The sequence below is a fragment of the Oncorhynchus masou genome, unplaced genomic scaffold (assembly GCF_036934945.1).
Source record: "Oncorhynchus masou masou isolate Uvic2021 unplaced genomic scaffold, UVic_Omas_1.1 unplaced_scaffold_1644, whole genome shotgun sequence".
Lineage (NCBI taxonomy): Eukaryota > Metazoa > Chordata > Actinopteri > Salmoniformes > Salmonidae > Oncorhynchus > Oncorhynchus masou.
In genome coordinates, this window is record NW_027006550.1 from 49,776 (window position 1) to 121,864 (window position 72,089).

Consider the following 72,089-nt stretch of genomic DNA (forward strand, 5'->3'; position numbering starts at 1 on the left):
CTGACTAGGGAGGCTGTCTGTCTCTGTCTGACTAGGAGGCTGTCTGTCTCTCTGTCTGACTAGGAGGCTGTCTGTCTCTCTGTCTGACTAGGGAGGCTGTCTGTCTCTCTGTCTGACTAGGGAGGCTGTCTGTCTCTCTGTCTGACTAGGGAGGCTGTCTGTCTCTCTGTCTGACTAGGGAGGCTGTCTGTCTCTCTGTCTGACTAGGGAGGCTGTCTGTCTCTCTGTCTGACTAGGGAGGCTGTCTGTCTCTGTCTGACTAGGGAGGCTGTCTGTCTCTCTGTCTGACTGGGAGGCTGTCTGTCTCTCTGTCTGACTAGGGAGGCTGTCTGTCTCTCTGTCTGACTAGGGAGGCTGTCTGTCTCTCTGTCTGACTAGGGAGGCTGTCTGTCTCTCTGTCTGACTAGGAGGCTGTCTGTCTCTCTGTCTGACTAGGGAGGCTGTCTGTCTCTGTCTGACTAGGGAGGCTGTCTGTCTCTCTGTCTGACTAGGGAGGCTGTCTGTCTCTCTGTCTGACTAGGGAGGCTGTCTGTCCCTCTGTCTGACTAGGGAGGCTGTCTGTCTCTCTGTCTGACTAGGGAGGCTGTCTGTCTCTCTGTCTGACTAGGGAGGCTGTCTGTCTCTCTGTCTGACTAGGGAGGCTGTCTGTCTCTCTGTCTGACTAGGGAGGGTGTCTGTCTCTCTGTCTGACTAGGGAGGCTGTCTGTCTCTCTGTCTGACTAGGGAGGCTGTCTGTCTCTCTGTCTGACTAGGAGGCTGTCTGTCTCTCTGTCTGACTAGGAGGCTGTCTGTCTCTCTGTCTGACTAGGGAGGCTGTCTGTCTCTCTGTCTGACTAGGGAGGCTGTCTGTCTCTCTGTCTGACTAGGGAGGCTGTCTGTCTCTCTGTCTGACTAGGGAGGCTGTCTGTCTCTCTGTCTGACTAGGAGGCTGTCTGTCCCTCTGTCTGACTAGGGAGGCTGTCTGTCTCTCTGTCTGACTAGGGAGGCTGTCTGTCTCTCTGTCTGACTAGGAGGCTGTCTGTCTCTCTGTCTGACTAGGAGGCTGTCTGTCTCTCTGTCTCACTAGGGAGGCTGTCTGTCTCTCTGTCTGACTAGGGAGGCTGTCTGTCTCTCTGTCTGACTAGGGAGGCTGTCTGTCTCTCTGTCTGACTAGGGAGGCTGTCTGTCTCTCTGTCTGACTAGGGAGGCTGTCTGTCTCTCTGTCTGACTAGGAGGCTGTCTGTCTCTTGGGCTGTGGTGTGTGTGTTGTTGTGCTCTGACAGGCTGGTAGTGTGGTGGTATGAGGGGTGTCTCTGTGCTGATCTAGCCCAGCAGAGGGCACTGTCACGTGCGATGAGCTTAACTGCCTGTCAGGGTAGCATGGTGCTGCTAGTTGCTGTTGTTTCAGAGGCCCGCCACTCAGCCTGACTCAGGAAAGGGTTCCGATTGGCTCTTAGCCCGACTCAGGAAAGGGTTCCGATTGGCTCTCAGCCTGACTCAGGAAAGGGGTTTCTGAATCTGATTTGGTTCTTCAAAGCTGTTCAGGGAAAACCATGCTCTGGGTACAAGTCTCCCCTTAACACTGATCTATGATCGTCTCCTCCCTACAGTCTAACCTTAAACCATTTAGGGAGGAGGGGCCAGTGTCTGGGCAGGGCCAGGTAACTACAGCCCTCTGATCAGTTATCACCGGGTGTTATTGTGTCGGAGTGGATGGTTAGACGAGGGACAAGCCGTCTCTGTTGAGACGTGACGTGGCACCAAGTGTTAATCTCCTCTGTTTGGTGTCTCTCTCTCTCTCTGCCTCTCTCTCTCTCTCTCTCTGCCTCTTTCTCTCTCTCTGTCTCTCTCTGCCTCTCTCCCTCTCTGTCTCTCTCTCTGTCTCTCTCTCTGTCTCTCTCTCTGTCTCTGTCTCTCTCTGTCTCTGTCTCTCTGTCTCTCTCTGTCTCTCTCTCTGTCTCTCTCTCTCTCTGCCTCTCTCTGTTTAACTCAACCCAGTGTATTAGTATGGTATGTTCTTTGTCATTACTACTACTGTCATGCCAAACCAAGGAAGAAGAAGAGGAAGGAAAGGGACGATGTTGGTAGAAACTAGGGCCTGTAGGACTGTCTGCCTTGTTGTTGTCGCTGAAAAAGCTGGACAACGTTTATATGCTTGAAATCATTTTTTTTTATTTATTTTTATTTTTTTTTTGGCAAAAGGAAGTTGAGGAATTTTTAAAGAAAGTAAGTTTAAAGCAATGAGCAATGTACAATCCCCCTGATAGGTGGCGAGCCGCCAGACGTGTTATCCTCATTAGTCTTCTATCTGAGAGACGCTGCGTATTACCATGGTTCCCGTCGCTGGTTAACCAGGAGGCTCTGTGGCTTTAAGACTGAACTGGGAGGAATCACGTGTCTCATTGACGATGACCCTGGAAAGCTTTAGTCTATTATAGATATATATATCAGCACAAAGACCTGGGAGTTAGAGGGCTAACGGGGGAGGGTAACGAGGGAGGTTTGGGGAGGGTAACGAGGGAGGTTTGGGGAGGGTAACGAGGGAGGATTGGGGAGGGTAACGGGGGAGGTTTGGGGAGGGTAACGGGGGAGGTTTGGGGAGGGTAACGAGGGAGGTTTATAGGGAGGGTAACGAGGGAGGGTAACGAGGGAGGTTTGGGGAGGGTAACGAGGGAGGTTTGGGGAGGGTAACGGGGGAGGTTTGGGGAGGGTAACGAGGGAGGGTAACGAGGGAGGTTTGGGGAGGGTAATGGGGGAGTAGGGTTCCTCAAAGAGACTATGCATGGTGTTATCCAGCCTTCCATGTCCATTCAGGGTTGGTTTGTTTATATCTGAAGGCCAGTCCACAGTGGAGACCTGGGCAGTGTTTCGGACAGACACCTGTCTCCTATGTTACTGCACTACTTATGACCAGGGACTCACAGACAGTGATTGCCCTCCGTAGGAACTACGGTGCCACAGCGCAGCCAGGGGGTCACGGTATTCCTAAAAAACATGTGTGCCATCACCTTTTCTACCTACTAGCCAACCAACCAGCCACAGGGGACAGCTATAGGCAGGAGGTTAGATTTACTGCTGCTTCTATAGAGGCGTTCTATCACTGATCGTTCTAGAGTTCTATCACTGAGAGTTCTAGAGTTCTATCAGCTAGAAGTCTCTCCTTTACTTCTATAGAGACGTTCTATCGCTGAGAGTTCTAGAGTTCTATCACTGAGAATTCTAGAGTTCTATCACTGAGAGTTCTAGAGTTCTATCAGCTAGAAGTCTCTCCTTTACTTCTATAGAGACGTTCTATCGCTGAGAGTTCTACAGTTCTATCACTGAGAGTTCTAGAGTTCTATCAGCTAGAAGTCTCTCCTTTACTTCTATAGAGACGTTCTATCGCTGAGAGTTCTAGAGTTCTATCACTGAGAATTCTAGAGTTCTATCACTGAGAGTTCTAGAGTTCTATCAGCTAGAAGTCTCTCCTTTACTTCTATAGAGACGTTCTATCGCTGAGAGTTCTAGAGTTCTATCGCTGAGAATTCTAGAGTTCTATCACTGAGAGTTCTAGAGTTCTATCAGCTAGAAGTCTCTCCTTTACTTCTATAGAGGCATTCTATCGCTGAGAATTGTATCAGCTAGAAGCCTCACACCTTGAGATGCAGAGTAGAATATTGGCCTGACCTGTAAACCTAATATGCACATTGCTCTGGGAGGCTGATTGATACGATGTACAGAGAGAAACCCATGTCTATTATATGACTAATAATAAAGACTTGTCAGTGACCGGGACGGTGTTTTGGCGTTGTCTTCCTGACGGGAGGGGGTTCAGGGTCTTCGTATTATCTCGTCTTCTTCGGGGGGGAAACCGCACTTTCTGAAGGACAATCCTTATTTTGGTAACACAGAGGCCTGATGTAACGTTTAACCAAGGTAGAAACTCCAGCCTGCTCCTCCCACCGTCATCCCATGTCTCCTCCCATCGTCGTCACCACGACGATGCTGTCGTTCTGCTGTCATTGTTTTTATTTCATAATAATAATGATGTATATTATTATTTTTTTTCTTCTTGGTTGATTGTTTTATTTTACTTTTTTTGTGTGATTATTTTAGTGCGATTTAAGAGAATGTGTACTGAAGGTGTTTATTAGGTTGGTTGGTGGACTGAGCCGACCGGCCGAGCGCTAGACATACTGATAACTGTTTGTAAACCTTCTGGCCGTTGTGTCGGAACACAAAGCTGTATAACTTGGGTACAACCCTCCAATAAAAAGACTAACAGTGATTTGATTGGTCTGTCGTCTGTTCATTTCTGGTCCTATCCCCAAATAGAGCCCGACACCCTACACACTTGTTAGGGGCGGCAGGGTGTCAACGGAATTTAACAATTCCTATATGTGTTCATTAAACAATTCAATTAAAATCATTCTGTCTTGTTTCTAAGAATTTGTAAGATCCTTATTTGCATGAAATAGACAGAGACCAGTCTTATCAAAATTAGCCAATGGCATTTATTCTCGGAGCGCGCTGCTCATAGAACCCTCTACAACAGTATATATATATGTATATATGTATATATATATAATTATATATAATATATATATTATATATAATATATATATCAAATATGACGTCATAGGTTATAAAATGTCTCCTCCTCTCGACCAGGACAAAGCAGGTTCAAAAGTTAATTCCAACTCACTAGCGCACATACCTGACACACTATACCTGGATTAACTCCTGAAGTCTCACCATAGTTTATTACCACTCAGCAGACAGTTCCAGATACGGAAAACCTGGAGGGGCTCTCGCTGTCTTATGTAATCACCACAGAGTTATAGCTGAGTTGGTTCAAACATAGGTTAATGACCCTCTTTGCTTAACAGACACACTTAAAAGACACATTCCTACACAATGGTTAATTTCCAATTACCCCTTATCCCTGCTACATAACCTCTTTCTTATGAACTAACATTATTAATCAGATATTGTAAAACAGGGTAGAGTATAATTAGTTATAGTTCTATTAAAATGTCAATATTGTTTAGTCATTATTCATAAAATGCCTAACAGGGGGGTCTGGTGGTTAAGACCGTTGGGATTGGAGAGGGGTAAGCATCATGGTAGAGGGGTCTGGTGGTTAAGACCGTTGGGATTGGAGAGGAGTTATCATCATGGTAGAGGGTTCTGGTGGTTAAGACCGTTGGGATTGGAGAGGAGTTATCATCATGGTAGAGGGGTCTGGTGGTTAAGACCGTTGGGATTGGAGAGGAGTTATCATCATGGTAGAGGGGCAGCAGGGGGTCTGGTGGTTAAGACCGTTGGGATTGGAGAGGAGTTATCATCATGGTAGAGGGGCAGCAGGGGGTCTGGTGGTTAAGACCGTTGGGATTGGAGAGGGGTTATCATCATGGTAGAGGGGCAGCAGGTGGTCTGGTGGCTAAGACCGTTGGGATTGGAGAGGAGTTATCATCATGGTAGAGGGGCAGCAGGGGGTCTGGTGGTTAAGACCGTTGGGATTGGAGAGGAGTTATCATCATGGTAGAGGGGTCAGGTGGTTAAGACCGTTGGGATTGGAGAGGAGTTATCATCATGGTAGAGGGGCAGCAGGGGGTCTGGTGGTTAAGACCGTTGGGATTGGAGAGGAGTTATCATCATGGTAGAGGGGCAGCAGGGGGTCTGGTGGTTAAGACCGTTGGGATTGGAGAGGAGTTATCATCATGGTAGAGGGGTCTGGTGGTTAAGACCGTTGGGATTGGAGAGGAGTTATCATCATGGTAGAGGGGCAGCAGGGGGTCTGGTGGTTAAAACCGTTGGGATTGGAGAGGAGTTATCATCATGGTAGAGGGGCAGCAGGGGGTCTGGTGGTTAAGACCGTTGGGATTGGAGAGGAGTTATCATCATGGTAGAGGAGTTATCATCATGGTAGAGGGGCAGCAGGGGGTCTGGTGGTTAAGACCGTTGGGATTGGAGAGGAGTTATCATCATGGTAGAGGGGCAGCAGGGGGTCTGGTGGTTAAGACCGTTGGGATTGGAGAGGAGTTATCATCATGGTAGAGGGGCAGCAGGGGGTCTGGTGGTTAAGACCGTTGGGATTGGAGAGGAGTTATCATCATGGTAGAGGGGCAGCAGGGGGTCTGGTGGTTAAGACCGTTGGGATTGGAGAGGAGTTATCATCATGGTAGAGGGGCAGCAGGGGGTCTGGTGGTTAATTAAGACCGTTGGGATTGGAGAGGAGTTATCATCATGGTAGAGGTATGGTAACTGAAAGGTTGCTGGTTTCCGAGCCGACGAGGTGAAAAATCGGTCGACGTGCCCTTGAGCAAGGCACTTAAACCCTAAAATGCTCCTGTAAATTTCTCTGGATAACAGCGTCTGCTAAATGACAAAGATGTGAAATGGTGAAACTTCCACCTTTTACAAGATCGATTACACCTGACACATCCTCTCAGATTACACCTGACACATCCTCTCAGATTACACCTGACACATCCTCTGAGATTACACCTGACACATCCTCTCTGATTACACCTGACACATCCTCTCAGATTACACCTGACACATCCTCTCAGATTACACCTGACACGTCCTCTCAGATTACACCTGACACATCCTCTCTGATTACACCTGACACATCCTCTCTGATTACACCTGACACACCCTCTCAGATTACACCTGACACATCCTCTCAGATTACACCTGACGCATCCTCTCAGATTACACCTGACACATCCTCTCAGATTACACCTGACACATCCTCTCAGATTACACCTGACACACCCTCTCGGATTACACCTGACACATCCTCTCAGATTACACCTGACACATCCTCTGATTACACCTGACACATCCTCTGAGATTACACCTGACACATCCTCTCAGATTACACCTGACACATCCTCTGATTACACCTGACACATCCTCTCAGATTACACCTGACATCCTCTCAGATTACACCTGACATCCTCTCAGATTACACCTGACACATCCTCAGATTACACCTGACACATCCTCTCAGATTATACCTGACACCCTCTCAGATTACACCTGACACATCCTCTCAGATTACACCTGACACATCCTCTCAGATTACACCTGACACATCCTCTCAGATTACACCTGACATCCTCTCAGATTACACCTGACACATCCTCTCAGATTACACCTGACACATCCTCTCAGATTACACCTGACATCCTCTCAGATTACACCTGACGCATCCTCTCAGATTACACCTGACACATCCTCTCAGATTACACCTGACACATCCTCTCAGATTACACCTGACACATCCTCTGATTACACCTGACACATCCTCTGAGATTACACCTGACACATCCTCTCAGATTACACCTGACACATCCTCTCAGATTACACCTGACACATCCTCTGAGATTACACCTGACACATCCTCTCACATTACACCTGACACATCCTCTCACATTACACCTGACACATCCTCTGATTACACCTGACACGTCCTCTCAGATTACACCTGACACATCCTCTCACATTACACCTGACGCATCCTCTCAGATTACACCTGACGCATCCTCTCAGATTACACCTGACACATCCTCTGATTACACCTGACACATCCTCTGAGATTACACCTGACACATCCTCTCAGATTACACCTGACACATCCTCTGATTACACCTGACACATCCTCTCAGATTACACCTGACATCCTCTCAGATTACACCTGACATCCTCTCAGATTACACCTGACACATCCTCAGATTACACCTGACACATCCTCTCAGATTATACCTGACACCCTCTCAGATTACACCTGACACATCCTCTCAGATTACACCTGACACATCCTCTCAGATTACACCTGACACATCCTCTCAGATTACACCTGACATCCTCTCAGATTACACCTGACACATCCTCTCAGATTACACCTGACACATCCTCTCAGATTACACCTGACATCCTCTCAGATTACACCTGACGCATCCTCTCAGATTACACCTGACACATCCTCTCAGATTACACCTGACACATCCTCTCAGATTACACCTGACACATCCTCTGATTACACCTGACACATCCTCTGAGATTACACCTGACACATCCTCTCAGATTACACCTGACACATCCTCTCAGATTACACCTGACACATCCTCTGAGATTACACCTGACACATCCTCTCACATTACACCTGACACATCCTCTCACATTACACCTGACACATCCTCTGATTACACCTGACACGTCCTCTCAGATTACACCTGACACATCCTCTCACATTACACCTGACGCATCCTCTCAGATTACACCTGACGCATCCTCTGAGATTACACCTGACACATCCTCTCACATTACACCTGACGCATCCTCTCAGATTACACCTGACAAATCCTCTCACATTACACCTGACACATCCTCTGAGATTACACCTGACACATCCTCTCAGGTCTCTACAGGCTGTCGAGCAGGGACACCTGATACATTCTCAGGGGTGGGGTGGTAAAACTAGGGACCCCAGGCCCATCCCATTCAAGCAACAACAGTTTTCCCCTGACATTTGGTCTCGGGGTCCATTTAGGTCCCGCCAGCTTGATCTCAATATCAAATTACTTCTGGGTAACAAATGAACTACCTTTCTAGTAGTAGGTACACAGAGAAAACCACGTTTCCATCCAGAGCGAGTGAAGTCATCAAATAAAATCGTCACAACAGTTTTGGTTAGAAACACAACGCTTCTCTATTTCCAATAAACATTGTCTTGTTCTGGTGACGTCATGATCGATGTCTTCTGACAAACCTTCCAGCTCTGATCCAGGAAAATCTTTGTTTATTTCGTTCTGTTTTACCCGAAACGGCTCGTTTCCGTCACAACTGTCGTGATAATTAAAAAAAATATATATATAGTTTAACTTTACTCAAAAACAGTGGATTGAAACGTGGTTATATACTGAGTGGACAACATATTAAGAACACAGCGTTCACCTGGTCAGTCTATGACCCCTTATTGATGTCACTCTTCACCTGGTCAGTCTATGATCCCTTATTGATGTCACTCTTCACCTGGTCAGTCTATGATCCCTTATTGATGTCACTCTTCACCTGGTCAGTCTATGATCCCTTATTGATGTCACTCTTCACCTGGTCAGTCTATGATCCCTTATTGATGTCACTCTTCACCTGGTCGGTCTATGATCCCTTATTGATGTCACTCTTCACCTGGTCAGTCTATGATCCCTTATTGATGTCACTCTTCACCTGGTCAGTCTATGATCCCTTATTGATGTCACTCTTCACCTGGTCAGTCTATGACCCCTTATTGATGTCACTCTTCACCTGGTCAGTCTATGATCCCTTATTGATGTCACTCTTCACCTGGTCAGTCTATGATCCCTTATTGATGTCATTCTTCACCTGGTCAGTCTATGATCCCTTATTGATGTCACTCTTCACCTGGTCAGTCTATGATCCCTTATTGATGTCACTCTTCACCTGGTCAGTCTATGATCCCTTATTGATGTCATTCTTCACCTGGTCAGTCTATGATCCCTTATTGATGTCACTCTTCACCTGGTCAGTCTATGATCCCTTATTGATGTCACTCTTCACCTGGTCAGTCTATGATCCCTTATTGATGTCACTCTTCACCTGGTCAGTCTATGATCCCTTATTGATGTCATTCTTCACCTGGTCAGTCTATGATCCCTTATTGATGTCACTCTTCACCTGGTCAGTCTATGACCCCTTATTGATGTCACTCTTCACCTGGTCAGTCTATGATCCCTTATTGATGTCACTCTTCACCTGGTCAGTCTATGACCCCTTATTGATGTCACTCTTCACCTGGTCAGTCTATGACCCCTTATTGATGTCACTCTTCACCTGGTCGGTCTATGATCCCTTATTGATGTCACTCTTCACCTGGTCAGTCTATGATCCCTTAATGATGTCACTCTTCACCTGGTCAGTCTATGACCCCTTATTGATGTCACTCTTCACCTGGTCAGTCTATGACCTCTTATTGATGTCACAGCGTTCACCTGGTCAGTCTATGATCCCTTAATGATGTCACTCTTCACCTGGTCAGTCTATGACCCCTTATTGATGTCACAGCGTTCACCTGGTCAGTCTATGATCCCTTAATGATGTCACTCTTCACCTGGTCAGTCTATGACCCCTTATTGATGTCACAGCGTTCACCTGGTCAGTCTATGATCCCTTATTGATGTCACTCTTCACCTGGTCAGTCTATGACCCCTTATTGATGTCACTCTTCACCTGGTCAGTCTATGATCCCTTATTGATGTCACTCTTCACCTGGTCAGTCTATGATCCCTTATTGATGTCACAGCGTTCACCTGGTCAGTCTATGACCCCTTATTGATGTCACTCTTCACCTGGTCAGTCTATGATCCCTTATTGATGTCACTCTTCACCTGGTCAGTCTATGATCCCTTATTTATGTCACTCTTCACCTGGTCAGTCTATGATCCCTTATTGATGTCACTCTCCACCTGGTCAGTCTATGATCCCTTAATGATGTCACTCTTCACCTGGTCAGTCTATGATCCCTTAGTGATGTCACTCTTCACCTGGTCAGTCTATGATCCCTTAATGATGTCACTCTTCACCTGGTCAGTCTATGATCCCTTAGTGATGTCACTCTTCACCTGGTCAGTCTATGGTCCCTTATTGATGTCACTCTTCACCTGGTCAGTCTATGATCCCTTATTGATGTCACTCTTCACCTGGTCAGTCTATGATCCCTTAATGATGTCACTCTTCACCTGGTCAGTCTATGATCCCTTAGTGATGTCACTCTTCACCTGGTCAGTCTATGATCCCTTATTGATGTCACTCTTCCCATGACAGAGCGTTCTCCTGGTCAGTCTTATCTTATTGATGTCACTCTGTAAATTCACTTCAATTCAGTGTTGATGAAGGGGAGGAGACGGGTTAAAGAAGGATTTTTGTTGCTGGGTTTTTCCACACTCAGTTTCCCCGTGTGAATCAAGATTCAGGTTAAGGTCCACCACCTCGACACAACCGTGGGAAGCATTGGAGTCAACATGGACCAGCATCCCTGTGGAACGCTTTCAACACCTTGGAGTCAACATGGACCAGCATCCCTGTGGAACGCTGTCAACACCTTGTAGTCAACATGGACCAGCGTCCCTGTGGAACGCTTTCAACACCTTGTAGTCAACATGGACCAGCGTCCCTGTGGAACGCTTTCAACACCTTGTAGTCAACATGGACCAGCATCCCTGTGGAACGCTGTCAACACCTTGTAGTTAACATGGACCAGCGTCCCTGTGGAACGCTTTCAACACCTTGTAGTCAACATGGACCAGCATCCCTGTGGAACGCTGTCAACACCTTGTATTTAACATGGACCAGCGTCCCTGTGGAACGCTTTCAACACCTTGTAGTCAACATGGACCAGCGTCCCTGTGGAACGCTTTCAACACCTTGTAGTCAACATGGACCAGCATCCCTGTGGAACGCTGTCAACACCTTGTAGTTAACATGGACCAGCGTCCCTGTGGAACGCTTTCAACACCTTGTAGTCAACATGGACCAGCATCCCTGTGGAACGCTGTCAACACCTTGTAGTTAACATGGACCAGCGTCCCTGTGGAACGCTTTCAACACCTTGTAGTCAACATGGACCAGCATCCCTGTGGAACGCTTTCAACACCTTGTAGTCAACATGGACCAGCATCCCTGTGGAACGCTTTCAACACCTTGTAGTCAACATGGACCAGCATCCCTGTGGAACGCTTTCAACACCTTGTAGTCAACATGGACCAGCATCCCTGTGGAACGCTTTCAACACCTTGTAGTCAACATGGACCAGCATCCCTGTGGAACGCTGTCAACACCTTGTAGAGTCAACATGGACCAGCATCCCTGTGGAACGCTGTCAACACCTTGTAGTCAACATGGACCAGCATCCCTGTGGAACGCTTTCAACACCTTGTAGAGTCCTGAGTTATAGTTCCTAGAAGAATTGAGGGCAAGGGGAGGGACGCTCAATATTGTTCCTAAAGATACTGTGCAGAAATCACTCCAGCATTTCCTGGTTGCTAAAATGTCAGTACATGTGACAAAACAAGCAGTGTAGAGAATCATTATGACATGTATTTTCCATAACCCAAAATGCTGTGTTTTAAAGCTGGTTTACAAAACATTTTATTGAATGGGAAACATAGAACCGCTCTACTGATTCGTAGACTCTCTGTCAGGGGCCGTGACAGATCCATAACTCATATTTCTATGTGAATTTGGTTTGGGGCGTGAGTGAGGGAACTCCCCGAACCACAAGATGGCGCTGTACAACAAGAGTCCAACCATAAAAGTTTATTTTCAACCTCCCAAACTCAGAAGGACAATACACATGTTCATTAAATACAGTGGAACACAAGACATCGGAGGAGGGGGGGAGACGCTGCCCAGCCAGTCGGACAGCATCATCAGGGCTTCCTGTGAGGAGCAGAAACAGGAAGTTCCACCTCAGTAAAACACAGATTCATTTTATTAAAATGTGATGAGGCAGATTCTATGTTTTAGTGAATAAAAACAGACAGGGATTCAAACAACCGATAAACGGTCTGTCGCGGATGTCGTTTCTGCTCGAGCCTTCGTCGACAGCGTTCACAGTCAATGGGATTTCTGGGAAATGGCCCTTTTTAAAAAGTACATCACTGCGCACAGGTCATTCATCTGTGTTGGATTGATTTCCCTGCTGAAACGGTAAAGACACGGGAGGCTAATTGATTTCTATACACACACTAGAACAGTTCTCAAACTGTTTCACTCTGCACCCCCCCCCTCCCTCCTCTTCCAGCAAGGGGGAACATCCCACCCCCCCCTTCCCATGGGCAAGTCGATCTGGACACTTTCAAAAGTAAATTAAAGGCCAGACTGAGGCCCGCCACCCCCTCTAAGGGGGCTGTCACAAAGTTTGGGAACCACTGCACTAAATGAGTGATAGGGGGCGTGTCACTAAATGACCGAGAGGGGGCGTGTCACCAAATGACCGAGAGGGGGCGTGTCACCAAATGACCGAGAGGGGGCGTGTCACCAAATGACAGCGAGGGGGCGTGTCACCAAATGACCGAGAGGGGGCGTGTCACCAAATGACCGAGAGGGGGCGTGTCACCAAATGACCGAGAGGGGGCGTGTCACCAAATGACCGAGAGGGGGCGTGTCACCAAATGACCGAGAGGGGGCGTGTCACCAAATGACCGAGAGGGGGCTGTGTCACCAAATGACCGAGAGGGGCGTGTCACCAAATGACCGAGAGGGGGCGTGTCACCAAATGACCGAGAGGGGCGTGTCACCAAATGACCGAGAGGGGGCGTGTCACCAAATGACCGAGAGGGGGCGTATGACCGAGAGGGGGCGTATGACCGAGAGGGGGCGTGTCACCAAATGACCGAGAGGGGGCGTGTCACCAAATGACCGAGAGGGGGCGTGTCACCAAATGACCGAGAGGGGGCTGTGTCACCAAATGACCGAGAGGGGGCTGTGTCACCAAATGACCGAGAGGGGGCTGTGTCACCAAATGACCGAGAGGGGGCGTGCCACCAAATGACAGAGAGGGGGCGTGTCACCAAATGACCGAGAGGGGGCGTGTCACCAAATGACCGAGAGGGGGCGTGTCACCAAATGACCGAGAGGGGGCGTGCCACCAAATGACCGAGAGGGGGCGTGTCACCAAATGACCGATAGGGGGCGCTGTGTTGAAGCCCCCGGGCCCCAATCTTGGCTCCACCCCCCACCGCTGTAAAAAATACTTTTAGGACGTTATAGAAATGAATTTACTAAATGTCCCCGACACGTTTATTGAATTACAGACAGCTTTTACATCCGCTAAACAAATGAAAAATATTTTCCATAACGTGTATATATATATATATTTGTTTAAGTACTAATGTTACTGTCCTCACAACAACAATGAAATACTGTAACTGAACAATTACAAAGAACAGATTTTTCTGAGTGGCTTCAAAGTCTCTCCAAAAACAAAACATTATCAGCAATCCGATAGATAGATATACACACACATCATTGGAGACGAATGACAGAGCTCTGATGAAGGCCGAAACAAGGCTTTTTAACAGTTGTTTAAATGGCGAGAGAGCGTTACGCCCTTATCAACGCCGTGGGGGAGGTCGCCGTGGGGAGGTCGCCGTGAGGGAAGGGGGGAGGTCGCCGTGGGGGAAGTCGCCGTGGGGGAAGGGGGGAGGTCGCCGTGGGGGAAGGGGGAGGTCGCCGTGGGGGAAGTCGCCGTGGGGGAGGTCGCCGTGGGGGAGGGGGAGGTCGCCGTGGGGGAAGGGGGAGGTCGCCGTGGGGGAAGTCGCCGTGGGGGAAGGGGGGAAGTCGCCGTGGGGGAGGTCGCCGTGAGGGAAGGGGGAAGTCGCCGTGGGGGAAGGGGGGAGTTCGCCGTGGGGGAGGTCGCCGTGAGGGAAGGGGAAGTCGCCGTGGGGGAAGTCGCCGCGGGGGAAGGGGGGAGGTCGCCGTGGGGAAGTCGCCGTGGGGGAGGTCGCCGTGGGGGAGGTCGCCGTGGGGGAGGTCGCCGTGGACACTCACTGGGGGTGCTAGTAGTTCCTGGTTCATTCTTATTCATACACGTCCTTCTTGTCAGCGATGTACTGGACGATATCCTGAGGAGACATCAGCTTCTCTGCCTCCACATCCGGGATCTCAAACCCTGCAGCAGGAACACGTTAACACACACACATTAGGCTTAACACACACACACACACAGTTGTATGTAGGAAGTGGAAAGGGTTAGTTAATCCTAACAACTAAGTTATCGTCATGGAAATAGAACGGACTAGTCTAGAACATTCCTATTTAAATCAACGAATGGACCAGCAGGGAGACACAGACATGGAGAGACAGACCGACAGGGAGGGAGAGACAGACCGACAGTCAAACAGATACAGGGAGAGAGAGAGACAGACAGATACAGGGTGAGAGAGAGACAGTCAAACAGATACAGGGAGAGAGAGAGAGACAGTCAAACAGATACAGGGAGAGAGACAGTCAAACAGATACAGGGAGAGAGAGACAGTCAAACAGATACAGACAGATACAGGGAGAGAGAGACAGTCAAACAGAGACAGACAGATACAGGGAGAGAGAGACAGTCAAACAGATACAGACAGATACAGGGAGAGAGAGACAGTCAAACAGAGACAGACAGATACAGGGAGAGAGAGACAGTAGATACAGGGAGCCAGACTCACCAAACTCATCCTCCATGGCCATAATGATCTCTACCTGGTCCAAGCTGTCTAACCCCAGGTCCTTCAGGAAGTGGGACGACGTCGCCAGCTGAGGATACAGATCAGAGGAGATCAGGACATCCGAGATCTGCAGTGCTCCTCTTGAGATACATAACCAAAAATACGTGGTCACCGACTCGTCCAAAATCATGGGCGTTAACATTTGAAGGGGTGTCCACATACTTTTGAATGTATACAACGGGTGGGTATAATCTCTGACGTTAAAATGTCTATTTACTCGGTTCCATCTGACTGAGCAGTCCACTGTCTCATCAGCCCAGCCAGGCAATTTATAAAATCTATAAAAAGCATCTCGACATTAACGCATATGTATTTTACATAAACATTTCGTTGTCAACAGCGGAGATTTGTATAAACCTTTCTGACATTTGAAACATTGAATTTGAATATTGAAATAATCTCCAGCTGTCCCATTGTAATGAACGTGTTCGAGAGAGACAGAGACACAGACAGAGAGGGTTTCTCAGCCCGAAATCATAAATCAGCTGTCATCATTTTTAAACAAAGAAATGTCAATAGAAAACAGTTCAATTGAAGTGCAGCTGATTCTCAGTGTTTCCAGCTTCAGTTTGAAGTGATTGTGTTGGCTGCGTTGTTAACTCCTCTGAACAACAGGTGTCTGACGAGAGAGAGCACATGTTCTATGCACATCGCACCTCTTTAACTCATTGTTATGAATTCAGCCAAATAAAATGTCACTTGAAAACAACTTAAACAAAATGAAACTGATTTGCATTTTTTCGACTAAGTTAGCTGTAGTTGGCGCGCACACACACACACACACACACTCTAGCTATCATGCAAGGGATAAGAACGTTGCCAGCCAGTATGGCAATGGAACATTTAGAACAAAAAGACTGAACGACTGGGTCGTCATAGATACAGAACAAAAAGACTGAACGACTGGGTCGTCATAGATACAGAACAAAAAGACTGAATGACTGGGTCGTCATAGATACAGAACAACAAGACTGAACGACTGGGTCGCGTCCCATAGATACAGAAGAAAAAGACTGAACGACTGGGGCGCCATAGATACAGAACAACAAGACTGAACAACTGGGTCGCCATAGATACAGAACAACAAGACTGAACGACTGGGTCGCCATAGATACAGAACAACAAGACTGAACGACTGGGTCGCCATAGATACAGAACAACAAGACTAAATGACTGGGTCGCCATAGATACAGAACAAAAACACTGAACAAACTGGGTCTTGTCTCTGGCAACCCGAACCGATCGAACAAACAACCAGCCAGCTTGGGTAGCAACCTTAGATTAGTGTCGGGACTATATCTTGTTGGAAGGGGGAAATTGTATGAAAGATAAGGAGTGTTGATGTCAAACTGATCCTAGATATGTGGGGAATAAATCCACTAGACACCACAAACAGAACCATGAGGAAGCGAACGGGAACGAAACAGGAGAGGATTTGTCCAATAGAAACTCTCTCTTGTTGTCGTTGCAAAACGTAAAACCGTCTGGACTAATGACTCAGTATTCCTACTCTCGAAAACGAGCCGTGGCGCCTCGGATCTGTCCTTACCTTCTCTGGGTTGATCTTGTCGTAGAGCTTGAGGACGTACATGACTCGTTCTTTAATGCTTTCAATGGTGAGGGGAGGCATGTCTCCATACTGTCTACAGAACACTCCCACTGAGCTGGAGATCTAGAGAGAAGAAGAAGGACAGGGAGGAGGAAAGGATGGGTTCAGAGGTCATTCACTTATCCATGCCAGCTTGACTGACAACACTTCTGCACCCATTTGACCAATCAAGCAGTTTAGTTCAAGCCTAGATAATAAATAGCTAATATTACAGATGTCCACTGCATTGTATTTAATGCACAAGTCATGCGTGCGTCACATCCTGTCACATCAAACTCAGGTATTGATAATAAATAACATTTGCCTAAGATTAAATTAAAATTTGTCAAATCGACTGTAATCTAGCTAGTATACACAATATAACTTGCTAGTAAGCTATGCTAACAGTCCTTAATTGTACTACAGATGAATAGTTTGAACATAAAAGTATAATTCAAATTGTACTCAACTAAACTAGCCAAGTATCAAACGATTACATGATAAATTAGCTTAGCCTAACGTTGTCTGCTGCTAACACATGAGACGCAGTCGGTTGTTTTGTAACATAAATGCATGTATCATTCAAACTATGCATTTTTACAGAGTCGGTTTCGTTGAATTAGTAAAACGGACCCCGTTTGGTCCCGGTTTTAAGAGCTTGGCTTTGCAAAGTGACCGGTTGGCACTTAGTTACAGATTTAGTTTGGAAAGACACTGGTAGGTCAATGTACAATCCATCACTACTAGGCCACAGCAGCGACTAAATGTCTCCATGTTATTCAAGACAAACCCGTGTGTGTTCGATCCACCGGGTCCGCTGACTGCTGGCAATGAAGGACAACGGTCGGGGGTTGAATAGGACCGGGACAGCTGCGGTTCTCACTGCAATGTTACCCGACGAGAGTCTCACGGAAGACCGGGGGAGCTGGCGGACACACTGCGCTAGGACACGGGACGCCATGGTTTTGAGGATCAATCCCAGGGTGCAAAGCAAAACACGCGTTTTGAAAGACAAGGCGGTTTCCACTACATAGCACAGCCACAAAGTCAAAGGGAAAAGGAGGTCAAATGTGCGCAGGCGCACTAGTTATTATTTAAAACATTTCGCCGATATTTAATATGATTGTGTTTTTCTTTATGAAGCTATAACGTAATTATAATGCTTTCCGGTATGTTTTCTTATTTCATTAAATTGGAATAATGTAATAATTGTGACTTTGGTTGAATTTTGTCGCATCGTCGGGTTGCCGATCTCGGTATTACGTTCTATACGTAAGACATGACGAATCAACAGAACCAAAACAAAAAAACAATTATATTAAACAATTATATATTATATTATTATTTCGCCGATCATTAACAAATTATGTTAATTCTTTAACACAAAAATAATAATAATTAGTTGAATATGACTTATTATTTGTGAGCGGAAGAGCTTTCCCTCATCATCGATGTTGCAGTGCTCTGCTAGTATGGTCTGAAGGGAGAGGTTGACAGCGGAGCAAAAAAACAAACCACATCAAGTCGTTTTCTGTACATTTTAAAACAGATACCATTACAACCATGGAATTGTGTGAGATCCTGTACAACAAGGCGGAATACATTGAAACGGTAATCAAGCTTGTAATTCGGTGTTTATTTGACTAGATACCGTTAACGATTAGCAAGTTAGCGTTTAGCTCATTGGTATTTACACCGAGGATACCAAACATTATGAGCACCTTCCTAGTATTGAGTTGTACCTCCTTTTTGCCCTCATAACAGCCTTCATTCGTCAGGGCGTCGACTACAAGGTGTAGAAAGCGTCCCAACAGGGATGCTGGTCCATGTTGACTACAAGGTGTAGAAAGCGTCCCAACAGGGATGCTGGTCCATGTTGACTACAAGGTATCTAAAGCGTCCCAACAGGGATGCTGGTCCATGTTGACTACAAGGTATCTAAAGCGTCCCAACAGGGATGCTGGTCCATGTTGACGACAAGGTATCTAAAGCGTCCCAACAGGGATGCTGGTCCATGTTGACTACAAGGTGTAGAAAGCGTCCCAACAGGGATGCTGGTCCATGTTGACTACAAGGTGTCTAAAGCGTCCCAATAGGGATGCTGGTCCATGTTGACGACAAGGTATCTAAAGCGTCCCAACAGGGATGCTGGTCCATGTTGACTACAAGGTATCTAAAGCGTCCCAACAGGGATGCTGGTCCATGTTGACTACAAGGTGTAGAAAGCGTCCCAACAGGGATGCTGGTCCATGTTGACTACAAGGTATCTAAAGCGTCCCAACAGGGATGCTGGTCCATGTTGACTACAAGGTGTCTAAAGCGTCCCAACAGGGATGCTGGTCCATGTTGACTACAAGGTATCTAAAGCGTCCCAACAGGGATGCTGGTCCATGTTGACTACAAGGTGTAGAAAGCGTCCCAACAGGGATGCTGGTCCATGTTGACTACAAGGTATCTAAAGCGTCCCAATAGGGATGCTGGTCCATGTTGACTACAAGGTGTAGAAAGCGTCCCAACAGGGATGCTGGTCCATGTTGACTACAAGGTGTAGAAAGCGTCCCAACAGGGATGCTGGTCCATGTTGACTACAAGGTGTAGAAAGCGTCCCAACAGGGATGCTGGTCCATGTTGACTACAAGGTATCTAAAGCGTCCCAACAGGGATGCTGGTCCATGTTGACTACAATGTATCTAAAGCGTCCCAACAGGGATGCTGGTCCATGTTGACTACAAGGTATCTAAAGCGTCCCAACAGGGATGCTGGTCCATGTTGACTACAAGGTATCTAAAGCGTCCCAACAGGGATGCTGGTCCATGTTGACTACAAGGTATCTAAAGCGTCCCAACAGGGATGCTGGTCCATGTTGACTACAAGGTATCTAAAGCGTCCCAACAGGGATGCTGGTCCATGTTGACTACAAGGTATATAAAGCGTCCCAACAGGGATGCTGGTCCATGTTGACTACAAGGTGTAGAAAGCGTCCCAACAGGGATGCTGGTCCATGTTGACTACAAGATATCTAAAGCGTCCCAACAGGAATGCTGGTCCATGTTGACTACAAGGTATCTAAAGCGTCCCAACAGGGATGCTGGTCCATGTTGACGACAAGGTGTAGAAAGCGTCCCAACAGGGATGCTGGTCCATGTTGACTCCAATGCTTCCCACAGTCGTGTCAAGTTGGCTGGATGTCCTTTAGGTGGTGGACCATTCTTGATACACACAGGAAAACGGTGGAGCGTGATAAACCCAGCAGCGTTGCAGTCCTTCATACAAACTGGTGCACCTGGCACCTACTACCAAACCCTGTTCTAAGGCACTTCAATATATTTGTCTTGCCCATTCACCCTGTGAATGGTACACACACACAGTCCATGTCTCAAATCCGTCTTTAACCTGTCTCCTCCCCTTCATCTACACTGATTGAAGTGGATTTAACAAAGTGACATCAATAAGGGATCACAGCTTTCACCTGGATTCACCTGGTCAGTCTGTCAGGGAAAGAGAAGGTGTTCTTAATGTTTTTAGTATATTCAGTGTATATACAGTGCACAGTCAATGCACTGAACCCTCATTGCTAGCTCGGTCCCTTAGCCAGCCAGCTAGCCAGCTTGAATTGCAGTTAGACCATTTCTTGACAAGGCACCGATTACAGTTAGCATCAAGCAGTGGTCTGTAAACCTGTATCTGAGTCAGTACCGTTTATACCAACTGATCAGCATGTCCTCTCCCTGTCAGTTAGCATCAAGCAGTGGTCTGTAAACCTGTATCTGAGTCAGTACCGTTTATACCAACTGATCAGCATGTCCTCTCCCTGTCAGTTAGCATCAAGCAGTGGTCTGTAAACCTGTATCTGAGTCAGTACCGTTTATACCAACTGATCAGCATGTCCTCTCTCTGTCAGTTAGCATCAAGCAGTGGTCTGTAAACCTGTATCTGAGTCAGTACCGTTTATACCAACTGATCAGCATGTCCTCTCCCTGTCAGTTAGCATCAAGCAGTGGTCTGTAAACCTGTATCTGAGTCAGTACCGTTTATACCAACTGATCAGCATGTCCTCTCTCCCTGTCAGTTAGCATCAAGCAGTGGTATGTAAACCTGTATCTGAGTCAGTACCGTTTATACCAACTGATCAGCATGTCCTCTCCCTGTCAGTTAGCATCAAGCAGTGGTCTGTAAACCTGTATCTGAGTCAGTACCGTTTATACCAACTGATCAGCATGTCCTCTCCCTGTCAGTTAGCATCAAGCAGTGGTCTGTAAACCTGTATCTGAGTCAGTACCGTTTATACCAACCAACTGATCAGCATGTCCTCTCCCTGTCAGTTAGCATCAAGCAGTGGTCTGTAAACCTGTATCTGAGTCAGTACCGTTTATACCAACTGATCAGCATGTCCTCTCCCTGTCAGTTAGCATCAGGGAGAGGACATGCTGATCAGCTAGTATCTAGCTAGTATACACAGTATACACAATATAACTTGCTAGTAAGCTATGCTAACAGTCCTTAATTGTACTACAGATGAATAGTTTGAACATAAAAGTATAATTCAAATTGTACTCAACTAAACTAGCCAAGTATCAAACGATTACATGATAAATTAGCTTAGCCTAACGTTGTCTGCTGCTAACACATGAGACGCAGTCGGTTGTTTTGTAACATAAATGCATGTATCATTCAAACTATGCATTTTTACAGAGTCGGTTTCGTTGAATTAGTAAAACGGACCCCGTTTGGTCCCGGTTTTAAGAGCTTGGCTTTGCAAAGTGACCGGTTGGCACTTAGTTACAGATTTAGTTTGGAAAGACACTGGTAGGTCAATGTACAATCCATCACTACTAGGCCACAGCAGCGACTAAATGTCTCCATGTTATTCAAGACAAACCCGTGTGTGTTCGATCCACCGGGTCCGCTGACTGCTGGCAATGAAGGACAACGGTCGGGGTTGAATAGGACCGGGACAGCTGCGGTTCTCACTGCAATGTTACCCGACGAGAGTCTCACGGAAGACCGGGGGAGCTGGCGGACACACTGCGCTAGGACACGGGACGCCATGGTTTTGAGGATCAATCCCAGGGTGCAAAGCAAAACACGCGTTTTGAAAGACAAGGCGGTTTCCACTACATAGCACAGCCACAAAGTCAAAGGGAAAAGGAGGTCAAATGTGCGCAGGCGCACTAGTTATTATTTAAAACATTTCGCCGATATTTAATATGATTGTGTTTTTCTTTATGAAGCTATAACGTAATTATAATGCTTTCCGGTATGTTTTCTTATTTCATTAAATTGGAATAATGTAATAATTGTGACTTTGGTTGAATTTTGTCGCATCGTCGGGTTGCCGATCTCGGTATTACGTTCTATACGTAAGACATGACGAATCAACAGAACCAAAACAAAAAAACAATTATATTAAACAATTATATATTATATTATTATTTCGCCGATCATTAACAAATTATGTTAATTCTTTAACACAAAAATAATAATAATTAGTTGAATATGACTTATTATTTGTGAGCGGAAGAGCTTTCCCTCATCATCGATGTTGCAGTGCTCTGCTAGTATGGTCTGAAGGGAGAGGTTGACAGCGGAGCAAAAAAACAAACCACATCAAGTCGTTTTCTGTACATTTTAAAACAGATACCATTACAACCATGGAATTGTGTGAGATCCTGTACAACAAGGCGGAATACATTGAAACGGTAATCAAGCTTGTAATTCGGTGTTTATTTGACTAGATACCGTTAACGATTAGCAAGTTAGCGTTTAGCTCATTGGTATTTACACCGAGGATACCAAACATTATGAGCACCTTCCTAGTATTGAGTTGTACCTCCTTTTTGCCCTCATAACAGCCTTCATTCGTCAGGGGCGTCGACTACAAGGTGTAGAAAGCGTCCCAACAGGGATGCTGGTCCATGTTGACTACAAGGTGTAGAAAGCGTCCCAACAGGGATGCTGGTCCATGTTGACTACAAGGTATCTAAAGCGTCCCAACAGGGATGCTGGTCCATGTTGACTACAAGGTATCTAAAGCGTCCCAACAGGGATGCTGGTCCATGTTGACTACAAGGTATCTAAAGCGTCCCAACAGGGATGCTGGTCCATGTTGACTACAAGGTGTAGAAAGCGTCCCAACAGGGATGCTGGTCCATGTTGACTACAAGGTGTCTAAAGCGTCCCAACAGGGATGCTGGTCCATGTTGACGACAAGGTATCTAAAGCGTCCCAACAGGGATGCTGGTCCATGTTGACTACAAGGTGTCTAAAGCGTCCCAACAGGGATGCTGGTCCATGTTGACTACAAGGTGTAGAAAGCGTCCCAACAGGGATGCTGGTCCATGTTGACTACAAGGTATCTAAAGCGTCCCAACAGGGATGCTGGTCCATGTTGACTACAAGGTGTCTAAAGCGTCCCAACAGGGATGCTGGTCCATGTTGACGACAAGGTATCTAAAGCGTCCCAACAGGGATGCTGGTCCATGTTGACTACAAGGTGTAGAAAGCGTCCCAACAGGGATGCTGGTCCATGTTGACTACAAGGTATCTAAAGCGTCCCAACAGGGATGCTGGTCCATGTTGACTACAAGGTGTAGAAAGCGTCCCAACAGGGATGCTGGTCCATGTTGACGACAAGGTGTAGAAAGCGTCCCAACAGGGATGCTGGTCCATGTTGACGACAAGGTGTAGAAAGCGTCCCAACAGGGATGCTGGTCCATGTTGACTACAAGGTATCTAAAGCGTCCCAACAGGGATGCTGGTCCATGTTGACGACAAGGTATCTAAAGCGTCCCAACAGGGATGCTGGTCCATGTTGACGACAAGGTATCTAAAGCGTCCCAACAGGGATGCTGGTCCATGTTGACGACAAGGTATCTAAAGCGTCCCAACAGGGATGCTGGTCCATGTTGACGACAAGGTATCTAAAGCGTCCCAACAGGGATGCTGGTCCATGTTGACTACAAGGTATCTAAAGCGTCCCAACAGGGATGCTGGTCCATGTTGACTACAAGGTATATAAAGCGTCCCAACAGGGATGCTGGTCCATGTTGACTACAAGGTGTAGAAAGCGTCCCAACAGGGATGCTGGTCCATGTTGACTACAAGATATCTAAAGCGTCCCAACAGGAATGCTGGTCCATGTTGACTACAAGGTATCTAAAGCGTCCCAACAGGGATGCTGGTCCATGTTGACGACAAGGTGTAGAAAGCGTCCCAACAGGGATGCTGGTCCATGTTGACTCCAATGCTTCCCACAGTCGTGTCAAGTTGGCTGGATGTCCTTTAGGTGGTGGACCATTCTTGATACACACAGGAAAACGGTGGAGCGTGATAAACCCAGCAGCGTTGCAGTCCTTCATACAAACTGGTGCACCTGGCACCTACTACCAAACCCTGTTCTAAGGCACTTCAATATATTTGTCTTGCCCATTCACCCTGTGAATGGTACACACACACAGTCCATGTCTCAAATCCGTCTTTAACCTGTCTCCTCCCCTTCATCTACACTGATTGAAGTGGATTTAACAAAGTGACATCAATAAGGGATCACAGCTTTCACCTGGATTCACCTGGTCAGTCTGTCAGGGAAAGAGAAGGTGTTCTTAATGTTTTTAGTATATTCAGTGTATATACAGTGCACAGTCAATGCACTGAACCCTCATTGCTAGCTCGGTCCCTTAGCCAGCCAGCTAGCCAGCTTGAATTGCAGTTAGACCATTTCTTGACAAGGCACCGATTACAGTTAGCATCAAGCAGTGGTCTGTAAACCTGTATCTGAGTCAGTACCGTTTATACCAACTGATCAGCATGTCCTCTCCCTGTCAGTTAGCATCAAGCAGTGGTCTGTAAACCTGTATCTGAGTCAGTACCGTTTATACCAACTGATCAGCATGTCCTCTCCCTGTCAGTTAGCATCAAGCAGTGGTCTGTAAACCTGTATCTGAGTCAGTACCGTTTATACCAACTGATCAGCATGTCCTCTCTCTGTCAGGCGTCTGGTAACAAAGTGAGCAGGCAGTCGGTGCTGTGCGGCAGTCAGAACATCGTCCTCAACGGCAAAGTAAGTAACAACAAGCCACACCGGTATTACACCATGAGTCTCCCTCCCTCCCTCCCTCCCTCCCTCCCTCCCTCCCTCCCTCCCTCCCTCCCTCGCTCGCTCCCTCCCTCCCTCCCTCCCTCCCTGTGTCTCCCTCCCACCCCCTTCCCTCCCTCCCCCCCTCCCTCCCTCTCTCCCTGTCTCCCTCCCTGTCTCCCTCCCCCTCCCTCCCTCCCTCCCCCTCCCCCTATCTCCCTCCCTCCCTCCCCCCTCCCCCCTGTCTCCTCCAGACTATAGTAATGAACGACTGTATAATCCGTGGAGACCTGGCCAATGTCAGGGTGGGGAGGCACTGTGTTGTGAAGAGCCTGAGTGTCATTCCCTGTCTGTGTCTCCCCCCTCCCCCTGTCTCCTCCAGACTATAGTAATGAACGACTGTATAATCCGTGGAGACCTGGCCAATGTCAGGGTGGGGAGGCACTGTGTTGTGAAGAGCCTGAGTGTCATTCCCTGTCTGTGTCTCCCCCCTGTCTCCTCCAGACTATAGTAATGAACGACTGTATAATCCGTGGAGACCTGGCCAATGTCAGGGTGGGGAGGCACTGTGTTGTGAAGAGCCTGAGTGTCATTCCCTGTCTGTGTCCCCCCCCCCCCCTGTCTCCTCCAGACTATAGTAATGAACGACTGTATAATCCGTGGAGACCTGGCCAATGTCAGGGTGGGGAGGCACTGTGTTGTGAAGAGCCGGAGTGTCATTCGGCCGCCGTTCAAAAAATTCAGCAAAGGGTGAGTTCTGCTCAACCTCTACTAGACCCCGGGGTTTCCTCTTCTAGACCAGGGGTCTCCTCTTCTAGACCAGGGGTTTCCTCTACTAGACCAGGGGTCTCCTCTTTTAGACCAGGGGTCTCCTCTTTTAGACCAGGGGTCTCCTCTTCTAGACCAGGGGACTCCTCTTCTAGACCAGGGGTCTCCTCTTCTAGACCAGGGGACTCCTCTTCTAGACCAGGGGTCTCCTCTTCTAGACCAGGGGTCTCCTCTTCTAGACCAGGGTCTCCTCTTCTAGACCAGGGGTTTCCTCTTCTAGACCAGGGGTTTCCTCTACTAGACCAGGGGTCTCCTCCTCTAGACCAGGGGTTTCCTCTACTAGACCAGGGGTCTCCTCTTCTAGACCAGGGGTTTCCTCTACTAGACCAGGGGTCTCCTCCTCTAGACCAGGGGTTTCCTCTACTAGACCAGGGGTCTCCTCTTCTAGACCAGGGGTTTCCTCTTCTAGACCAGGGGTCTCCTCTTCTAGACCAGGGGTCTCCTCCTCTAGACCAGGGGACTCCTCTTCTAGACCAGGGGTCTCCAACCTCTTCTAGACCAGGGGACTCCTCTTCTAGACCAGGGGTCTCCTCTTCTAGACCTGGGGACTCATCTTCTGGACCAGGGGTCTCCTCTTCTAGACCAGGGGTCTCCTCTTCTAGACCAGGGGTCTCCAACCTCTTCTAGACCAGGGGTCTCCTTTTCTAGACCAGGGGTCTCCTCTTCTAGACCAGGGGTCTCCAACATTTTCTAGACCAGGGGTATCCTCTTCTAGACCAGGGGTCTCCTCTTCTAGACGAGGGGTCTCCAGCCTTTTCTAGACCAGGGGTCTCCAACCTTTTCTAGACCAGGGGTCTCCTCTTCTAGACCAGGGGACTCATCTTCTGGACCAGGGGTCTCCTCTTCTAGACCAGGGGACTCCTCTTCTAGACCAGGGGACTCCTCTTCTAGACCAGGGGACTCCTCTTCTAGACCAGGGGTTTCCTCTTCTAGACCAGGGGACTCCTCTTCTAGACCAGGGGACTCCTCTTCTAGACCAGGGGACTCCTCTTCCAGACCAGGGGTCTCCTCTTCCAGACCAGGGGTCTTCTCTTCCAGACCAGGGGTCTTCTCTTCTAGACCAGGGGACTCCTCTTCTAGAGCAGGGGACTCCTCTTCTAGACCAGGGGACTCCTCTTCTAGACCAGGGGACTACTCTTCCAGACCAGGGGACTCCTCTTCTAGACCAGGGGTCTCCTCTTCTAGACCAGGGGTCTCCTCTTCTAGACCAGGGGTCTCCTCTTCTAGACCAGGGGTCTCCTCTTTTAGACCAGGGGTCTCCTCTTCTAGACCAGGGGACTCCTCTTCTAGACCAGGGGTCTCCTCTTCTAGACCAGGGGACTCCTCTTCTAGACCAGGGGTCTCCTCTTCTAGACCAGGGGTCTCCTCTTCTAGACCAGGAGTCTCCTCTTCTAGACCAGGGTTTCCTCTTCTAGACCAGGGTTTCCTCTACTAGACCAGGGGTCTCCTCCTCTAGACCAGGGGTTTCCTCTACTAGACCAGGGGTCTCCTCTTCTAGACCAGGGGTTTCCTCTACTAGACCAGGGGTCTCCTCCTCTAGACCAGGGGTTTCCTCTACTAGACCAGGGGTCTCCTCTTCTAGACCAGGGGTCTCCTCCTCTAGACCAGGGGACTCCTCTTCTAGACCAGGGGTCTCCAACCTCTTCTAGACCAGGGGACTCCTCTTCTAGACCAGGGGTCTCCTCTTCTAGACCTGGGGACTCATCTTCTGGACCAGGGGTCTCCTCTTCTAGACCAGGGGTCTCCTCTTCTAGACCAGGGGTCTCCAACCTCTTCTAGACCAGGGGACTCCTCTTCTAGACCAGGGGTTTCCTCTACTAGACCAGGGGTCTCCTCTTCTAGACCAGGGGTTTCCTCTACTAGACCAGGGGTCTCCTCCTCTAGACCAGGGGTTTCCTCTACTAGACCAGGGGTCTCCTCTTCAAGACCAGGGGTTTCCTCTTCTAGACCAGGGGTCTCCTCTTCTAGACCAGGGGTCTCCTCCTCTAGACCAGGGGACTCCTCTTCTAGACCAGGGGTCTCCTTCTTCTAGACCTGGGGACTCATCTTCTGGACCAGGGGTCTCCTCTTCTAGACCAGGGGTCTCCAACCTCTTCTAGACCAGGGGTCTCCTTTTCTAGACCAGGGGTCTCCTCTTCTAGACCAGGGGTCTCCAACATTTTCTAGACCAGGGGTATCCTCTTCTAGACCAGGGGTCTCCTCTTCTAGACCAGGGGTCTCCAGCCTTTTCTAGACCAGGGGTCTCCAACCTTTTCTAGACCAGGGGTCTCCTCTTCTAGACCAGGGGACTCATCTTCTGGACCAGGGGTCTCCTCTTCTAGACCAGGGGACTCATCTTCTGGACCAGGGGTCTCCTCCTCTAGACCAGGGGACTCCTCTTCTAGACCAGGGGACTCCTCTTCTAGACCAGGGGTTTCCTCTTCTAGACCAGGGGTCTCCTCTTCTAGACCAGTTGGACTCCTCTTCTAGACCACGGGACTCCTCTTCTAGACCAGAGTTCTTCTCTTCTAGACCAGGGGTCTCCTTTTCTAGACCAGTGGACTCCTCTTCTAGACCAGGGGTCTCCAACCTCTTCTATTCCAGGGGACTCCTCTTCTAGACCAGGGGTTTCCTCTTCTAGACCAGGGGTCTCCTCTTCTAGACCAGGGGTCTCCTCTTCTAGACCAGGGGACTCCTCTTCTAGACCAGGGGACTCCTCTTATAGACCAGGGTTCTCCTCTTCTAGACCAGGGGTCTCCTCTTCTAGACCAGGGTTCTCCAACCTCTTCTAGACCAGGGGTCTCCAACTTTTTTCTAGACCAGGGGTCTCCAACCTCTTCTAGACCAGGGGTCTCCTTTTCTAGACCAGGGGACTCCTCTTCTAGACCAGGGGTCTCCAACTTCTTCTAGACCAGGGGACTCCTCTTCTAGACCAGGGGTCTCCTCTTCTAGACCAGGGGACTCATCTTCTGGACCAGGGGTCTCCTCTTCTAGACCAGGGGACTCCTCTTCTAGACCAGGGTTCTCCTCTTCTAGACCAGGGGTCTCCTCTTCTAGACCAGGGTTCTCCAACCTCTTCTAGACCAGGGGTATCCTCTTCTAGACCAGGGGTCTCCTCTTCTAGACCAGGGGTCTCCAACCTCTTCTAGACCAGGGGTTTCCTCTTCTAGACCAGGGGTCTCCTCTTCTAGACCAGGGGTCTCCAACCTTTTCTAGCGAGCGACATGTTTAATGTTTTTATTTTCTAGCTTTCAAATAGCAACATTATTCTGTTCTCTTCCCTGGGTGAACAAGACATGCCTTTCCTGTCACTATAACTGGTCAAATAATGGTATTTGGTACGATAGGCCCCATAATATTATATTTTTTTGTATTTTCCCCTAATTCTGTTTTCTGTTGTATTTTTTTTGTGATTTAGATTTTTTTTTCCTGTTTTGTTACTCTCAAGAAACAGCAACAAAAATCCCCTGAGTCCATGTCAGTGCTTAAATCACATCAGAACACCAATGTGTCGATCTGGAGATGTTTCTGCTGTTTAGGCCTACTGCTGTAGCACATCATGACAGAGTTAGACAGGACTACTGCTGTAACACATCATGACAGAGTTAGACAGGACTACTGCTGTAGCACACCATGACAGAGTTAGACAGGACTACTGCTGTAGCACATCATGACAGAGTCAGACAGGACTACTGCTGTAGCACATCATGACAGAGTTAGACAGGACTACTGCTGTAGCACATCATGACAGAGTTAGACAGGACTACTGCTGTAGCACATCATGACAGAGTTAGACAGGACTACTGCTGTAGCACATCATGACAGAGTTAGACAGGACTACTGATGTAGCACATCATGACAGAGTTAGACAGGACTACTGCTGTAGCACATCATGACAGAGTTAGACAGGACTACTGCTGTAGCACATCATGACAGAGTTAGACAGGACTACTGCTGTAGCACATCATGACAGAGTTAGACAGGACTACTGCTGTAGCACATCATGACAGAGTTAGACAGGACTACTGCTGTAGCAAATCATGACAGAGTTAGACAGGACTACTGATGTAGCACATCATGACAGAGTTAGACAGGACTACTGCTGTAGCACATCAGGACAGAGTTAGACAGGACTACTGCTGTAGTACATCATGACAGAGTTAGACAGGACACATCATGACAGAGTTAGACAGGACTACTGCTGTAGCACATCATGACAGAGTTAGACAGGACTACTGATGTAGCACATCATGACAGAGTTAGACAGGACTACTGCTGTAGCACATCATGACAGAGTTAGACAGGACTACTGCTGTAGCACATCATGACAGAGTTAGACAGGACTACTGCTGTTGTACATCATGACAGAGTTAGACAGGACTACTGCTGTAGCACATCATGACAGAGTTAGACAGGACTACTGCTGTAGCACATCAGGACAGAGTTAGACAGGACTACTGCTGTAGCACATCATGACAGAGTTAGACAGGACTACTGCTGTAGCACATCATGACAGAGTTAGACAGGACTACTGCTGTAGTACATCATGACAGAGTTAGACAGGACTACTGCTGTAGCACATCATGACAGAGTTAGACAGGACTACTGCTGTAGCACATCATGACAGAGTTAGACAGGACTACTGCTGTTGCACATCATGACAGAGTTAGACAGGACTACTGCTGTAGCACATCATGACAGAGTTAGACAGGACTACTGCTGTAGTACATCATGACAGAGTTAGACAGGACTACTGCTGTAGCACATCATGACAGAGTTAGACAGGACTACTGCTGTAGCACATCAGGACAGAGTTAGACAGGACACATCATGACAGAGTTAGACAGGACTACTGCTGTAGCACATCATGACAGAGTTAGACAGGACTACTGCTGTAGCACATCATGACAGAGTTAGACAGGACTACTGCTGTAGCACATCATGACAGAGTTAGACAGGACTACTGCTGTAGCACATCATGACAGAGTTAGACAGGACTACTGCTGTAGTACATCATGACAGAGTTAGACAGGACTACTGCTGTAGCACATCATGACAGAGTTAGACAGGACTACTGCTGTAGCACATCATGACAGAGTTAGACAGGACTACTGCTGTAGCACATCATGACAGAGTTAGACAGGACTACTGCTGTAGTACATCATGACAGAGTTAGACAGGACTACTGCTGTAGCACATCATGACAGAGTTAGACAGGACTACTGCTGTAGTACATCATGACAGAGTTAGACAGGACTACTGCTGTAGCACATCATGACAGAGTTAGACAGGACTACTGCTGTAGCACATCATGACAGAGTTAGACAGGACTACTGCTGTAGCACATCATGACAGAGTTAGACAGGACTACTGCTGTAGCACATCATGACAGAGTTAGACAGGACTACTGCTGTAGCACATCATGACAGAGTTAGACAGGACTACTGCTGTAGCACATCAGGACAGAGTTAGACAGGACACATCATGACAGAGTTAGACAGGACTACTGCTGTAGCACATCATGACAGAGTTAGACAGGACTACTGCTGTAGCACATCATGACAGAGTTAGACAGGACTACTGCTGTAGCACATCATGACAGAGTTCGAGATGAATGACCTCTGACCCCTTGTCCTCTTGCCCCCCCCTTCCCCAGAGTGGCCTTCTTCCCGCTGCACATCGGAGACCATGTGTTTATAGAGGAAGACTGTGTGGTGAACGCTGCTCAGATCGGATCTTACGTTCACATCGGGAAGAACTGTGTCATCGTGAGTCACACACACACACACACACACACAGTCACACACACAGAGTTACACACAAACACACACTGGCCGAGGGAACATTCAGGTCCTAAATCTGGGTCATGTGATGCTCGGAACCACGACATTTCACTGTCCCTGTCGGGCTAGTTGGGTCCATGTTCTACTAGTCTGGTCTGAACAGTGTTCTACTAGTCTGGTCTGAACAGTACTAGTCTCTGGCTAGTTGGGTCCATGTTCTACTAGTCTGGTCTGAACAGTACTAGTCTTTGTCTAGTTGGGTCCATGTTCTACTAGTCTGGTCTGAACAGTACTAGTCACTGGCTAGTTGGGTCCATGTTCTACTAGTCTGGTCTTAACATTACTAGCCTCTGTCTCGTTGGGGTCCGTGTTCTACTAGTCTGGTCTGAACAGTACTAGCCTCTGGCATGATTGTATTTATTACAGGGTAGTCACATGACGGTAGTTTGTATCATGACATGACGGTGGTGTTCTGTAGAGGTTCTGTTGTGATGTCACAATGGGGGTAGTGTGTTCTGTCAACATATGAAATGGGACTCCTACGCCGACCGGGCCGGGAGTCACTCCTACGCCGACCGGGCCGGGAGTCACTCCTACGCCGACCGGGCCGGGAGTCACTCCTACGCCGACCGGGCCGGGAGTCACTCCTACGCCGACCGGGCCGGGTCACTCCTCCGCCGACCGGGCCGGGAGTCACTCCTACGCCTCCTACGCCGACCGGGCCTGGAGTCACTCCTACGCCGACCGGGCCGGGACACACTCCTACGCCGACCGGGCCGGGAGTCACTCCTACGCCGACCCGGCCGGGAGTCACTCCTACGCCGACCGGGCCTGGAGTCACTCCTACGCCGACCGGGCCGGGACACACTCCTACGCCGACCGGGCCGGGAGTCACTCCTACGTCGACCCGGCCGGGAGTCACTCCTACGTCGACCGGGCCGGGAGTCACTCCTCGCCGACCGGGCCGGGAGTCACTCCTACGCCGACCGGGCCGGGAGTCACTCCTCCGCCGACCGGGCCGGGAGTCACTCCTCGCCGACCGGGCCGGGAGTCACTCCTACGCCCGACCGGGCCGGGAGTCACTCCTACGCCGACCGGGCCGGGAGTCACTCCTACGCCGACCGGGCCTGGAGTCACTCCTACGCCGACCGGGCCGGGACACACTCCTCCGCCGACCGGGCCGGGAGTCACTCCTACGCCGACCCGGCCGGGAGTCACTCCGCCGACCGGGCCTGGAGTCACTCCTACGCCGACCGGGCCGGGACACACTCCTACGCCGACCGGGCCGGGAGTCACTCCTACGTCGACCCGGCCGGGAGTCACTCCTACGTCGACCGGGCCGGGAGTCACTCCTACGCCGACCGGGCCGGGAGTCACTCCTACGCCGACCGGGCCGGGAGTCACTCCTACGCCGACCGGGCCGGGAGTCACTCCTACGCCGACCGGGCCTGGAGTCACGCCTATGCCGACTGGTTGTTCATGTTGTTTCTGTTGCTCCAGGTCGCCACTGTATCTGGTTGTTAATGGTGTGTGTGTGTGTGTGTGTGGTCCAGGGTCGGCGGTGTGTGTTGAAGGATTGCTGTAAGATCCTCGACAACACAGTTCTTCCTCCTGAGACCGTGGTTCCTCCCTTCACTGTGTTCTCAGGATGCCCAGGTCAGAACACTCCTCCTCCTCCTCTACCTCCTCCTCCTCTACCTCCTCCTCTACCTCCTCCTCTACCTCCTCCTCCTCCTCCTCCTCCACCTCCTCCTCCTCCTCCTCCTCCTCCTCCTCCTCCTCCTCCTCTACCTCCTCTACCTCCTCCTCTACCTCCTCCTCCTCCTCTACCTCCTCCTCCTCCTCCTCCTCCTCCTCCTCCTCCTCCTCTACCTCCTAGACAACACAGTTCTTCCTCCTGAGACCGTGGTTCCTCCCTTCACTGTGTTCTCAGGATGCCCAGGTCAGAACACTCCTCCTCCTCTACCTCCTCCTCCTCCTCCTCCTCCTCCTCCTCCTCTACCTCCTCCTCCTCCTCCTCCTCCTCCTCCTCCTCCTCCCCCTCTACCTCCTCGACAACACAGTTCTTCCTCCTGAGACCGTGGTTCCTCCCTTCACTGTGTTCTCAGGATGCCCAGGTCAGAACACTCCTCCTCCTCCTCCTCCTCCTCCTCCTCCTCCTCTACCTCCTCCTCCTCCTCCTCCTCCTCCTCCTCCTCCTCCTCCCCCTCTACCTCCTCGACAACACAGTTCTTCCTCCTGAGACCGTGGTTCCTCCCTTCACTGTGTTCTCAGGATGCCCAGGTCAGAACACTCCTCCTCCTCCTCCTCCTCCTCCTCCTCTACCTCCTCCTCCTCCTCCTCCTCCTCCTCCTCCTCCTCCTCCTCCTCCTCCTCTACCTCCTCCTCCTCCTCCTCCTCCTCCTCCTCCTCTACCTCCTCCTCCTCCTCCTCCTCCTCCTCCTCCTCCTCCTCCCCCTCAACCTCCTCGACAACACAGTTCTTCCTCCTGAGACCGTGGTTCCTCCCTTCACTGTGTTCTCAGGATGCCCAGGTCAGAACACTCCTCCTCCTCCTCCTCCTCCTCCTCCTCCTCTACCTCCTCCTCCTCCTCCTCCTCCTCCTCCTCCTCCTCCTCCTCCTCCTCCTCCTCCTCTACCTCCTCCACCTCCTCCTCCTCCTCCTCCTCCTCCTCCTCCTCCTCCTCTACCTCCTAGACAACACAGTTCTTCCTCCTGAGACCGTGGTTCCTCCCTTCACCGTGTTCTCAGGATGCCCAGGTCAGAACACTCCTCCTCCTCCTCCTCCTCCTCCTCCTCCTCCTCTACCTCCTAGACAACACAGTTCTTCCTCCTGAGACCGTGGTTCCTCCCTTCACTGTGTTCTCAGGATGCCCAGGTCAGAACACTCCTCCTCCTCCTCCTCCTCCTCCTCCTCCTCCTCCTCTACCTCCTAGACAACACAGTTCTTCCTCCTGAGACCGTGGTTCCTCCCTTCACCGTGTTCTCAGGATGCCCAGGTCAGAACACTCCTCCTCCTCCTCCTCCTCCTCCTCCTCCTCCTCTACCTCCTCCTCCTCCTCCTCCTCCTCCTCCTCCTCCTCCTCCTCCCCCTCTACCTCCTCGACAACACAGTTCTTCCTCCTGAGACCGTGGTTCCTCCCTTCACTGTGTTCTCAGGATGCCCAGGTCAGAACACTCCCTCCTCCTCCCTCCTCCTCCTCCTCCTCCTCCTCCTCCTCCTCCTCCTCCTCCTCCTCCTCCTCCTACCTCCTCCTCCTCCTCCTCCTCCTCCTCCTCCTCCTCCTCCTCCTCCTCCTCCTCCTCCTCCTCCTCCTCCTCCTCCTCTACCTCCTCCTCCTCCTCCTCCTCCTCCTCCTCCTCCTCCTCCTCCTCCTCCTCCTCCTCCTCCACCTCCTCCTCCTCTACCTCCTCCTCCTCCTCCTCCTCCTCCTCCTCCTCCTCTACCACCTCCTCCTCTACCTCCTAGACAACACAGTTCTTCCTCCTGAGACCGTGGTTCCTCCCTTCACCGTGTTCTCAGGATGCCCAGGTCAGAACACTCCTCCTCCTCCTCCTCCTCCTCCTCCTCCTCCTCCTCTATCTCTACCTCCTCCTCCTCTACCTCCTCCTCCTCTACCTCCTCCTCCTCCTCCTCCTCCTCCTCCTCCTCCTCCTCTATCTCTACCTCCTCCTCCTCTACCTCCTCCTCCTCTACCTCCTCCTCCTCCTCCTCCTCCTCTATCTCTACCTCCTCCTCCTCCTCCTCCTCCTCCTCCTCCTCCTCCTCCTCTATCTCTACCTCCTCCTCCTCTACATCCTCCTCTACCTCCTCTTCCTCTACATCCTCATCTACCTCCTCTTCCTCTACATCCTCCTCTACCTCCTCTTCCTCTACATCCTCCTCCTCTACCTCCTCTTCCTCTACATCCTCCTCTCCTCTACCCCCTCTACATCCTCCTCTACCTCATCTTCCTCTACATCCTCCTCCTCTACCTCCTCTTCCTCTACATCCTCCTCTCCTCTACCTCCTCCCCCTCTACATCCTCCTCTACCTCCTCCTCTACCCCCTCCTCTACCCCCTCTACATCCCCCTCTACCTCCCTCCTCTACCTCCTCCTCTACCTCCTCCTCTACCTCCTCCTCCTCTACATCCTCCTCCTCTACATCCTCCTCCTCTACCTCATGCTCCTCTACCTCCTCCTCTACATCCTCCTCATCTATCTCTACCTCCTCCTCCTCCTCTACCTCCTCCTCCTCTACATCCTCCTCATCTATCTCTACCTCCTCCTCCTCTACATCCTCCTCTACCTCCTCTACATCCTCCTCCTCCTCCTCTACATCCTCCTCTACCTCCTCTGCCTCTACATCCTCCTCTACCTCCTCTTCCTCTACATCCTCCTCTCCTCTACCCCCCTACATCCTCCTCTACCTCCTCTTCCTCTACATCCTCCTCCTCTACCTCCTCTTCCTCTACATCCTCCTCTCCTCTACCCCCTCTACATCCTCCTCTACCTCCTCTTCCTCTACATCCTCCTCCTCTACCTCCTCTTCCTCTACATCCTCCTCTACCTCCTCCTCCTCTACCTCCTCCTCCTCTACATCCTCCTCTACCTCATCTTCCTCTACATCCTCCTCTCCTCTACCCCCTCTACATCCTCCTGTACATTCTCCACCTCTACATCCTCCTCTACCTCCTCATCCTCTATATCCTCCTCTACCTCCTCCTCCTCCTCAACCTCCTCCTCTATATCCTCCTCCTCTACATCCTCCTCTACATCCTCCTCTACATCCTCTTCTAACTCCTCCTCTACCTCCTCCTCTACCCCTTCGTCTATCTCCTCCTCTACATCCTCCTCTACATCCTCTTCTACCTCCTCCTCTACATCCTCCTCTACCTCCTCCTCCTCTATCTCTACCTCGTCCTCCTCCTCCTCTACATCCTCCTCCTCACCCTCCTCCTCCTCTACCTCCTCTTCCTCTATCTCTACCTCCTCCTCTACATCCTCCTCCTCTACCTCCTCCTCCTCTACATACTCCTCCTCTACCTCCTCCTCCTCCTACCTCCTCATCCTCTACAAACACCTCTACCTCCTCCTCTACCCCCTCTACATCCTCCTCTACCTCCTCCTCTACCTCCTCCTCCTCTACCTCCTCCTCCTCTACCACCTCCTCCTCCTCTATCTCTACCTCCTCCTCCTCTACCACCTCCTCTACATCCTCTACCTCCTCCTCCTCTACATCCCCCTCCTCTACCTCCTCCTCCTACCTCCTCATCCTCTACATCCTCCTCTACCTCCTCCTCTACCTCCTCCTCTACATCATCCTCTACCTCCTCTACCTCCTCCTCCTCTACCTCCTCCTCCTCTATCTCTACCTCGTCCTCCTCCTCCTCTACATCCTCCTCCTCTACCACCTCCTCCTCCTCTACATCCTCCTCTACATCCTCCTCCTCTACATCCTCCTCTACCTCCTCTACATCCTCCTCTACCACCTCCTCCTCCTCTACATCCTCATCTACATCCTCCTCCTCTACATCCTCCTCTACATCCTCCTCTACCTCCTCTTCCTCTACATCCTCCTCTCCTCTACCCCCTCTACATCCTCCTCTACCTCCTCTTCCTCTACATCCTCCTCCTCTACCTCCTCTCCCTCTACATCCTCCTCTCCTCTACCCCCTCTACATCCTCCTGTACATTCTCCTCCTCTACCTCTTCCTCAACCTCCTCCTCTACCTCCTCCTCTCCCTCGTCTACATCCTCCTCCTCTACATCCTCCTCTACCTCCTCCTCTACATCCTCCTCTACCTCCTCCTCTACCTCCTCCTCTACATCCTCCTCTACCTCCTCCTCTACATCCTCCTCTACCTCCTCCTCTACCTCCTCCTCTACCTCCTCCTCCTCTACCTCCTCCTCCTCTACCTCATCCTCTACCTCCTCCTCTACATCCTCCTCTACCTCCTCCTCTACATCCTCCTGTACATTCTCCTCCTCTACATCCTCCTCTACCTCTTCCTCTACCTCCTCCTCTACATCCGCCTCTACCTCCTCTACCTCCTCCTCCTCTACCTCCTCTACCTCCTCCTCCTCTACATCCTCCTCTACCTCCTCCTCTACCTCCTCCTCTACCTCCTCCTCCTCTACATCTTCCTCTACCTCCTCCTCTACATCCTCCTCTACATCCTCCTCTACCTCCTCCTCTACCTCCTCCTCTGCATCCTCCTCTACCTCCTCCTCAACCTCCTCCTCTACCTCCTCCTCCTCTACATCCTCCTCCTCTACCTCCTCCTCTACATACTCCTCCTCTACCTCCCCCTCCTCCTACCTCCTCATCCTCTACATCCGCCTCTACCTCCTCCTCTACCCCCTCTACATCCTCCTCTACCCCCTCCTCTACCCCCTCTACATTCCCCTCTACCTCCTCCTCTACCTCCTCCTCTACCTCCTCCTCCTCTACCTCCTCCTCCTCTACCTCCTCCTCCTCTACATCCTCCTCATCTATCTCTACCTCCTCCTCCTCTACATCCTCCTATACCTCCTCCTCCTCTACATCCTCCTCCTCTACATCCTCCTCTACCTCCTCTGCCTCTACATCCTCCTCTACCTCCTCTTCCTCTACCTCCTCCTCCTCTACATCCTCCTCATCTATCTCTACCTCCTCCTCCTCTACATCCTCCTATACCTCCTCCTCCTCTACATCCTCCTCCTCACCCTCCTCCTCCTCTACATCCTCCTCCTCTACCTCATCTTCCTCTATCTCTACCTCCTCCTCTACCACCTCCTCCTCTACATCCTCCTCCTCTACCTCCTCCTCTACATACTCCTCCTCTACCTCCTCCTCCTCCTACCTCCTCATCCTCTACATCCGCCTCTACCTCCTCCTCTACCCCCTCTACATCCTCCTCTACCCCCTCCTCTACCCCCTCTACATTCCCCTCTACCTCCTCCTCTACCTCCTCTTCCTCTACATCCTCCTCCTCCTCCTCCTCTACATCCTCCTCTACCTCCTCTTCCTCTACATCTTCCTCTACCTCTACATCCTCCTCTACCTCCTCTTCCTCTACATCCTCCTCTCCTCTACCCCCTCTACATCCTCCTACCTCCTCCTCCTCTACCTCCTTCTCAACCTCCTCCTCAACCTCCTCCTCTACCTCCTCCTCTACCTCCTCTACCTCCTCCTCAACCTCCTCCTCTACCTCCTCCTCTACCTCCTCCTCTACATCCTCCTGTACATTCTCCTCCTCTACCTCCTCCTCCTCTACATCCTCCTGTACATTCTCCTCCTCTACCTCCTCCTCTACATCCTCCTCTACCTCCTCTACATCTTCCTCTACCTCCTCCTCTACATCCTTCTCTACCTCCTCCTCCGCTACATCCTCCTGTACATTCTCCTCCTCTACCTCCTCCTCTGCCCCCTCCTCTACCTCCTCCTCTACATCCTCCTCCTCCTCTACCTCCTCCTCTATCTCTACCTCCTCCTCTATCTCTACCTCGTCCTCCTCCTCTACATCCTCCTCCTCACCATCCTCCTCCTCTACCTCCTCCTCCTCCATCTCTACCTCCTCCTCCTCCTCTACCACCTCCTCCTCTACATCCTCCTCTACCCCTTCCTCTACCTCCTCCTCTACATCCTCCTCCTCTACCTCCTCCTCTACATCTTCCTCTACCTCCTCCTCTACCTCCTCTACATCCTCCTCTACATCTTCCTCTACATCCTCCTCTACCCCCTCCTCTACCCCCTCTACATTCCCCTCTACCTCCTCCTCTACCTCCTCCTCCTCTACCTCCTCCTCCTCTACCTCCTCCTCCTCTACATCCTCCTCATCTATCTCTACCTCCTCCTCCTCTACATCCTCCTATACCTCCTCCTCTACATCCTCCTCCTCTACATCCTCCTCTACCTCCTCTGCCTCTACATCCTCCTCTACCTCCTCTTCCTCTACATCCTCCTCTCCTCTACCCCCTCTACATCCTCCTCTACCTCCTCTTCCTCTACATCCTCCTCCTCTACCTCCTCTTCCTCTACATCCTCCTCTCCTCTACCCCCTCTACATCCTCCTGTATATTCTGCTCCTCTACCTCTTCCTCAACCTCCTCCTCTACCTCCTCCTCTACCTCCTCCTCTACATCTTCCTCTACCTCCTCCTCTACATCCTCCTCTACCTCCTCCTCTACATCATCCTATACCTCCTCCTCTACATCCTCCTGTACATTCTCCTCCTCTACATCCTCCTCTACATCCTCCTCTACCTCCTCCTCTACCTCCTCCTCTACATCCTCCTCCTCTACATCCTCCTCTACATCCTCCTCTACCTCCTCCTCTACCTCCTCCTCTACATCCTCCTCCTCTACCTCCTCCTCTACATCCTCCTCCTCTACCTCCTCCTCTACATCCTCCTCCTCTACATCTTCCTCTACCTCCTCCTCTACATCCTCCTCTACCTCCTCCTCTACATCATCCTATACCTCCTCCTCTACATCCTCCTGTACATTCTCCTCCTCTACATCCTCCTCTACATCCTCCTCTACCTCCTCCTCTACCTCCTCCTCTACATCCTCCTCCTCTACATCCTCCTCCTCTACATCCTCCTCTACATCCTCCTCTACCTCCTCCTCAACCTCCTCCTCTACATATTCCTCTACATCCTCCTCTACATCCTCCTCTACCTCCTCTACATCCTCCTCTACATCCTCCTCTACCCCCTCTACATCCTCCTCCTCTACCTCCTCCTCTACCACCTCCTCCTCCTCTACCTCTGCCTCCTCTACCTCCTCCTCTTCTATCTCTACCTCCTCATCCTCCTCCTCCTCTACCTCCTCCTCCTCTATCTCTACCCCCTCCTCTACCTCCTCCTCCTCTACCTCCTCTCTACCTCCTCCTCCTCTACATCCTCCTCCTCTACATCCTCCTCCTCCTCTACCTCCTCCTCCTCTACCTCCTCTTCCTCTACATCCTCCTCTACCTCCTCCTACTCTACATCCTCCTCTACCTCCTCTTCCTCTACATCCTCCTCCTCCTCCTCCTCTACATCCTCCTCTACCTCCTCTTCCTCTACATCTTCCTCTACCTCTACATCCTCCTCTACCTCCTCTTCCTCTACATCCTCCTCTCCTCTATCTCTACCTCCTCCTCTACATCCTCCTCCTCCTCTACCTCCTCTTCCTCTACATCCTCCTCTACCTCCTCCTACTCTACATCCTCCTCTACCTCCTCTTCCTCTACATCCTCCTCCTCTACATCCTCCTCTACCTCCTCCTCCTCTACATCTTCCTCTACCTCTACATCCTCCTCTACCTCCTCTTCCTCTACATCCTCCTCTCCTCTACCCCCTCTACATCCTCCTGTACATTCTCCTCCTACCTCCTCCTCCTCTACCTCCTCCTCTACCTCCTCTACCTCCTCCTCAACCTCCTCCTCTACCTCCTCCTCTACATCCTCCTGTACATTCTCCTCCTCTACATCCTCCTCTACCTCCTCCTCCTCTACATCCTCCTGTACATTCTCCTCCTCTACCTCCTCCTCTACATCCTCCTCTACCTCCTCTACATCTTCCTCTACCTCCTCTACCTCCTCCTCTACATCCTCCTCTACCTCCTCCTCCGCTACATCCTCCTGTACATTCTCCTCCTCTACCTCCTCCTCTGCCCCCTCCTCTACCTCCTCCTCTACATCCTCCTCCTCTACCTCCTCCTCTATCTCTACCTCCTCCTCTATCTCTACCTCGTCCTCCTCCTCTACATCCTCCTCCTCACCATCCTCCTCCTCTACCTCCTCCTCCTCCATCTCTACCTCCTCCTCCTCCTCTACCACCTCCTCCTCTACATCCTCCTCTACCCCTTCCTCTACCTCCTCCTCTACATCCTCCTCCTCTACCTCCTCCTCTACATCTTCATCTACCTCCTCCTCTACCTCCTCTACATCCTCCTCTACATCTTCCTCTACCTTCTCCTCTACATCCTCCTCCTCTACCTCCTCCTCTACCTCCTCCTCTACATCCTCCTCTACCTCCTCCTCTACCTCCTCCTCTACCTCCTCCTCCTCTACATCCTCCTCATCTATCTCTACCTCCTCCTCCTCTACATCCTCCTATACCTCCTCCTCCTCTACATCCTCCTCCTCTACATCCTCCTCTACCTCCTCTGCCTCTACATCCTCCTCTACCTCCTCTTCCTCTACATCCTCCTCTCCTCTACCCCCTCTACATCCTCCTCTACCTCCTCTTCCTCTACATCCTCCTCTCCTCTACCCCCTCTACATCCTCCTGTATATTCTCCTCCTCTACCTCTTCCTCAACCTCCTCCTCTACCTCCTCCTCTACCTCCTCCTCTACCTCCTCCTCTACATCCTCCTCTACCTCCTCCTCTACCTCCTCCTCTACATCCTCCTGTACATTCTCCTCCTCTACATCCTCCTCTACCTCCTCCTCAACCTCCTCCTCTACATATTCCTCTACATCCTCCTCTACATCCTCCTCTACCTCCTCCTCTACATCCTCCTCTACCCCCTCTACATCCTCCTCCTCTACCTCCTCCTCTACCACCTCCTCCTCCTCTACCTCTGCCTCCTCTACCTCCTCCTCTTCTATCTCTACCCCCTCCTCTTCCTCCTCCTCCTCTACCTCCTCTCTACCTCCTCCTCCTCTACATCCTCCTCCTCTATCTCTACCTCCTCCTCTACCTCCTCCTCCTCTACATCCTCCTCCTCCTCTACCTCCTCCTCCTCTACCTCCTCTTCCTCTACATCCTCCTCTACCTCCTCCTACTCTACATCCTCCTCTACCTCCTCTTCCTCTACATCCTCCTCCTCCTCCTCCTCTACATCCTCCTCTACCTCCTCTTCCTCTACATCTTCCTCTACCTCCTCTTCCTCTACATCCTCCTCTCCTCTATCTCTACCTCCTCCTCTACCTCCTCCTCCTCTACATCCTCCTCCTCCTCTACCTCCTCTTCCTCTACATCCTCCTCTACCTCCTCCTACTCTACATCCTCCTCTACCTCCTCTTCCCTCTACATCCTCCTCCTCCTCCTCCTCCTCTACATCCTCCTCTACCTCCTCTTCCTCTACATCTTCCTCTACCTCTACATCCTCCCTCTACCTCCTCTTCCTCTACATCCTCCTCTCCTCTACCCCCTCTACATCCTCCTGTACATTCTCCTCCTACCTCCTCCTCCTCTACCTCCTTCTCAACCTCCTCCTCAACCTCCTCCTCTACATCCTCCTCTACCTCCTCCTCTACCTCCTCTACCTCCTCCTCAACCTCCTCCTCTACATCCTCCTGTACATTCTCCTCCTCTACATCCTCCTCTACCTCCTCCTCCTCTACCTCCTCCTCCCTCTACCTCCTCTACATCTTCCTCTACCTCCTCTACATCTTCCTCTACCTCCTCTACCTCCTCCTCTACATCCTCCTCTACCTCCTCCTCCGCTACATCCTCCTGTACATTCTCCTCCTCTACCTCCTCCTCTGCCCCCTCCTCTACCTCCTCCTCTACCTCCTCCTCTATCTCTACCTCCTCCTCTATCTCTACCTCGTCCTCCTCCTCTACATCCTCCTCCTCACCATCCTCCTCCTCTACCTCCTCCTCCTCCATCTCTACCTCCTCCTCCTCCTCTACCACCTCCTCCTCTACCCCTTCCTCTACCTCCTCCTCTACCTCCTCCTCCTCCTCTACCTCTGCCTCCTCTACCTCCTCCTCTTCTATCTCTACCCCCTCCTCTTCCTCCTCCTCCTCTACCTCCTCTCTACCTCCTCCTCCTCTACATCCTCCTCCTCTATCTCTACCTCCTCCTCTACCTCCTCCTCCTCTACATCCTCCTCCTCCTCTACCTCCTCCTCCTCTACCTCCTCTTCCTCTACATCCTCCTCTACCTCCTCCTACTCTACATCCTCCTCTACCTCCTCTTCCTCTACATCCTCCTCCTCCTCCTCCTCTACATCCTCCTCTACCTCCTCTTCCTCTACATCTTCCTCTACCTCCTCTTCCCTCTACATCCTCCTCTCCTCTATCTCTACCTCCTCCTCTACCTCCTCCTCCCCCTCTACATCCTCCTCCTCCTCTACCTCCTCTTCCTCTACATCCTCCTCTACCTCCTCCTACTCTACATCCTCCTCTACCTCCTCTTCCTCTACATCCTCCTCCTCCCTCCTCCTCTACATCCTCCTCTACCTCCTCTTCCTCTACATCTTCCTCTACCTCTACATCCTCCTCTACCTCCTCTTCCTCTACATCCTCCTCTCCTCTACCCCCTCTACATCCTCCTGTACATTCTCCTCCTACCTCCTCCTCCTCTACCTCCTTCTCAACCTCCTCCTCAACCTCCTCCTCTACATCCTCCTCTACCTCCTCCTCTACCTCCTCTACCTCCTCCTCAACCTCCTCCTCTACATCCTCCTGTACATTCTCCTCCTCTACATCCTCCTCTACCTCCTCCTCCTCTACCTCCTCCTCTACCTCCTCTACATCTTCCTCTACCTCCTCTACATCTTCCTCTACCTCCTCTACCTCCTCCTCTACATCCTCCTCTACCTCCTCCTCCGCTACATCCTCCTGTACATTCTCCTCCTCTACCTCCTCCTCCTCTGCCCCCTCCTCTACCTCCTCCTCTACCTCCTCCTCTATCTCTACCTCCTCCTCTATCTCTACCTCGTCCTCCTCCTCTACATCCTCCTCCTCACCATCCTCCTCCTCTACCTCCTCCTCCTCCATCTCTCTACCTCCTCCTCCTCCTCTACCACCTCCTCCTCCTCTACCCCCTTCCTCTACCTCCTCCTCTACCTCCTCCTCTACATCTTCCTCTACCTCCTCCTCTACCTCCTCTACATCCTCCTCTACATCTTCCTCTACCTCCTCCTCTACCTCCTCCTCTACATCCTCCTCCTCTACCTCCTCCTCTACATCCTCCTCTACCTCCTCCTCTACCTCCTCCTCTACCTCCTCCTCCTCTACATCCTCCTCATCTATCTCTACCTCCTCCTCCTCTACATCCTCCTATACCTCCTCCTCCTCTACATCCTCCTCCTCTACATCCTCCTCTACCTCCTCTGCCTCTACATCCTCCTCTACCTCCTCTTCCTCTACATCCTCCTCTCCTCTACCCCCTCTACATCCTCCTCTACCTCCTCTTCCACTACATCCTCCTCCTCTACCTCCTCTTCCTCTACATCCTCCTCTCCTCTACCCCCTCTACATCCTCCTGTATATTCTCCTCCTCTACCTCTTCCTCAACCTCCTCCTCTACCTCCTCCTCTACCTCCTCCTCTACATCTTCCTCTACCTCCTCCTCTACATCCTCCTCTACCTCCTCCTCTACATCCTCCTCTACCTCCTCCTCTACATCCTCCTGTACATTCTCCTCCTCTACATCCTCCTCTACATCCTCCTCTACCTCCTCCTCAACCTCCTCCTCTACATATTCCTCTACATCCTCCTCTACATCCTCCTCTACCTCCTCCTCTACCTCCTCCTCTACATCCTCCTCTACCCCCTCTACATCCTCCTCCTCTACCTCCTCCTCTACCACCTCCCCTCCTCCTCTCCTCTACCTCTGCCTCCCTCTACCTCCTCCTCCTCTATCTCTACCCCCTCCTCTTCCTCCTCCTCCTCTACCTCCTCTCTCTACCTCCTCCTCCTCTACATCCTCCTCCTCTATCTCTACCTCCTCCTCTACCTCCTCCTCCTCTACATCCTCCTCCTCCTCTACCTCCTCCTCCTCTACCTCCTCTTCCTCTACATCCTCCTCTACCTCCTCCTACTCTACATCCTCCTCCTCTACCTCCTCTTCCTCTACATCCTCCTCCTCCTCCTCCTCTACATCCTCCTCTACCTCCTCTTCCTCTACATCTTCCTCTACCTCTACATCCTCATCTACCTCCTCTTCCTCTACATCCTCCTCTCCTCTATCTCTACCTCCTCCTCTACCTCCTCCTCCTCTACATCCTCCTCCTCTACCTCCTCTTCCTCTACATCCTCCTCTACCTCCTCCTACTCTACATCCTCCTCTACCTCCTCTTCCTCTACATCCTCCTCCTCCTCCTCCTCTACATCCTCCTCTACCTCCTCTTCCTCTACATCTTCCTCTTCCTCTACATCCTCCTCTCCTCTACCCCCTCTACATCCTCCTGTACATTCTCCTCCTACCTCCTCCTCCTCTACCTCCTTCTCAACCTCCTCCTCAACCTCCTCCTCTACCTCCTCCTCAACCTCCTCCTCTACCTCCTCCTCTACCTCCTCCTCTACATCCTCCTGTACATTCTCCTCCTCTACATCCTCCTCTACCTCCTCCTCCTCTACATCCCCCTGTACATTCTCCTCCTCTACCTCCTCCTCTACATCCTCCTCTACCTCCTCTACATCTTCCTCTACCTCCTCTACCTCCTCCTCTACATCCTCCTCTACCTCCTCCTCCGCTACATCCTCCTGTACATTCTCCTCCTCTACCTCCTCCTCTACATCCTCCTCCTCTATCTCTACCTCCTCCTCTATATCTACCTCGTTCTCCTCCTCTACCTCGTCCTCCTCCTCACCATCCTCCTCCTCTACCTCCTCCTCCTCCATCTCTACCTCCTCCTCCTCCTCTACATCCTCCTGTACATTCTCCTCCTCTACCTCCTCCTCTACATCTTCCTCTACCTCCTCCTCTACCTCCTCTACATCCTCCTCTACATCTTCCTCTACCTCCTCCTCTACCTCCTCCTCTACATCCTCCTCCTCTACCTCCTCCTCTACCTCCTCCTCTACATCCTCCTCTACATCCTCCTCTACCTCCTCCTCCTCTACATCTTCCTCTACCTCCTCCTCTACATCCTCCTCCTCTACCTCCTCCTCTACCTCCTCCTCCTCTACATCTTCCTCTACCTACTCCTCTACATCCTCCTCTACCTCCTCTACCTCCTCCTCTACCTCCTCCTCTACATCTTCCTCTACCTCCTCCTCTACCTCCTCTACATCCTCCTCTACATCTTCCTCTACCTCCTCCTCTACCTCCTCCTCTACATCCTCCTCCTCTACCTCCTCCTCTACCTCCTCCTCTACATCCTCCTCTACCTCCTCCTCTACCTCCTCCTCTACCTCCTCCTCCTCTACATCCTCCTCATCTATCTCTACCTCCTCCTCCTCTACATCCTCCTATACCTCCTCCTCCTCTACATCCTCCTCTACATCCTCCTCTACCTCCTCTGCCTCTACATCCTCCTCTACCTCCTCTTCCTCTACATCCTCCTCTCCTCTACCCCCTCTACATCCTCCTCTACCTCCTCTTCCTCTACATCCTCCTCTCCTCTACCCCCTCTACATCCTCCTGTATATTCTCCTCCTCTACCTCTTCCTCAACCTCCTCCTCTACCTCCTCCCTCTACCTCCTCCTCTACATCTTCCTCTACCTCCTCCTCTACATCCTCCTCTACCTCCTCCTCTACATCCTCCTCTACCTCCTCCTGTACATTCTCCTCCTCTACATCCTCCTCTACATCCTCCTCTACCTCCTCCTCAACCTCCTCCTCTACATATTCCTCTACATCCTCCTCTACATCCTCCTCTACCTCCTCCTCTACCTCCTCTACATCCTCCTCTACATCCTCCTCTACCCCCTCTACATCCTCCTCCTCTACCTCCTCCTCTACCACCTCCTCCTCCTCTACCTCTGCCTCCTCCCTCCTCCTCCTCTCTATCTCTACCTCCTCATCCTCCTCCTCCTCCTCCTCTACCTCCTCCCCTCCCTCTATCTCTACCCCCTCCTCTTCCTCCTCCTCCTCTACCTCCTCTCTACCTCCTCCTCCTCTACATCCTCCTCCTCTATCTCTACCTCCTCCTCTACCTCCTCCTCCTCTACATCCTCCTCCTCCTCTACCTCCTCTTCCTCTACATCCTCCTCTACCTCCTCCTACTCTACATCCTCCTCTACCTCCTCTTCCTCTACATCCTCCTCCTCCTCCTCCTCCTCTACATCCTCCTCTACCTCCTCTTCCTCTACATCTTCCTCTACCTCTACATCCTCCTCTACCTCCTCTTCCTCTACATCCTCCTCTCCTCTATCTCTACCTCCTCCTCTACATCCTCCTGTACATTCTCCTCCTCTACATCCTCCTCTACCTCCTCCTCCTCTACATCCTCCTGTACATTCTCCTCCTCTACCTCCTCCTCTACATCTTCCTCTACCTCCTCCTCTACCTCCTCTACATCCTCCTCTACATCTTCCTCTACCTCCTCCTCTACATCCTCCTCCTCTACCTCCTCCTCTACCTCCTCCTCTACATCCTCCTCTACATCCTCCTCTACCTCCTCCTCCTCTACATCTTCCTCTACCTCCTCCTCTACATCCTCCTCCTCTACCTCCTCCTCTACCTCCTCCTCTACATCTTCCTCTACCTACTCCTCTACATCCTCCTCTACCTCCTCCTCTACCTCCTCCTCTACATCTTCCTCTACCTCCTCCTCTACCTCCTCTACATCCTCCTCTACATCTTCCTCTACCTCCTCCTCTACCTCCTCCTCTACATCCTCCTCCTCTACCTCCTCCTCTACCTCCTCCTCTACATCCTCCTCTACCTCCTCCTCTACCTCCTCCTCTACCTCCTCCTCCTCTACATCCTCCTCATCTATCTCTACCTCCTCCTCCTCTACATCCTCCTATACCTCCTCCTCCTCTACATCCTCCTCTACCTCCTCTGCCTCTACATCCTCCTCTACCTCCTCTTCCTCTACATCCTCCTCTCCTCTACCCCCTCTACATCCTCCTCTACCTCCTCTTCCTCTACATCCTCCTCTCCTCTACCCCCTCTACATCCTCCTGTATATTCTCCTCCTCTACCTCTTCCTCAACCTCCTCCTCTACCTCCTCCTCTACCTCCTCCTCTACATCTTCCTCTACCTCCTCCTCTACATCCTCCTCTACCTCCTCCTCTACATCCTCCTCTACCTCCTCCTCTACATCCTCCTGTACATTCTCCTCCTCTACATCCTCCTCTACATCCTCCTCTACCTCCTCCTCAACCTCCTCCTCTACATATTCCTCTACATCCTCCTCTACATCCTCCTCTACCTCCTCTACATCCTCCTCTACATCCTCCTCTACCCCCTCTACATCCTCCTCCTCTACCTCCTCCTCTACCACCTCCTCCTCCTCTACCTCTGCCTCCTCTACCTCCTCCTCTTCTATCTCTACCTCCTCCTCCTCTACCTCCTCCTCCTCTATCTCTACCCCCTCCTCTTCCTCCTCCTCCTCTACCTCCTCTCTACCTCCTCCTCCTCTACATCCTCCTCCTCTATCTCTACCTCCTCCTCTACCTCCTCCTCCTCTACATCCTCCTCCTCCTCTACCTCCTCTTCCTCTACATCCTCCTCTACCTCCTCCTACTCTACATCCTCCTCTACCTCCTCTTCCTCTACATCCTCCTCCTCCTCCTCCTCTACATCCTCCTCTACCTCCTCTTCCTCTACATCTTCCTCTACCTCTACATCCTCCTCTACCTCCTCTTCCTCTACATCCTCCTCTCCTCTATCTCTACCTCCTCCTCTACCTCCTCCTCCTCTACATCCTCCTCCTCCTCTACATCCTCCTCTACCTCCTCCTACTCTACATCCTCCTCTACCTCCTCTTCCTCTACATCCTCCTCTACATCCTCCTCTACCTCCTCTTCCTCTACATCTTCCTCTACCTCTACATCCTCCTCTACCTCCTCTTCCTCTACATCCTCCTCTCCTCTACCCCCTCTACATCCTCCTGTACATCCTCCTCTACCTCCTTCTCAACCTCCTCCTCAACCTCCTCCTCTACATCCTCCTCTACCTCCTCCTCTACCTCCTCTACCTCCTCCTCAACCTCCTCCTCTACCTCCTCCTCTACATCCTCCTGTACATTCTCCTCCTCTACCTCCTCCTCTACATCCTCCTCTACCTCCTCTACATCTTCCTCTACCTCCTCTACCTCCTCCTCTACCTCCTCCTCCGCTACATCCTCCTGTACATTCTCCTCCTCTACCTCCTCCTCTACCTCCTCCTCTACCTCCTCCTCTATCTCTACCTCCTCCTCTATCTCTACCTCGTCCTCCTCCTCTACATCCTCCTCCTCACCATCCTCCTCCTCTACCTCCTCCTCCTCCATCTCTACCTCCTCCTCCTCCTCTACCACCTCCTCCTCTACCCCTTCCTCTACCTCCTCCTCTACCTCCTCCTCTACATCTTCCTCTACCTCCTCCTCTACCTCCTCTACATCCTCCTCTACATCTTCCTCTACCTCCTCCTCTACCTCCTCCTCTACATCCTCCTCCTCTACCTCCTCCTCTACATCCTCCTCTACCTCCTCCTCCTCTACATCCTCCTGTACATTCTCCTCCTCTACCTCCTCTACATCCTCCTCTACCTCCTCTACATCTTCCTCTACCTCCTCTACCTCCTCCTCTACATCCTCCTCCTCTATCTCTACCTCCTCCTCTATCTCTACCTCGTCCTCCTCCTCTACCTCCTCCTCCTCCTCTACATCCTCCTCTACCTCCTCCTCCTCTACATCCTCCTCTACATCCTCCTCTACCTCCTCTACCTCTACATCCTCCTCTACCTCCTCCTCTACCTCCTCCTCCTCTACATCCTCCTGTACATTCTCCTCCTCTACCTCCTCCTCTACATCTTCCTCTACCTCCTCCTCTCCTCCTCTACATCCTCCTCTACATCTTCCTCTACCTCTCCTCCTCTACATCCTCCTCCTCTACCTCCTCCTCTACCTCCTCCTCTACATCCTCCTCTACCTCCTCCTCTACCTCCTCCTCTACCTCCTCCTCCTCTACATCTTCCTCTACCTCCTCCTCTACATCCTCCTCCTCTACCACCTCCTCTACATCTTCCTCTACCTCCTCCTTTACCTCCTCCTCTACCTACTCCTCTACATCCTCCTCTACCTCCTCCTCTACCTCCTCCTCTACATCTTCCTCTACCTCCTCTACCTCCTCCTCTACATCTTCCTCTACCTCCTCCTCTACCTCCTCTACCTCCTCTTCTACCTCCCCCCTCTACTTCCTCCTCTACCTTCCCCCTCTTCTGCCTCTACCTCCCCCTCTACCTCCTCCACCACCTCCTCTCCACCACCTCCTCTACCCCCCCTCCCCCATACTCATAAAAACCTCCCACTCGATGACATCAGTGTTTTGGCATATGTAGACACTGGTATGGTGCTGGAGATGATGAATGAGCCTGAAAACTGATGGATTTGTCTTCAACTCTTTCTAACTGGTGTCTCTTCCCCACTCTACCTCCTCCTCTTCCTCCTCCTCCTCCTCTCTCTCAGGTCTGTTTTCAGGAGAGCTCCCAGAATGTACCCAGGACCTGATGATTGATGTGACCAAGAGTTACTACCAGAAATTCCTCTCTCTCAGCCAGATATAAACCCCTTAACCTACGCTACCCTAACCTACCCTAACCTACACTATCCAGATATAACCCCTACCTTAACCTACCCCACCTTAACCTACCCTACCTTAACCTACCCTACCTTAACCTACCCTACCTTAACCTACCCCACCTTAACCTACCCTACTCTGCTCTACACTATCCAGATATAACCACTACCTTAACCTACCCTACTCTGCTCTACACTATCCGATCCTTGTTCTGCCCAGTTAACTCACTGTTCCCCTGAACAAGGCAGTTTACCCTCTGTTCCTAGACCAGTTTACCCTCTGTTCCTAGACCAGCATTGAAAATAAAAATTTGTTCTTAACTGACTTGCCTGGTTAAATAACGGTCAAATTAATAAATTATACGTAGATTCTTTCATGACCGAGAGTGGAACGAAGTCTGCCGAGTTCCTTTCAACTTCTTCCAGACGTTTATTTATTTATTTTTTATTTTGGGGGTGGGGGGGGGACATTATTAACTACGACTTTGATTTTGAGACCATAAAGGAACTCAACAGTGTTTGGAGTAAACGACGGATTTATACACCTCAGTTATGTTGCTCAAAAATAAATCAAATCAAATCAAATTTATTTGTCACATACATAGTGATGGTGCAGAGCAGCATAGGCAAGATACAGTAGATGGTATCGAGTACAGTATATACATATGAGATGAGTAATGTAGGGTATGTAAACAAAGTGGCATAGTTAAAGTGGCTAGTGATACATGTATTACATAAAGATACAGTAGATGGTATCGAGTACAGTATATACGTATGCATATGAGATGAATAATGTAGGGTAAGTAACATTATATAAGGTAGCATTGTTTAAAGTGGCTAGTGATATATTTACATCATTTCCCATCAATTCCCATTATTAAAGTGGCTGGAGTTGAGTCAGTGTCAGTGTGTTGGCAGCAGCCACTCAATGTTAGTGGTGGCTGTTTATGGCGCTGCTCTCCAGCGCCATCCTGTGGGGACTGCTGAGAATACAGTCAATATTAAAGACATGTTGCTCTCCAGCACCATCCTGTGGGGACTGCTGATAACACAGTCAACATTAAAGACATGTTGCTCTCCAGCGCCATCCTGTGGGGACTGCTGATAACACAGTCAACATTAAAGACATGTTGCTCTCTGGCGCCATCCTGTGGGGACTGCTGATAACACAGTCAACATTAAAGACATGTTGCTCTCTGGCGCCATCCTGTGGGGACTGCTGATAACACAGTCAACATTAAAGACATGTTGCTCTCTGGCGCCATCCTGTGGGGACTGCTGATAACACAGTCAACATTAAAGACATGTTGCTCTCCAGCGCTCTCCAGCGCCATCCTGTGGGGACTGCTGAGAATACAGTCAATATTAAAGACATGTTGCTCTCCGGCGCCATCCTGTGGGGACTGCTGATAACACAGTCAACATTAAATACATGTTGCTCTCTGGCGCCATCCTGTGGGGACTGCTGATAACACAGTCAACATTAAATACATGTTGCTCTCTGGCGCCATCCTGTGGGGACTGCTGATAACACAGTCAACATTCAAGACATGTTGCTCTCTGGCGCCATCATGTGGGGACTGCTGATAACACAGTCAACATTAAAGACAAGTTGCTCTCTGGCGCCATCCTGTGGGGACTGCTGATAACACAGTCAACATTAAAGACATGTTGCTCTCCAGCGCCATCCTGTGGGGACTGCTGAGAATACAGTCAATATTAAAGACATGTTGCTCTCCAGCGCCATCCTGTGGGGAATGCTGAGAATACAGTCAATATTAAAGACATGTTGCTCTCTGGCGCCATCCTGTGGGGACTGCTGAGAATACAGTCAATATTAAAGACATGTTGCTCTCCAGCGCCATCCTGTGGGGACTGCTGATAACACAGTCAACATTAAAGACATGTTGCTCTCCGGCGCCATCCTGTGGGGACTGCTGATAACACAGTCAACATTAAAGACATGTTGCTCTCTGGCGCCATCCTGTGGGGACTGCTGATAACACAGTCAACATTAAAGACATGTTGCTCTCTGGCGCCATCCTGTGGGGACTGCTGATAACACAGTCAACATTCAAGACATGTTGCTCTCCGGCGCCATCCTGTGGGAACTGATGATAACACAGTCAACATTAAAGACATGTTGCTCTCTGGCGCCATCCTGTGGGGACTACTGATAACACAGTCAATAGTTGTTATCCCACAAGGGGCTCTGTGAAGAAACACACCAGACACCTTCGGCTCAGGAATAAATAAAAACAAGTTTTATTTTTCGACGACAGGGAACATCCTTCAGGACAATGTTTGACCGTTATAATAATCAGCAACAAAACAACGTCAAAAGTACAGTTGTATTCCAGCCTCGAAAGCCCCCTCTCAGTTCTGGGAGCATCAGAGGGAAATTATTGCAGACAGTTGTCTATTGACAGCTAGAAAACACACCCTCCTCATCCTCTATTCCTCCATCTCCTCCCGTCTCTCAAGAGTTAAAACGACAAGGTTTCTGATAGATTGATGGTCAGGATCCATCACAACTAAAACGGCCTCAAGCCTGGTTCTAGATCTTCCTGAAGCCTGCTTCTACAACATCCTGAAGCCTGGTTCTAGATCTTCCTGAAGCCTGGTTCTAGATCTTCCTGAAGCCTGATTCTAGATCTTCCTGAAGCCTGGTTCTACAACATCTTGAAGCCTGGTTCTAGATCTTCCTGAAGCCTGGTTCTACAACATCCTGAAGCCTGGTTCTAGATCTTCCTGAAGCCTGATTCTAGATCTTCCTGAAGCCTGGTTCTAGAACATCCTGAAGCCTGGTTCTACAACATCCTGAAGCCTGGTTCTAGAACATCCTGAAGCCTGGTTCTACAACATCCTGAAGCCTGGTTCTAGAACATCCTGAAGCCTGGTTCTACAACATCTTGAAGCCTGGTTCTAGATCTTCCTGAAGCCTGGTTCTAGATCTTCCTGAAGCCTGGTTCTAGATCTTCCTGAAGCCTGGTTCTAGATCTTCCTGAAGCCTGGTTCTACAACATCCTGAAGCCTGGTTCTAGATCTTCCTGAAGCCTGGTTCTACAACATCCTGAAGCCTGGTTCTACAACATCCTGAAGCCTGGTTCTACAACATCCTGAAGCCTGGTTCTAGAACATCCTGAAGCCTGGTTCTAGATCTTCCTGAATCCTGGTTCTACAACATCCTGAAGCCTGGTTCTACAACATCCTGAAGCCTGGTTCTAGATCTTCCTGAAGCCTGGTTCTAGATCTTACTGAAGCCTGGTTCTAGATCTTCCTGAAGCCTGGTTCTAGATCTTCCTGAAGCCTGGTTCTAGATCTTCCTGAAGCCTGGTTCTACAACATCCTGAAGCCTGGTTCTAGATCTTCATCACCACCACCACCATCATCATCACCACCACCATCATCATCATCATCATCACCACCACCATCATCACCACCACCATCATCACCATCACCACCATCATCACCACCATCACCATCATCACCATCACCACCATCACCACCACCACCATCATCATCATCATCATCATCATCCGTTATGTAATAAATCTTCATTAGTGTTTCTTTCATACTGAGATTCAACACACATCAGACTCTCTGGAAATAACTTGTAGGGTAACTAGAGGATCGATCAGGTGGGGAAGCGCTCAACATCTGACTTCTGGGGTTCTGAGATAAACAACACCCACAGCCTGTTTCAATGGTTCCCTGTCTGTGGCAGCTTGGCCGGTATCCAACCAACGGTCTCAGTAGATACACACTAAAACCACACCCAGCACGTCTGGCATTGGACAATAATAAATCATGTTTCAACAGCATTAGAGTCCCGTACCGATCAAACTGAGCCCAGTACATTTAGATAGGCAGTCGACAAACATCGGAAACATCTGGACATTTTCTTTTATCAAAACAATGTAAAAAAAAACAACATCCGGATATCTTTTTTTTTTTAAATATCTTTTTTCTACTTCTCAGCAACATGCAAATAGTCCAAAACAATTCCTCATAAAAAATAAATAAATACGAGGATTCAAATCCATCTGCCAAACTCTTCAGAATTATTATAATCATTTTCTACCTAATTGTATTGACTACAATGATAATAAAGAAAAACACCTGTCTCTAAATCAATTATAAATATGACAGGAGATTCTATAGCTGGAGACAACTCTGACTCTAAAGTTCAGGGGTCAAACTAGTTGACATGGGAGGGGGGGTCAGTCAGACTGACGCCAGGCTTTTACTTCCTAGTAAACGAACGTTGTCTCATCATCCAATCAAAAGTCTCTTCTGTTCCCCGCAGTGAGATCGAACAGGGTAGAATAGGAGAAACAGGAAGCTCCTGTCGAGTGATAAATAACATGTTTACGGATCTATTCTCTTGATATATGATCATAATTTACATGCATACTGCTGGTGACCCAGTAAGGGTGGGCGGGGGTTAGAGATGGAGGGCGGGTTTAGAGACGGAGGGCGGGGTTAGAGATGGAGGGCGGGTTTAGAGACGGAGGGCGGGGTTAGAGACGGAGGGCGGGGTTAGAGACGGAGGGCGGGGTTAGAGATGGAGGGCGGGGTTTAGAGACGGAGGGCGGGGTTAGAGATGGAGGGCAGGTTTAGAGACGGAGGGCGGGGTTAGAGATGGAGGGCGGGGTTTAGAGACGGAGGGCGGGGTTAGAGATGGAGGGCGGGGTTTAGAGACGGAGGGCGGGGTTAGAGATGGAGGGCGGGTTTAGAGACGGAGGGCGGGGTTAGAGATGGAGGGCGGGGTTTAGAGACGGAGGGCGGGGTTAGAGATGGAGGGCGGGGTTTAGATACGGAGGGCGGGGTTAGAGATGGAGGGAGGGTTTAGAGACGGAGGGCGGGTTTAGAGACGGAGGGCGGGGTTAGAGATGGAGGGCGGGGTTTAGAGACGGAGGGCGGGGTTAGAGATGGAGGGCAGGTTTAGAGACGGAGGGCGGGGTTAGAGATGGAGGGCGGGGTTAGAGATGGAGGGCGGGGTTAGAGATGGGGGGCGGGTTTAGAGATGGAGGGCGGGGTTTAGAGATGGAGGGCAGGGTGAGAGATGGAGGGCGCAGTTTAGAGACGGAGGGCGGGGTTTAGAGATGGAGGGCGGGGTTAGAGATGGAGGGAGCGGTTGACTCTGATCTCTAGTCTCCTACTATATAGAGACTAACTGGGATCCACCAGTCTGATATGGTCTATTACTATATAGAGACTGACTGGGATCTACTATATAGAGACTGACTGGGATCCACTATATAGAGACTGACTGGGATCTACCAGGCTGATATGATCTCCTACTATATAGAGACTGACTGGGATCCACCAGTCTGATATGATCTCCTACTATATAGACTGACTGGGATCTACTATATAGAGACTGACTGGGATCCACCAGTCTGATATGGTCTATTACTATATAGAGACTGACTGGGATCTACTATATAGAGACTGACTGGGATCCACTATATAGAGACTGACTGGGATCCACCAGTCTGATATGGTCTCCTACTATATAGACTGACTGGGATCTACTATATAGAGACTGACTGGGATCTACTATATAGAGACTGACTGGGATCTACTATATAGAGACTGGCTGGGATCTACTATATAGAGACTGACTGGGATCCACTATATAGAGACTGACTGGGATCTACCAGGCTGATATGATCTCCTACTATATAGAGACTGACTGGGATCTACTATATAGAGACTGACTGGGTTCTACTATATAGAGACTGACTGGGATCTACTATATAGAGACTGACTGGGATCTACTATATAGAGACTGACTGGGATCCACCAGTCTGATATGATCTCCTACTATATAGAGACTGACTGGGATCTACTATATAGAGACTGACTGGGTTCCACCAGTCTGATATGGTCTCCTACTATATAGAGACTGACTGGGATCTACTATATAGAGACTGACTGGGTTCTACTATATAGAGACTGACTGGGATCTACTATATAGAGACTGACTGGGATCCACCAGTCTGATATGGTCTCCTACTATATAGAGACTGACTGGGATTTACTATATAGAGACTGACTGGGTTCTACTATATAGAGGCTGACTGGGATCCACCAGTCTGATATGGTCTCCTACTATATAGAGACTGACTGGGATCCACCAGTCTGATATGGTCTCCTACTATATAGAGACTGACTGGGATCTACTATATAGAGACTGACTGGGTTCTACTATATAGAGACTGACTGGGATCTACTATATAGAGACTGACTGGGATCTACTATATAGAGACTGACTGGGATCCACCAGTCTGATATGGTCTCCTACTATATAGAGACTGACTGGGATTTACTATATAGAGACTGACTGGGATCTACTATATAGAGACTGACTGGGATCCACCAGTCTGATATGGTCTCCTACTATATAGAGACTGACTGGGATCTACTATATAGAGACTGACTGGGTTCTACTATATAGAGACTGACTGGGATCTACTATATAGAGACTGACTGGGATCTACTATATAGAGACTGACTGGGATCCACCAGTCTGATATGGTCTCCTACTATATAGAGACTGACTGGGATCTACTATATAGAGATTGGCTGGGATCTACTATATAGAGACTGACTCTGATCTACTATGTAGAGACTGACTGGGATCTACTATATAGAGACTGACTGGGATCTACTATATAGAGATTGGCTGGGATCTACCAGGCTGATATGATCTCCTACTATATAGAGACTGACTGGGATTTACTATATAGAGACTGACTGGGATCTACCAGGCTGATATGATCTCCTACTATATAGAGACTGACTGGGATCTACTATATAGAGACTGACTGGGATCCACCAGTCTGATATGGTCTCCTACTATATAGACTGACTGGGATCTACTATATAGAGACTGACTGGGTTCTACTATATAGAGACTGACTGGGATCTACTATATAGAGACTGACTGGGATCCACCAGTCTGATATGGTCTCCTACTATATAGAGACTGACTGGGATCTACTATATAGAGACTGACTGGGATCCACCAGTCTGATATGGTCTCCTACTATATAGAGACTGACTGGGATTTACTATATAGAGACTGACTGGGATCTACTATATAGAGACTGACTGGGATCTACTATATAGAGACTGACTGGGTTCTACTATATAGAGACTGACTGGGATCTACTATATAGAGACTGACTGGGATCCACCAGTCTGATATGGTCTCCTACTATATAGAGACTGACTGGGTTAGGGCTACATGGGTCAGAGATACAGGGATCAGGGGTCAGGGGTTAGGGATACAGGGGTCAGGGGTTAGGGCTACAGGGGTCAGGGGTTAGGGTTAACATTAGTATCGGGTAAGGTGATAGTGAGGTGTGGTTGGTGTTTGGGGTTCCATCTCTACAAGTGGATATGACCTGAGTACAGCGTTAGGCTGCTGGAGAGAGATGCATGATACCGTCACAGCTCTGTGTATAGCAGGTTAGGTATATATAGTGTATGTCAAACAGGTGGACTACAGATACACCGAGATGTGTTGTATCTCCCCATCCCTCAGACAGGTCTGACTGGTAGACTCTGTGGACAGGACCCGTCAGTAAAGGGATAGTTACTGTAGCGAGGAACAACATGAGTCACGTTGTAAACGGACCGTTTGGAACAGAGACATTACTGCACTTTGACTACAGGTGGATTTGTTTGGTTGTCTAGATATCTACACGGACACATCTCAGCCCACCTCTCCTCCTCCTTCTCTCCTCCTCCTCCTCTCTTCCTCCTCCTCCTCCCCTCCTCTCCTCCCCCTCCTCCTTCTTCTTCCCCTCCTCCTCACCCTAGAAATAAATCTAATCTCATCCCCGGCAGAGAGCATCAGACACAGTCAAAGCTTAAACATTTGACTCAAATATAACTTGAAAAAATTAATAATGAAGTAACAGGAATTGACTTGGTTTAAGTTCCGTTAACTCATAAAAAACACGAGTTCAAGATTCCGAACTGATTTCCTTGGTTACTGTTTGAGTAAAGTGAACTTGTTTAGATAACAGAGAACAGTGTTCAGGTGAGGCCTCCTCTTCTACTTTATAAAAACATACATTCACAGGAGGATGACGGAACAAAACAACCATTATAGACAGGAGGACGACGGAACAAAACAAACATTATAGACAGGAGGACGACGGAACAAAACAAACATTATAGACAGGAGGATGACGGAACAAAACAAACATTATAGACAGGAGGATGACGGAACAAAACAAACATTATAGACAGGAGGATGACGGAACAAAACAAACATTATAGACAGGAGGAAGACGGAACAAAACAAACATTATAGACAGGAGGAAGACGGAACAAAACAACCATTATAGACAGGAGGATGACGGAACAAAACAAACATTATAGACAGGAGGATGACGGAACAAAACAACCATTATAGACAGGAGGATGACGGAACAAAACAACCATTATAGACAGGAGGACGACGGAACAAAACAAACATTATAGACAGGAGGACGACGGAACAAAACAAACATTATAGACAGGAGGATGACGGAACAAAACAAACATTATAGACAGGAGGATGACGGAACAAAACAACCATTATAGACAGGAGGATGACGGAACAAAACAAACATTATAGACAGGAGGATGACGGAACAAAACAAACATTATAGACAGGAGGATGACGGAACAAAACAAACATTATAGACAGGAGGATGACGGAACAAAACAAACATTATAGACAGGAGGATGACGGAACAAAACAACCATTATAGACAGGAGGATGACGGAACAAAACAACCATTATAGACAGGAGGATGACGGAACAAAACAAACATTATAGACAGGAGGATGACGGAACAAAACAAACATTATAGACAGGAGGATGACGGAACAAAACAAACATTATAGACAGGAGGATGACGGAACAAAACAAACATTATAGACAGGAGGATGACGGAACAAAACAAACATTATAGACAGGAGGATGACGGAACAAAACAAACATTATAGACAGGAGGATGACGGAACAAAACAAACATTATAGACAGGAGGATGACGGAACAAAACAAACATTATAGACAGGAGGATGACGGAACAAAACAAACATTATAGACAGGAGGATGACGGAACAAAACAAACATTATAGACAGGAGGATGACGGAACAAAACAAACATTATAGACAGGAGGATGACGGAACGAAACAAACATTATAGACAGGAGGATGACGGAACAAAACAACCATATAGACAGGAGGATGACGGAACAAAACAACCATTATAGACAGGAGGATGACGGAACAAAACAAACATTATAGACAGGAGGATGACGGAACAAAACAACCATTATAGACAGGAGGATGACGGAACAAAACAACCATTATAGACAGGAGGATGACGGAACAAAACAAACATTATAGACAGGAGGATGACGGAACAAAACAACCATTATAGACAGGAGGATGACGGAACAAAACAACCATTATAGACAGGAGGATGACGGAACAAAACAACCATTATAGACAGGAGGATGACGGAACAAAACAAACATTATAGACAGGAGGATGACGGAACAAAACAACCATTATAGACAGGAGGATGACGGAACAAAACAAACATTATAGACAGGAGGATGACGGAACAAAACAAACATTCACAGGAGGATGACGGAACAAAACAAACACTATAGACAGGAGGATGACGGAACAAAACAACCATTATAGACAGGAGGATGACGGAACAAAACAAACATTATAGACAGGAGGATGACGGAACAAAACAAACATTATAGACAGGAGGATGACGGAACAAAACAAACATTATAGACAGGAGGATGACGGAACAAAACAACCATTATAGACAGGAGGATGACGGAACAAAACAACCATTATAGACAGGAGGATGACGGAACAAAACAACCATTATAGACAGGAGGATGTCGGAACAAAACAAACATTATAGACAGGAGGATGACGGAACAAAACAACCATTATAGACAGGAGGATGACGGAACAAAACAACCATTATAGACAGGAGGATGACGGAACAAAACAACCATTATAGACAGGAGAATGACGGAACAAAACAAACATTATAGACAGGAGGATGACAGAACAAAACAAACATTATAGACAGGAGGATGACGGAACAAAACAAACATTATAGACAGGAGGATGACGGAACAAAACAAACATTATAGACAGGAGGATGATGGAACAAAACAACCATTATAGACAGGAGGATGACGGAACAAAACAAACATTATAGACAGGAGGATGACGGAACAAAACAAACATTATAGACAGGAGGATGACGGAACAAAACAAACATTATAGACAGGAGGATGACGGAACAAAACAACCATTATAGACAGGAGGATGACGGAACAAAACAAACATTATAGATCTCTAGAAGAAAATGTGGTGCATTAATGCATAGAGTTATTTCATCATCACAGCAATAAAATACTTTCTGTATATACAACGTGAGATAAACAGAACACACACCGCTCTGCTGTCTGTCTGTCTGTCTGTCTGTCTGTCTGTCTGTCTGTCTGTCTGTCTGTCTGTCTGTCTGTCTGTCTGTCTGTCTGTCTGTCTGCAGAGGAAGACATGTCTATCAACATCCATGACAGAGAGCATCTGAACAGACAGATGCATATGGGATCAAATACACACAACACACAACACACGTGTCCAGGACTGCTGTCCTCTTCTGTCTGTCTGTCTGAGAGATCAATGTGATCGTGGACCAGGACAGGAAACAGGAAGTAGAGCTCCTGTAGAGGATTTGAAGGAGCACCGTCAATCTCCCATCTCACTTCCTGTAAGGGTCAGAGGTCAGCCAGGCGCTGGTTCCTGATTGGCTCACGTGAGGGCAGAGTGTCATAAATGTTTGTTCCTGATTGGCTGGCTGGTGTGAGGAGTGTCAGAAATACTTTGGCTACAGATTTATGTGGCTTTAGTCCTGAAACTAAATAACACTGAGTTACAACCTCACTACCTCTCTCTCTCCCCTTCTCTCTCTCTCTCTCTCTCTGTCCCCTCCCTCCCTCTATCTCTCCCCCATCTTTCTCTCTCTCTCTGTCTCCCTCTCTCCGTCTCTCTCTCCCCCTTCTCTCTCTCTCTCTCTGTCTCCCTCTCTCTCTGTCTCCCTCTCTCCGTCTCTATCTCTCTCGCTCTCCCCCAACCCATCTCTGTCCAGATCAGGCCACACCCTCTGGATGGGGTTTAGTCTTTCTGACGAATCCCTCTCCTACTACAGTACCAGGCTCTGTCTCTCATTGGGCAGTTCTCCTGTTCATCGAGCTAAACCCCGCCCTGCTGTTAAAGTGCGAGGGACTTGTGGCTGGTTCATTGCTCGATAGGCCAGCGGACATGCCACTCGTGTATCTGTGCTCTGGTTGGTCAAAGGTGAACTGTGGGAGGGGCTTGTAGTCACTGTAGAGAGAGGAAGGTCTCGTGTCAGAGTTCAGGGACGGAGTGTGTGTGTGTGAATGAGGTAGAGTATGTGTACGGATAAGAGTGTGTGCATGGGGCAGGAGGTGTGTGTGTGTGTGTGTCGGGGTGTGTGTTACCGCGTGAGGGAGAGTCTGTACGAGTGTGTGGTGATGTGTTGGCGCGTGTGTAGGCGTGAGTGTGTGTACCGGTGTGTGTGTCGGCGTCAGCCTGTGTGTGGGAGTGTGTGTGTCGGCGACGTCGTAGGAGGGGGTCCTGCGTCTCAGCAGCGGGTTACAGTCTGCCTGCGGCTCCGAGGGGGCGCGGCCTGCTGGGTCACACGGGGGGTGGATGGAGATGCAGGGTGGGCTCATCCTCTTCTTCCTGTGACCTCTAACCTCTGACCCCTGACCCCTGGGCCTCCTCTCGTCACCGTCCACCTCCCACCCCTCCCCTAGCAGTGGGTCCTCCGGAGGGGACGGGCAGATCTCGATGGAGTGTCGTCGCTGGTCGTCAGGACAACGGGGTTTATCCAGGAAGCACTGGGTGTCTACGCCGAAGCCCTTCCTCGGGTCGTGAGCTTGTAGCCCCGCCCCCAGAAGGCTGAGCGCACTCCCTCGGCTCCTCAGGGAGGGTGGGGAGTCGGGGGAGGCGTAGGGGGAGAGGGAGTGACACCGCCCACTTCCATGTCTGTCCCACCAATGGCGCGCTGAGCTGGTGATGTGCCACACCTCCTCGTCGGCGGGATCCGAGAGGAAGGGCGGAGAGGGGGGGCGGGAGGGGGAGAGGAGGGTTGAGAGGGGCTCCTGTCTGTCTACTGAGGCAACACTCTGAACCTCCACCGAGTCCACCTTCACAGCCACCTGGAACACAGAGAGGACACAATGGGGAATGTTAGGGACACAGCCACCTGGAACACAGAGACGACACAATGGGGAATGTTAGGGTCACAGCCACCTGGAACACAGAGAGGACACAATGGGGAATGTTAGGGTCACAGCCACCTGGAACACAGAGAGGACACAATGGGGAATGTTAGGGACACAGACACCTGGAACACAGAGAGGACACAATGGGGAATGTTAGGGACAGAGACACCTGGAACACAGAGGACACAATGGGGAATGTTAGGGACACAGACACCTGGAACACAGAGAGGACACAATGGGGAATGTTAGGGACACAATGAGACAAATATTTGCGAAAGTTTTGTGGTGGAAGACTAAGCATGGTGTGTGTGTGTGTGTGTACTCACCTGTCTACGCAGCCCCCTGGGCGAGGGCCTTGGCGGGGCGATGTGAGGGGGAACAGGGTGCGAGAGGCCGGGCAGTACAGCCTGGTCTTCGCATGGCTGGGAGTGCACCGATGTCACAGAGCCTGAGGAGAAAACGAACAGGGACGGACGCCGACACTAAAACTTAGACTGGCGTTGGAATATGAACTATTCACCCTGTGGTACAAAACCTGCAGGCTGTTACAGTCAGTCGGTAGCATGTTAGCCCCCTGGATGCTAGTAGCATGTTAGCCCCCTGGATGCTAGAAGCATGTTAGCCCCCTGGATGCTAGTAGCATGTTAGCCCCCTGGATGCTAGAAGCATGTTAGCCCCCTGGATGCTAGTAGCATGTTAGCCCCCTGGATGCTAGTAGCATGTTAGCCCCCTGGATGCTACTATTGTAAAGTGGCTGTTCCACTGGATGTCATAAGGTGAATTCACCAATTTGTAAGTCGCTCTGGATAAGAGCGTCTGCCAAATGACTTAAATGTAAATGTAAATGCTAGAAGCATGTTAGCCCCCTGGATGCTAGTAGCATGTTAGCCCCCTGGATGCTAGTAGCATGTTAGCCCCTGGATGCTAGAAGCATGTTAGCCCCCTGGATGCTAGTAGCATGTTAGCCCCCTGGATGCTAGTAGCATGTTAGCCCCCTGGATGCTAGAAGCATGTTAGCCCCCTGGATGCTAGTAACATGTTAGCCCCTGGATGCTAGTAGCATGTTAGCCCCTGGATGCTAGTAGCATGTTAGCCCCTGGATGCTAGAAGCATGTTAGCCCCTGGATGCTAGTAGCATGTTAGCCCCCTGGATGCTAGTAGCATGTTAGCCCCCTGGATGCTAGAAGCATGTTAGCCCCCTGGATGCTAGTAGCATGTTAGTCCCCTGGATGCTAGTAGCATGTTAGCCCCCTGGATGCTAGTAGCATGTTAGCCCCCTGGACGCTAGTAGCATGTTAGCCCCGTGGACGCTGGAAGCATGTTAGCCCCCTGGATGCTAGTAGCATGTTGTTGCAGACTGTTACAGTCAATCAACAGGACTCATGCTACTAGCATCCAGGGGTTGGAACCGTTTGAGGGGAACAAAACCAGAAAACCAGAAAATAACAATATTTTTTCCAGGAACAAAATAACGGAACAGAACCGTTATTTTGTGGGAACCGGTTAAGAATGTTCCGGGCATTTCCAGTCCCACAAAAAAAAACGCAAAGAAAGCGCCATCGCAAAGCCCTCACTCTCTCCACCTGCCAGCTGGAAATCTTTGACAGTGTGTTTGTAGGCTACCTGCCCCTCCTTCTGCCCCTCCCCCTTCATATGCCCCTCCCCCTTCCTCGACCCCTCCCTCTGTTACAGAAAAAAAACTCTAGGGTTTTTGACTCTTATGCGTAATGTAATGGAACTGAGCGTCAGGATCAATGACTAACTCTGGTCCAACGTTAGTTAAGCCAATTCTCTGAAATTCAAAGGACATTAGAAGTTCCTTCGTAGAAGCCAGTCCTCCGTAGGTATAATTCTATGGGTCTAATGCAGATAATGATTGTCGTAGATTATAGAACACTGTAGTTGGTCTTAGAACCTCACTGTAGATCATAGAACACTCTAGTTAGTCTTAGAACCTCACTGTAGATCATAGAACACTCTAGTTAGTCTTAGAACCTCACTGTAGATTATAGAACACTCTAGTTAGTCTTAGAACCTCACTGTAGATTATAGAACACTATATTTAATCTTAGAACCTCACTGTACATAATAGAACACTCTATTTAGTCTTAGAACCTCACTGTAGATTATAGAACACTCTAGTTAGTCTTAGAACCTCACTGTAGATTCTAGAACACTCTAGTTATTCTTAGAACCTCACTGTAGATCATAGAACACTCTATTTAATCTTAGAACCTCACTGTAGATCATAGAACACTCTAGTTAGTCTTATAACCTCACTGTAGATCATAGAACACTCTAGTTAGTGTGTATGTGTATATATCTCTGTGCTCTTTGTCATCAATCGGAACCACCGTGCAGCCTTCGTCCCCCTAAGTTCAACCGTAGATCATAGTTGGAAGAGCGAAGCTGATGGGTTGTATTTAGGACAATGTTTACCATCTGTTGTCGTTATGATTTTAAAATATAAAATAGCTTATTATTGTAATTTTGTTATTGGATATATTTTGACATGTTATGAAAATTCCATGAAAATCCTGAAAGTTTCCCCAAAATTCCTCTAGTTTACTGGTAAACTTTGAAAGTTACCGGTAATACACCCACCCCTTTGCAACCCTAAATAAGAGTGTGTGTGTGTGTGTACCTGAGGCCTGGTGCAGGGGGCTGCTGTGTTCGTGTAGAGGGTAGGGGGCGCTAGCAGATCGTACAGGAGGAAACATGTAGCTGTCGTTAGGGAGAGAATGCATCCTGGATACGGACATCTTCCTTGGGGACAGAAGCTCCTCCTCCTGGCTGCACTGACCCTCCTCCTCCTGTAGAGGGAGACCAGACCAGCTACGTTAGGATGGGCGTGTGTGTGTGTGTCTGTGTGCGTCTGTGTGTGCGTGTGTGTGTCTGTGTGTGTCTGTGTGTGCGCGTATGTGTGCGTGTGCGTGTGTGCGTGTGTGCGTGTGTGTGTGCGTGTGTGTGTCTGTGTGTGCGTGTGTGTGCGTGCGTGTGCGTGTGTGTTCGTGTGTGTGTTCGTGTGTGTTCGTGTGTGTGTGTGTGTGTGTGTGTGTGTGTGTGTGTGTGTGTGTGTGTGTGTGTGTGTGTTTGTTCGTCCAGTTTGGGGTTGCAAAATTACGGGAACTTTCAACAAATTCTCTGGTTTTCCAGAAATCCTGGTTGAAAGATTCCAGTTCTCTTGCTGAATTCCCTCCTGAATCCGGGATTCCTCCAACCAGGATTTAGGTTTAACCAGGGAATTTATTAAAAGAATCCAGTTCACTAGAGATGGTAAAAGTGCTGCACTAGCAACACAACACTAATACAGCCATCGGTTCAGTCCCTACAGACCACAGACCATCTATACTGCATCAGCACACTGACTGGACTGGAGAGAACACACTGCACACATCCACTGGTCTCTCTCTCTGTCTCTCTCTCTGTCTGTCTGTGTCTCTCTCTCTGTCTCTGTCTCTCTCTCTGTCTCTCTCTCTCTGTCTCTGTCTCTCTGTCTCTCTCTCTGTCTCTCTCTCTCTGTCTCTCTCTCTGTCTCTCTCTCTCTGTCTGTCTGACTGTCTGTGTCTCTCTCTCTGTCTCTGTCTCTCTCTCTGTCTCTGTCTCTCTCTGTCTCTCTCTCTCTCTCTCTCTCTCTCTCTCTCTCTGTGTCTGTCTATCTGTGTCTGTCTCTCTCTCTCTCTCTGTGTCTGTCTCTCTCTCTCTCTCTCTCTCTCTCTGTGTCTGTCTATCTGTGTCTGTCTCTCTCTCTCTCTCTCTGTGTCTGTCTCTCTCTCTCTGTGTGTCTATCTGTGTCTGTCTGTCTCTCTCTCTCTCTCTCAATTCAATTCAATTCAAGGGGCTTTATTGGCATGGGAAACATGTGTTAACATTGCCAAAGCAAGTAAGGTAAACAATAAAAATTAACAGTAGACATCACACATACAGAAGTTTCAAAACAATAAAGACATTGAAAATGTCATATTATATATATATATATACAGTGTTTTTACAAGGTACGAATTTGAAAGGACACAAGATAAAATAAATAAGCATAGATATGGGTTGTATTTACAATGGTGCTTGTTCCTCACTGGTTGCCCTTTTCTCGTGGCAACAGGTCACAAATCTTGCTGCTCTGATGGCACACTGTGGAATTTCACCCAGTAGATATGGGAGTTTTTCAAAATTGGATTTGTTTTCGAATTCTTTGTGGATCTGTGTAATCTGAGGGAAATATGTCTCTCTAATATGGTCATACATTGGGCAGGAGGTTAGGAAGTGCAGCTCAGTTTCCACCTCATTTTGTGGGCAGTGAGCACATAGCCTGTCTTCTCTTGAGAGCCATGTCTGCCTACGGCGGCCTTTCTCAATAGCAAGGCTATGCTCGCTGAGTCTGTACATAGTCAAAGCTTTCCTTAATTTTGGGTCAGTCACAGTGGTCAGGTATTCTGCCGCTGTGTACTCTCTGTGTAGGGCCAAATAGCATTCTAGTTTGCTCTGTTTTTTTGTTAATTCTTTCCAATGTGTCAAGTAATTATCTTTTTGTTTTCTCATGATTTGGTTGGGTCTAATTGTGCTGCTGTCATGGGGCTCTGTAGGGTGTGTTTGTGTTTGTGAACAGAGCCCCAGGACCAGCTTGCTTAGGGGACTCTTCTCCAGGTTCATCTCTCTGTAGGTGATGGCTTTGTTGTGGAAGGTTTGGGAATCGCTTCCTTTTAGGTGGTTATAGAATTTAACAGCTCTTTTCTGGATTTTGATAATTAGTGGGTATCGGCCTAATTCTGCTCTGCATGCACTATTTGGTGTTCTACGTTGTACACGGAGGATATTTTTGCAGAATTCTGCGTGCAGAGTCTCAATTTGGTGTTTGTCCCATTTTGTAAAGTCTTGGTTGGTGAGCGGACCCCAGACCTCACAACCATAAAGGGCAATGGGCTCTATGACTGATTCAAGTATTTTTAGCCAAATCCTAATTGGTATGTTGAAATTTATGTTCCTTTTGATGGCATAGAATGCCCTTCTTGCCTTGTCTCTCAGATCGTTCACAGCTTTGTGGAAGTTACCTGTGGCGCTGATGTTTAGGCCAAGGTATGTATAGTTTTTTGTGTGCTCTAGGGCAACAGTGTCTAGATGGAATTTGTATTTGTGGTCCTGGTGACTGGACCTTTTTTGGAACACCATTATTTTGGTCTTACTGAGATTTACTGTCAGGGCCCAGGTCTGACAGAATCTGTGCATAAGATCTAGGTGCTGCTGTAGGCCCTCCTTGGTTGGTGACAGAAGCACCAGATCATCAGCAAACAGCAGACATTTGACTTCAGATTCTAGTAGGGTGAGGCCGGGTGCTGCAGACTTTTCTAGTGCCCGTGCCAGTTCGTTGATATATATGTTGAAGAGGGTGGGGCTTAAGCTGCATCCCTGTCTAACCCCACGACCCTGTGTGAAGAAATTTGTGTGTTTTTTGCCAATTTTAACCGCACACTTGTTGTTTGTGTACATGGATTTTATGATGTCGTATGTTTTACCCCCAACACCACTTTCCATCAGTTTGTATAGCAGACCCTCATGCCAAATTGAGTCGAAGGCTTTTTTGAAATCAACAAAGCATGAGAAGACTTTGCCTTTGTTTTGGTTTGTTTGGTTGTCAATTAGGGTGTGCAGGGTGAATACATGGTCTGTTGTACGGTAATTTGGTAAAAAGCCAATTTGACATTTGCTCAGTACATTGTTTTCATTGAGGAAGTGCACGAGTCTGCTGTTAATGATAATGCAGAGGATTTTCCCAAGGTTACTGTTGACGCATATTCCACGGTAGTTATTGGGGTCAAATTTGTCTCCATTTTTGTGGATTGGGGTGATCAGTCCTTGGTTCCAAATATTGGGGAAGATGCCAGAGCTAAGGATGATGTTAAAGAGTTTTAGTATAGCCAATTGGAATTTGTTGTCTGTATATTTGATCATTTCATTGAGGATACCATCAACACCACAGGCCTTTTTGGGTTGGAGGGTTTTTATTTTGTCCTGTAACTCATTCAATGTAATTGGAGAATCCAGTGGGTTCTGGTAGTCTTTAATAGTTGATTCTAAGATCTGTATTTGATCATGTATATGTTTTTGCTCTTTATTCTTTGTTATAGAGCCAAAAAGATTGGAGAAGTGGTTTACCCATACATCTCCATTTTGGATAGATAATTCTTCGTGTTGTTGTTTGTTTAGTGTTTTCCAATTTTCCCAGAAGTGGTTAGAGTCTATGGATTCTTCAATTACATTGAGCTGATTTCTGACATGCTGTTCCTTCTTTTTCCGTAGTGTATTTCTGTATTGTTTTAGTGATTCACCATAGTGAAGGCGTAGACTCAGGTTTTCCGGGTCTCTATGTTTTTGGTTGGACAGGTTTCTCAATTTCTTTCTTAGATTTTTGCATTCTTCATCAAACCATTTGTCATTGTTGTTAATTTTCTTCGGTTTTCTATTTGAGATTTTTAGATTTGATAGGGAAGCTGAGAGGTCAAATATACTGTTAAGATTTTCTACTGCCAAGTTTACACCTTCACTATTACAGTGGAACGTTTTACCCAGGAAATTGTCTAAAAGGGATTGAATTTGTTGTTGCCTAATTGTTTTTTGGTAGGTTTCCAAACTGCATTCCTTCCATCTATAGCATTTCTCAATGTTACTCAGTTCCTTTGGCTTTGATGCCTCATGATTGAGTATTGCTCTGTTTAGGTAGACTGTGATTTTGCTGTGGTCTGATAGGGGTGTCAGTGGGCTGACTGTGAACGCTCTGAGAGACTCTGGGTTGAGGTCAGTGATAAAGTAGTCTACAGTACTACTGCCAAGAGATGAGCTATAGGTGTACCTACCATAGGAGTCCCCTCGAAGCCTACCATTGACTATGTACATACCCAGCGTGCGACAGAGCTGCAGGAGTTGTGACCCGTTTTTGTTGGTTATGTTGTCATAGTTGTGCCTAGGGGGCATTACGGGGGAGGGAATGCTGTCACCTCCAGGCAGGTGTTTGTCCCCCTGTGTGCTGAGGGTGTCAGGTTCTTGTCCGGTTCTGGCATTTAGGTCGCCACAGACTAGTACATGTCCCTGGGCCTGGAAGTGATTGATTTCCCCCTCCAGGATGGAGAAGCTGTCTTCATTAAAATATGGGGATTCTAGTGGGGGGATATAGGTAGCACACAGGAGGACATTTTTCTCTGTTAGAATAATTTCCTTTTGAATTTCTAGCCAAATGTAGAATGTTCCTGTTTTGATTAATTTAATGGAGTGAGTTAGGTCTGCTCTATACCAAATTAGCATACCCCCGAGTCCCTTCCTGTTTCACACCTGGTAGTTTGGTGGATGGGACTACCAGCTCTCTGTAACCTAGAGGGCATCCAGTGGGTCTGTCTCCTCTATACCAGGTTTCTTGCAGGATGACAATGTCTGTATTACCGATTTCTTTGGTGAAGTCCGGGTTTCTGCTCTTCAGGCCAAAGGCAGATGACCTCAGGCCTTGGATATTCCAGGATGAAATAGTAAAGGCTTTTTGTTCCATAAAGTGTCCAATGTTGTTGGTTGTGGTTTGGCCTCAGGCCAGTAAGTGTGAGCAGAGTCTGCTGAGCATCTGGTACATGCCATTGGCTTGGGCGAGTGTGAGAGTGGGGGTTGGGACTGTTTGCCCGCTCACTATCTGGGCGTATGTGTGGCTTCCATGTTGAGGCCCTCTTTGCGGGGGTGGGGTGCATGGGGTGGGCAGGAGTGGCATAGGTCTGATCTGAGGGGGCCTAAATGGGGTGTGGGCATGGTTGACGTGGGGGTGTTGATTGGTGGGGGTAGGGGTGTGGATGTGTCTGGGTGTGCGGTGGTCTGGGTGTAATTCCTCTTGGCGTGGGTCCTCTATGTGTAGGTCCGGGGGGGGGGTCCTGCAGGTCTGGGAGGGTGTCTCGCTGGTCTGGGTGGGGTGTCTATTGATCTGTTGCTCCTGTGTGAAGTGTTGGGGATACGTTTGAGAGCGATGTCCTTTAGAGTTCGGGCAAAGATGGGCACTGCTGCCTTGTAGAGGTGGACCTGGTCATAGAGGCTGTTCAAGTCCAGGGTGGAGTGGTGGGCCAGGAAAACGTTTGGTTTTGAGGCACAGTCACGGGAAATACTTACGTTTACCCGCTGTATTGTGGCAGGGTGGAAGTCTTTTCGTGGTAGCAGGGTGGAGATAACCACTTGTGCGTTGGGGAAAGTAGAAGAAGCCTTTTCAATCACTCCCTTCAGTGCTGTGGCCACTCTTTCCTGTTGTGCCCTCAGGTCGTTTGTGCCTGTGTGTATTATTATGTGGCTGGGTGAGCCTAGTTTGGCCTCAGACAGAAGGTCTAGGGCGCTCTGGGTGTTTGGACACCAGAGTTTAGATACACTGTGTTTGGGAAAAAGTTTTTTTTCTTCTATATATTTCCCATTTGAGTCCATAAGTAGTACAATCTGTGTCTTGTGTTTGTCCTCAGTGGGTGTGGGGGGGTTATCAGAAGGGCTATCAGGGTGGCTGACAGGGGGGGTGCTCAGAGGGGGTGAGAGCCGGCGGGCTTGGGGTTCTTCATTTGTCTGTTCTGCTGTGGTGTCGAGACTTTTGTTGGGTGCTGAGGTGGGCTGTTCTGCTTGCTCCTCTGTGGGGGTGGCCACCTCTCTAGTGGGTTGTTCTCTGTCACACGCCGTCCCCCTCACCCTCTCCTCCATCCCCCTCAACCTCTCCTCCACCAGCAGTCTGATACTCTCCTCTAGTGCTCTGTTCTGCTCCTCTTTCTCCTGTTGTATTTGTCTCACCACTGTCCAAAGTGCAGATATGTCTCTGTCCACCTCCAGCTCTCCTGGTCTGGTTAAGGGGCTGT

At 49.4% G+C, this 72,089-nt stretch overlaps 2 protein-coding genes across 2 annotated transcripts; one reads left to right on the forward strand and one right to left on the reverse strand.

The window, feature by feature from the left end:
- Positions 1-12,288: 12,288 nt before the first annotated feature.
- On the reverse strand, positions 12,289-17,890 carry LOC135531557 (acyl carrier protein, mitochondrial-like). The gene is made up of 5 exons (XM_064959566.1): positions 17,639-17,890; positions 16,810-16,932; positions 15,201-15,288; positions 14,539-14,659; positions 12,289-12,426 (listed from the first exon to the last, which is right to left on the reverse strand). The coding sequence occupies exons 1-4, from the start codon at positions 17,807-17,809 to the stop codon at positions 14,568-14,570; spliced, it is 474 nt and encodes a 157-aa protein (XP_064815638.1). The 5' UTR covers positions 17,810-17,890; the 3' UTR covers positions 12,289-12,426; positions 14,539-14,567.
- A 4,510-nt stretch (positions 17,891-22,400) lies between these two features.
- dctn5 (dynactin 5) lies at positions 22,401-51,197 on the forward strand. Its single transcript, XM_064959567.1, has 6 exons — positions 22,401-22,547; positions 24,839-24,907; positions 25,554-25,672; positions 31,386-31,497; positions 33,066-33,168; positions 50,766-51,197. Exons 1-6 carry the CDS (start codon positions 22,500-22,502, stop codon positions 50,861-50,863), a joined length of 549 nt encoding a protein of 182 aa, XP_064815639.1. The 5' UTR covers positions 22,401-22,499; the 3' UTR covers positions 50,864-51,197.
- The last annotated feature ends 20,892 nt before the right edge of the window (positions 51,198-72,089 follow it).

Coding starts and splice junctions, on each gene's coding strand:
- LOC135531557 (XM_064959566.1), bottom strand. CDS start 17,809: ATGGCGTCCCGTGTCCTAGCGCAGTGTGTCCGCCAGCTCCCCCGGTCT. Junction 16,933..17,638: donor GGTGGATCGAACACACACGG/GTTTGTCTTGAA, acceptor TCTTCTCTCTAG/ATCTCCAGCTCAGTGGGAGT. Junction 15,289..16,809: donor ACAAGATCAACCCAGAGAAG/GTAAGGACAGAT, acceptor CTGTATCCTCAG/CTGGCGACGTCGTCCCACTT.
- dctn5 (XM_064959567.1), top strand. CDS start 22,500: ATGGAATTGTGTGAGATCCTGTACAACAAGGCGGAATACATTGAAACG. Junction 25,673..31,385: donor TTCAAAAAATTCAGCAAAGG/GTGAGTTCTGCT, acceptor CCCCTTCCCCAG/AGTGGCCTTCTTCCCGCTGC. Junction 33,169..50,765: donor TGTGTTCTCAGGATGCCCAG/GTCAGAACACTC, acceptor CCTCTCTCTCAG/GTCTGTTTTCAGGAGAGCTC.